The sequence below is a fragment of the Phodopus roborovskii genome, unplaced genomic scaffold (assembly GCF_943737965.1).
Source record: "Phodopus roborovskii unplaced genomic scaffold, PHOROB, whole genome shotgun sequence".
Taxonomy (NCBI): domain Eukaryota; kingdom Metazoa; phylum Chordata; class Mammalia; order Rodentia; family Cricetidae; genus Phodopus; species Phodopus roborovskii.
The window spans coordinates 6,000,841-6,072,929 of NW_026125397.1; the positions used below are offsets into that span (position 1 = coordinate 6,000,841).

Here is a 72,089-nt window from a genome sequence, read left to right on the forward strand (position 1 = left end):
TCTCAGCACCAAGGAGGCAGAGGCAGAGGCAGAGGCAGAGGCAGAGGCAGAGGCAGGTGGATCTCTGTGAGTTTGAGGTCACCTGTCTACAGAATGAGTTCCAGGACAGTCAAGGGTACACAGAGAGACTCTGTCTCAAAAAAAAAAAAAAAAAAAAAAAAAAAGAAAAGAAAAAGAAAAAAAGAGAGAGAGAGGAAAGAAAGGAAGAAAGGAAGGAGAGAGGGGGAGAAGGAAGGGAGGGAGGGAGGGAGGGAGGGAGAGAGGGGCAAGGGTAGGTACTGAAATATTGCCTCCTCAGTCTATGACAGATGCTTTAAAGGTAACATTAACTGTGGCACAGAACAAGCTGTTGTTGCAGATTGTATTTATTCTGTGATAGAAAAGTTAGGGTGCATTGTTGTATAAAAATGTGGAGGAATTAAAATTAGGATACAGACTGCTAATAATCCTTTATATAATGTAGAAGATTCAAGCTAAGCACAGTTCATTCAATAGTTCAGTTAGCTGGCTCCTGGTGGAGCAGTCAGTAATCTAAATGATTTAGGAGACCGAAGGAAGATGGACAGAAGCTGAAGGCCTGCCTAGGCTACAAAGTGAGTCCAAGGCCAGTCTAAACTGACAGTTTTGTGAGATCCAGTCTCAAAATAAAATTGTGAAAACTTAATCCCAGCACTCTGGAGGAAGAGGTGGGTAGATCTCTGTGAGTTTGAGGTCAGCCTGGTCTGCATAGCTGGTTCCAGGACAGTCAGAATTACATAGAGAGACCCTATCTCATAAAAACCAGCATATATGCACTTGTGTACACATGTAGGCAGTGGAGTTAATTCTCTATCTTTTATCAGTTTACAAGAGATGGACATCTTAGGAGCTGAGGAGGAGCCCTTTTGCCTGTCTTAGTGATGGCCCTATATGGAAGAGTGTTTGAGAAGGACACACCACGCTTAGGGCAAGGAGCTGGGAAGCGACAATGAACCTGTTAGGATTAGCCTGGCAAAGAGAGCCCTGTAAATCAAAGAGAAAGCAAGCCGTGTAGTATTCACTTAGAAGATACAATGTAAGCTGTTGAAAAAACAAACCAAATGAAGAAACAAAACAATAAAATAAGCTGGGCTGTGGTGGTGAATATCTTTGATCCCAGAACTCTCTCTGTGACTTTGAGGCCAGCCTGGTTACACAGAGTTACACAGAGAAACCCCATCTCAAAAAACCAAACCAAACCACACAACCAACCAACCAACCAACCAAACAAACAAACAAACAAAAACCAATAAAATAAAAAGCAATTGGTATGTTATGGCCTGGATATGGTTTGTTCCCTCCAAAATTCACTATCAAATTTAATTTCTATCATAAAGTATTAACAGAATAGGAAACTTAATTCAGTCATGGTCTTCAGAAATGAGATTTTAGGAAATGATGAGGACTATCTAAATAACCAGGGTAAAGATCCATCCTTGAATACTGTGGCTTTTCAGATGTGTATGTGGTGGGTACTTAGCACAGAGCAACATTGTTTCCTAGCATTTGATGTCTTATACCACATTGGGATTCTGTTAATAAGAAGAGTATTACCAGATGAGGGCCCTTGCCTTTGAACTGGAACCTTGAGCCAATGTCAATCTATTTTCTTTATAAGGTACCCAATATAGCGCTGTCAGCAAATGAAAACAGGCTACAGTCGATAGGGTATGCCCATACTTTGGATAGCATAAATGTGTTAATTGGAGCTACAGCAGGCTTTCATATATGTGTCCAGATATGTGTAATGTAGGATTCCTATTTTAGTAAGAGCAAGGCTTCTTTTCCAGGAACTGCTCTGTTGTATCCAAACGATTCCATCAGGTGAAGGTTAACTCCCGGTATTAACTCAATTAGACATGGATGCTCAGTTGGCTGTTTAAACATTTCTGAGTATGTGATGGGGGCATTTCTGACAGATTCAAATTTGTGGGCTGACCCTGGGGGAGGAGAAGCCCAAACAAAAGTTCTGTGAATCTGACTGAGGATTCAAAATGCCCACGAAGAAAGCCCCACCTCTGGCGTCTGGGAAAAGATCTCATCAGCTGAGAATAAACCCGGAGTTTGATGGTCTGAGCCTGAGGCTGGCAGATAGATCAAATTCTGGAACGGTCACTTGCCACTTTCGAGCCCAGTGATGCTGAAGTTGTAAGTGCGTGCATTATACCCACGACTCTGTCCTTCTACCTGGTTGGTTAGCGCCCAGAAGGCCTTGAAGTACGAAGGGAGATTTCTGCCAGAACCGTTGGTAGTGCTACAATTGCATCCCACTGTTCCAGCACCCCTAAATAAAACAATCATTCTGGGGCTGGGGCTCTGATCTGGAGGGTAAGATGCAAAACCAAGTGTGGCCAGCAGAGGCCCCTGATACGCAAAGAAGTAATGCAGCTGCCATGTAAGAATTGCAGCAGAAGTTAGACATTTGCTCAGTGCTCGCCCTGCAATTGCTTAAACCAAAGGGAAAACAGAGTCCACAGGCTGCCAATGCGCCTGTGGCTGGCATCTCCACCTTCAAAGGAGCCAGAAAGCATCTGCGTCAGCGCCTCATCTTTTCTTCTTCTCGGTGTGTTTCGTTTCTACTCTCTACATGGTTACCAGGATTTCTACTGTATTGCCGTTTTAAAGATGTTTTATGCTTTTGTTATTTTCCTTAACACAGTCATATAATTTTGTCTAATGTATTTTTCCACTATTGGGCAGTGTGTTTTCTTTGCCTTAGCTTCAGCTATTTTTTTTTTTGGGGGGGGGTGGTTGTTTCCTTCTGTCTTCTATCCCTAATTTAATAGTATCTTGGTTATTTTATTGGTTTCTTAAAAGAGACTCTCGTAGCTGGGCATAGTGGTTGTCTTAGTTAGAATTTCTATTGCTGTGAAGAGACACCATGACCACTGCTGTGACTCTTACACAGGACAACATTGAAATGGGGCTGGCTTGTAGTTCGTTGTCATCATGGTGGGAAGCATGGCGGTACGCAGACAGACATGGTACTGGAGAGGAGCTGAGGCAGCAGGGAGAAGAGACAGTGAGCCACTAGGCCTGGCTTGAGCTTCTGAGACTTCAGAGCCCACCCTCGTGACACACTTCCTCCAAAACATCACACCTCCTAATAGTGCCACTCTCTATGAGTCTATGGGGGCCATCCATTTTATTCAAATTACAGCAGTGGTGTATGTCTTTAACCCCAGCACTCGCAGGGTAGAGGCAGGTAGAACTCTGAGTCTGAGGTTAGCCTGGTCTGTATAGAAAGTCCAGAGAAAAGGATACTCAGTGAGACAATGCACATGAAGTCAGGAGAGAAAGTGGTAGGGAGGGTAGAGGAGGAAAAGGAGTTGGAGGTGGATTTAGTCAAAACACATTGAATAAACTCTCTAACAGTAAATTCTCTAACAAAAAAATTAAGAGAATAAATTTAAGAAAAAAAAAGATTATAGTCAATCTTCTATTGTCTCCATGTAGAAGACACCTATGGACTAAGAATCAAAGGACAGAAAGCAATTTTCAAGTGAACAGAAATTGAAAACAAGATGCCATGGCTCTTACAGTGTCTGACAAAGTTGACATAAAACCAAAACTACTCAGAAGAGAGTAAGAAACCACACGTGTAAATAAAGGGTTGTTAACAGTTGTAAATTGCATAAACCAGTAATGAACATAAAATGTCAGATGAGTCTGCATACAATAATAGTGGGTGACTTTAATCTCTCATTCTCAACTCTCGATGCATGTGCAAAGTAAAAATCAATAAAGACTCCTTGGAGCTAAAGTATACTGCACATCATGGGGGCTTAACAGATAGTTACAGAATATTACAGATTATTCACAGACTATTTGTTATAGACTATTTCATTCAACAGATAAAAACCCATGGAGTTTCCTCTAAAAAAAGGAGCACATTCGAAGGGGCAATACAAGTCTTACCAGATATAAAGGAATAGAAACCATCTCTTGTATCTTACCAGGTTACAGTGAAATAGAACTAGAAATTACTAGTAAAACAACAGAAACTACACTAATATATAGAGATGAACAATAGGCCTTTTAAAAAAGATTTTTTTTTAAGTTTTAACGAGCTTGAATGTCTTTCCTGCATGTATATGTGTGCCCTATCTATGCCTGGTGACTTTGAAGGCCAGAAGAAGGCATCAGACACTTGGGACTAGCGTTAAGGATAGTTGTAAGACACCATGTGGATGCTGGGAACTGAACCTGGGTCATCTGCAAGAACAGCCAGGCCTCCTAAATGCAAAAGCATCACTATATCATGAACAATAAACTCTTGAATGACCAGTGAGTCACCAAACACACCAGGGAGGAAATTTAAAAGTTCTGAGACTCAAGTAAAAAATGAAAGCACAACCTACCAGAACTCTTGAAGTACAGTTAAGCAGTGCCATAGGAGGGCTTATAGCTATGAACGCTTACATCAAAACAGTCACATCAGGCGATGGTTGCACACACCTTTTATCCCAGTACTCAAGATGCAGAGGCAGGTGGATCTCTGTGAATTTGAGGCTAGCCTAGTTTACATAGCAAGTTCTAGGACAGCTGGAGATACACAGAGAAACCCTGTCTTGAAAAACAACAAAAGTCACAAAAATTTCATATAAATACCATTGCACTCCATGGGTTAGAAAAACAAGAACAATCTAAACTTTAAGGTGGAAGATGGCAAGAAATAATAGATTGATGCAAAAATTAATCAAATAAAGACAAGGAATAATATTGTCTTAGTTAAGATTTCTAGTCCTGTGAAAAGGCACCATGACCATGGCAACTCTTTTAAAGGAAAACATTTAATTGGAGCTGGCTTATAGTTCAGAGGTTCAGTCATTATCATCATGGCAGGAAGCATGGTGGCCTGCAGGCCCACATGGTGCTGGAGAAGGAGCTGGGAATTCTACATCTGGATCTGTAGGCAGCAGGAAGTTTGCCACAGTAGATGTGGCTTGAGCATCTGAGACCTCAAAGCCAATGACATACTTTCTCCAAAAAAGCCACACCTATTCCAAGAAGACCACAGCTGCCCCAGCAAAGCCACACCTCCTAACAGTGCCACTCCGTATGGGCCAAGCATTCAAACACATGAGTCTGTGGGGGCCGTGCCTATTCAAACCACCACAGATGGATAAAATGGGTCAAGTCAGTGTTCCTCGCAAGAACAAAATTAATCAAGGCCTGGCCAAACTAACCAAAGGAAACAGAGAGAAGATAAAAATTAATACAATTAGAGATGAAAAGGTAGATACTACTATAGAATCTAGTGAAATATAGAGATTCATTAGGAAATACTTAAAAATCTTAAGTGTGAATAAAACTTAAGGGTGAATAAAACTACGTAAAAAAAAGAATGAGATAAAGATCTTTGCATTTTCCAGGGAATAAAAGTCAAGGGTATATAAAGAATTACAAAAATTAAACACTACCCCTCAATTATCTAATTAATAAATGGGCTAATGAACCAAACAGGCAGTTCTCAAAAGGAAAAAAGCACAGATAGCCAAAATATACTTGAAAATGTGTTGAACATCTTTAGCCATCAGGCAAGTACAAATTAAAACTGTTCTGAAGGGTAGGAATGGTGGTACATGCTTTTTATTTTGCTGGTGAGGCCAAGGTAGCAGGGTTACTGGGGCTTGCTGGGTAGCCAGTCTAGTTAAGTCAAGATGTGACTATATTATTCTTGGGAATATGCCTAAGGACTCATACCACAGAGGCTCATCTTTATAACTGTTCTGTTCATGATGTCCAGACAATGGAACCAGCCTAGATGTTATCAACAAATAAGTAGATAAAGGAAATGTGCTACATAAATACAATAGAGTTTTATGCAATCATAAAGAAAAATGAAATTATGGCATTTGCAGGAAAATACATGGATATAGAAGTCACATCTTAAGCAAAACTAGGCAGTCTCAGAAAGACAAGCACCACACTTTTTATCATATGCATAAGTTAAAAAGTGGTGGCGAACACCTTTAATCCCAGCTCTCTAGAGGCAGAGGGAGGTGGATCTATGAGTTTGGGGCCAGCCTGGTTTATAGAGTGAGTTCCAGGACAGCCAGAGCTGTGACACAGAGAAACCCTGTCTTGAAAAACAAAACAACACAAAAAAGTGTCTCTGTATTTGTGTATAGTCACAAAACCATAAAGGAGATCATGAAAGAAGGAAGGTGGGAATTATGAGAACTGATGACATATAAAAGGAAGGCAGGCCAGTCGGTGGTGGCTCACGCTTTTAATTACAGCACTTGGGATGTAGAGGCAGGTGGATCTCTGTGAGTTCGAGGCCAGCCTGGTCTACCAATCGAGTTCCAGGGCAGGCTCCAAAGCTATAGAGAAACCCTTTTCAGAAACAAACAAACAAAAAACAAAAAAAAACAATCAAAAAAGGAAGGCAGAAGGGTGGGGACCAATTGGGCAGAGGAAGGGAATCATCTTGAAGTAGGTAAGGGGCAAAGGGGAGCGGAATGACTGAGGACAAAGTATAACGCATGCCCGTGAAGATGCCATTGTGAAACCCAGTAGTTTGTACGCTAATCTGAAAAATAAAACAAAAGAGGAAAAAGCAGCAGAATCAATGGGCCGGCATTTGGAACAATACCAAATTCTAGCATTAGGAAGCAGAGGCAAGAAGATAAAGAGTTCCAGGATATCCATAGAGCAAGTTTGAGGCTGGCTTGGGCTACACAAGACTTTGTCTCAAATACAACAAAAGAGTTGGTAGGCTGAGTTAAGCAAATGGCCCTCCCCCCTGTAGGTAGATGCTGCGGTTTGGGTGTAAAATATACTGCACCTCAACTTATGCGTTCTAACTGAGTTCTCGGCAGGAGGTAAAGTTTTGGGTGGTTGTGGCACCATTAGGAGACAGGACATGGTTAAATGGTTCACAGGGAAAGGGGATTAGGAATGGGTTACAGCCCCACCCCACGTCTAGCCTGAGCAATGTGTGCTTTCCTGTCTGAGGAAATGTAAGCAAGTGGCCTCGTGGTTGTACATGATATAGGCTGGTTCCATCACCTTGTCTTCCCAGCTGTGATAGCCTCTAAACAATGAATGCAAATAAACCCGGTCACAGTTAACAGTTAAATCACCTTATCAGTAGCTGTCAGCCAGCATCTGGAATTTGTGAATAGAACAAAAAGGCAGATGTATTACAAACAGGATTTTCTGCTTCTGTGAGCTGGGACACAAGATCTACTGTCTGGTGCTCAGGCCTTAAATCAACACCATGAGCATTCCAGTTGTTAGGCCTTCAAACTATGCCTCTGGCCTCATAGTCTCCATCTTTTAGGTAGCTTCTCAGGAGCCATAACTGTGTGAGCCACTGTTTTATAATTAACCCCTCCCTTTTTTTTCCTTCCTTCCTTCCTTCCTTCCTTCCTCCCTCCCTCCCTCCCTCCCTTCCTTCCATCCTTCCTTCCTTCCTTCCTTCCTTTCTTCCTCACTTCCTTTTTGATTACTCATCTATTTACCAGTCCATCCTTCCTTCTTTCATTGTTGTGAGTCCTAACATACATCATTTGTAAGTGTGCAGAGTGAGTCTTGTATAGACAAGTCACTAACCCTTAAGGCACAGGGGCATGTGTGAAGTAATTATGGATGCTTTGTGGCTATGCAAATGGCTCCATTGTCTTGTTGTAGTTTATAAGTTAGATAATTTGAAATGAAATAATAAACAATTATCCTCCTCAGAACCTCATTTCCTGAATCTAAATTTATGCAATCCTTATGAAATCACCTTGTAGTACTAGGGCATTTATTGTGGCCTGTGCTTGCCCAGAACTTCCTGAGTGCCACCTCACCTTTCCCCTAAAAACCTTTAGACCATTTTTCCTGTCCTGGGAGCCCTTATCCAGATTGGTCATTGATTAACTGTGGGAAGAGTTACGGGTCTTTGCTCAGCTGAGAGCTGGTAAACTATCTGTGTTATGCGATGGCAGTTGAGGTTCATTGAGTTCAGAGATATATTTTGTCTCTACAAAAATGACACTGCATTTCTAGACTTTCTTGGGTGTCTATTTCCACCCACTATACCTTACTTCAGTACCCAAAAGTCAGCAACAATTGGCACTAGAAAATACTTTTGGACTCCTTACTCCTGTCTTTCTTAGGTTCTTTCTGCAAGAGCCATATGACCCTCAGCTCTAAAGATGGCAAGAAACCAAGGCTTGGGTTCCTTTGTCTATGTGAATCATGGTCATTTTCCTTTCTTTGGACTCATGTGAGGTCCTTCTAGACTACTTCTTTGACTCCTAGACGGCTGTCTAGAGGCTGTGATGGTGACCTTGGCTTTCTTAATATCCCACAACCTGTTACATACACAGTCATGTAGGCAGATTTCTGCCAGCTCTTTATTAAAGAAGGTTTCACACTCAGAGCTCACTATCACTTCTCAGCTCTTGTGTTTGGTTGTTCTTTTAGAAACAGAGTCTCACTATATAGTCGTAGCTATATAGAACTCACTACAAAGACGAGCCCGGCCTTGAACTCACAGAAAGCAGCCTGCCTCTGCCTCGTAAGCACTAGGGTTAAGGGTGTGCACTGCCATGCCTTGCCTCATTTCTCATGCTCATCATGACAAAACAACTGACATTTTGAAATCACTTTGTCCCCTTTCTTAACTACCCATGCTTTTATTTTCTTTTTCCTCTACACTCCACCATCCCAACACACAAACTACAGTCATGTCTTTCACCTGATTTACCATGACTTACAAGTGGTGGGCTTTGCTGGGGCTGGTGCAGTCTCCATGTCTCTTTGCTCTGACTGTTCCCTTCCTCATCTTTAGAATAAAAACCCCTCATTTAACCATACTGAGTCCTCAGTTTGTACACAAATGATGCACCTTGCAGGATTCTGCCTCTCTCATCCAGATTCTGTGGAGAACAAAACCATTCATGGCTTCATCTACTATTCCTGATATTGCAGAGTATAACTTACTAGTTAGGAGATTTTTTTTTCCTGCAAGAACTAATTCAAGCCATTAAATACAAACAAACAAACAAAAAAACCCCCCCCCAAAAAAAAAAACTCAGGTCCTGCTCTGGGCTCCAATAAAATTATACTAAAAATCTGAGTAAAATCTACACCATCCAAGCCAAAACTATATTGATTATTTTATCCTCTGAGACATCAGGCCAGCTGATAACTAGTCCTCTGTTTTAATCCTTACTCCAAGAAGTCATCTGGAACAATCTGATGCTAGCTGAATGTAGGGCCCTGCACAGACCCCTGAGGCACCTTGAGCAAGCCGGAAGCTGTTGGCCAGAACTCCTTGCCCCAAAGCTGTTATTGGTACTCTTCCTGTTTTGATAACACACACCTCGTGGTGAGGGGCTAAGCCTAAAAATCCTGTTGTTTTCCACTGTGCTGTGAGTCAGTATTTAAGCCCGTTCCATCCCCTCAATAAACGGCATTCGGCATTCTGACATTGCCATTGAACGAATGACCTGCTGTCTTGTCTCTTTATTTCAATCTCTAGGCCTTTGCCCGATTCCTGGAACAGATCGTAGTGTGGGCGATACGCGGAGCCCTTTCTCCTCCATACTTCTGTCTTCCTGCCCACACCTGGTGAGGAAAGTGACTTGGAAAGATTAGCCAGCTGTCAGCCTCTGTAAGATATCCCACCTATGCTTGTGGATATGGTATACTTCTTCTGAGTGCCCTTCTCTGTTAACTCTCATGCTTAAATCTATGTTAAAATTTCTTTACTAAAGCCAGGCCTAGTGGCTCACACCTTTATTCCCAGTAGATCTCTGAGTCAGAGGCCAGGCTGGTCTGTAGAGAAAGTTCCAGGACAGCCAGGGTGATACAGAGAAATCCTGTCTTGAAAAAGTGGAAAAAAACAAAGCAGAACAAAAACCAAATCCCCCCCACCATCTTTATTAGTTTCCTAGGCCCAACCCCCAAAAGTGTTTTTGCTCAGTCCATAAGAAATGAATTTTCATGGGAGGAAGCATTAGCTGGTTCCAGAATAGAAAATAAAATTACCAGAGATCTTTAAACTAATTGTCATTTTTGTCCTTTGAAAAGAACATGTAACTCTTAGTAGCAACAATGAAAGTTACAGAGGTAGCCAGATGTAGCTCAATGGTAGAATACTTACACAGCATGCATGAGGCTCTGGGTTTGGTCCCCAGCGCCACTGCAAAAGTCAAAAACATATTCTCACATTACAAAGAACTCTATGGACCACATTGAAGTTAATCAGAAGTTAGGACTAGCATCTATGTATTCTTGGCAGGGACACAGAGGCCTGTGTCTAATCTCTCATCACAAACATGCACACTTGTACACGTTGCTCTGCAAGTTCAGAGTGCAGGTGGCAGTGTTAACCCCACTCAGTTCTTGATCTCAAGTTTATGGCTCCATTTGCTTACAGGGTTAGGAATAGGTTCCGAGATACATTTGGGACCTGTTGTCAGGGTTAATGTCATCACTGTTTTCTCAGCAAAGACCAGAGGACATAAGCCTGCCCTCTCTCTCTCTCTCTCTCTCTCTCTCTCTCTCTCTCTCTCTCTCTCTCTCAATGGAGTTTTACCACATAGTTTAGGTTGTTCTCAAACTTGTGAACCTCCTGTCTATGCCTGCCACGAACCCGGATAATTGTGTGCTGCTACTTCCAGGCTAGTGTGATCTTGTCCCCATTCACCCAGTGCCCTCATACACATATACATGATGGCAAAATACAAATGCACATTTCAAAAAAAAAAAGAAGAGGAGGAAGAGGAAAAGGGAGAAGAAGAAGAAGAAGAAGAAGAAGAGGAGGAGGAGGAGGAGGAGGAGGAGGAGGAGGAGGAGGAGGAGGAGGAAATACATAGTAGCTCAGCAGTCTGGTGAAGTCTGGAGGTTTCTACCAAGGCTTTTCTCTGCATTTAGCCATTTTGTTAGAGATGGTCTCTGTCAGCAGAGAGACTGTATGTAGTAGTTTATCAGGTAATGGAAGAACTGATCATAGGGGATGTCACAGACACGGGGGATCTGAAGAGTCAGTAGAGGAGTTGAATAGAGGCTGCTGGCATGTCACAAGTCCAGGTCCCGTTCATGACACCCGAAAGCTTCAGTGTCACCTTTGAAGTCTTTCTCTTGTCTAGTTATGCTATAGGGCAGAAATGTGAGACTGATATGTGGGGCATGCAGGGCTGTGGAAAGCAAGGTTTCTCTGGTCCCGTGGTACAGCCTCAGCCCTTCACAAAGCCTCTCCTCAGTCTGCTTTGCCCAGCAAGAGCCCCTATCCGTTTCCCTCCTGACGGCTGAGGCAGGAGCTGGGGAGAGAAGGGTAGAGGTTGGAGCATTCTCCAGGTAGATTAGCCTCTAGTGAAACACTTTTCTTTGAAAGTTTTTGTTTTGTTTTGTTTTGGAGACAGGGTCTCTCTATGTAGCCCGGGCTGTTGTGGAATTCACTGTGTAGAGCAGGCTGGCCTGAAACTCAGATCCACCCGCCTCTGTCGTCTCCCAAGTACTGGGATCAAGGGTGTGCGACACCACACTAGGCCTTCAACTTTTTGTTAGGAGAATAAAAATGGAAGGTTCTGAGCCCTTTGAAAGATGAGCTCATTATACCCTCTCCTTTGCAGTTCCTTATGGCAGGAATCCCTCTCTAGGGGAGTTTTGATCCGTTTGTCATTGAAAACCTGTTGTACTCCTGGAGACAGAACTTCCCCTGACAAAAGGGTGAGGTCCCTTCATTCCTTGCAGAGTGCTCACTCTCAAGAGGGTGTGCAGTACACTTTCATCTGTCTATTCACCCACCACAGGCAGTGCTGTTCCTGAAGGGCTGGCTCTGGCATCAGGCTCTGCTCTGCAAGGCTTTTGTCTCCTTTGCCTTTCTCTCCAATTCATAGGGCTACAGACTGGTCTGTGACCTAATTCTCAAGGCACTTAAGGAGTTCCTGACAGTCAGGGTTTTTTTTTTTTTTTTTTTTTTTTTTTTCCTTGTGGTGAGATTCTTGCTAACCATTGCACATTTTAAACAGATACCTCAGCGGGAGATTCTTTTCTAAACATTTTGAGTCAGGTGTGGCGGTATACACTTGGGAGGCAAAGGCAGGTGGATCTCTATGAATTCCACGTCAGGTAAGCTACATAGTGACACCTGCTCAAAAAATTGTTTTTGAGCTTTAGTGGGTCTAGGGACGACTCTTTGGTAACTCATTCTGGCTGCAACTTTTACCCCAGAAACTGTTATGTAACATGCTGTTTTCCACCTGCCACTGGCTCTCCGGAGCTCTCAGAAGGAGCAATCATAGCTACAGCAGTTGCTTGCCATTTTCCTTCTCTCTTTGCAAAGTATGTAGTTTCCTACCCACCTGGTCAGGGAAACCCCACTGGAAGTCAACGCTAGTCTGACTGAGCTGGGACTTCACTGTGTTGCTGAAATTCAAGTGCAGATGGTTTAATAACTTCAAAATTGTCAAGCTCTTTATGCTATTTAGACATGTTGAAACTGTGCAATGGAGGAGTTCCGAAAAGTCCTGTGTGGAAATGCAGTTCCTCGGGATGTGACCCATGTTGCTCTACTTACTGCTCTTATGAAAAGAACACCTTTGGACACACATGCTTACCACCTGGGAACTACGGAAGAAGACAGTCATGTCCACGCCAAGGACAGACAGTGCATGCCCCTTCTCACAGCCTTGAGTGGAGGTCAACCTTGCTACCAGCAGGAGGTACAACTGTCTGATTCACATTGCTCAGTTTGTGATCTGTTGCCAGGTGACAGTCCTGTGTACCTTACACATCATCCCTTACTTGTTGCTTACATGTTGTCTGAGGGAGAAGGTGTAAGACCCTCAGAATGAGGAGTCTTCCAGTTTTGGTCAGTACCCCAAGAACTCAATGTCCAGTCCAGTTGCTGCAACACGCAAGAGGCTTTAATGAACAGGAAATGTTTACACAATGGGCTCCCTCAGCACGCAGGCTAGAGAGAAGCCCCCTCCCCTGGCACAGGTGTTTTTAAAGGCAACCCCACAAGCTTAGGGAGGGGGTGGGACCCTCTGTCCATTGAGTATGTGACCCTTGGTCTGCTATTAGGGTCAACAGACCTTAGGGCCTCAGGGTGTGCTAATTAATCTTGTCTGGGCAAACCAGAGTTGCAGCTATCTCTTTGTTTCCTAAGGACCCTATTTACCACCTGCTGACTCACAAGAAAGGAGGGGCAGTGTGAATTCTTGGTGTCTTGTTATCTCAGGGCATTGTGAGGAGAAGTTAGCAAATTCCAAGGAACAGATATTGGTTTCCAGGTTAGTCCTTCATTAACTTTACTTTTTTTTGTCTTTCAAAGGTCTTTTGTTCTTTCAGAATAATGTGAAGGTGCAATGTTTTCTTTCTTTTCTTATAACCCCCCCTTCTTTTTTTTTTTTTTTTTTTTTTTTTTTAGCTTTTGGAGACAGGGTCTCAGCACATAGCTCTAGCTGTACTGGAACTCACTCTGTAGACTAGGCTGGTCATGAACTCACAGAGATCTGCCTGCCTTCTGTCTACTGAGGGCTGGAATTAAAGGTGAAGACCCCAGGGCAAGCAAAGTGTAAATCTCAGAAGCTGCCCAGAGGAAGAGCCAAAACCAAGCTATTTGAGTTAGCCTTGGAGTAGAGAGAGAGAGAGAGAGAGAGAGAGAGAGAGAGAGAGAGAGAGAGAGAGAGAGAGGCCACACCTTTCTGAAACAGACAGCAGGTTAGGAGAACAGAACTTCGGGGTGGCTTTGGAGCAACTGTCCTGGAACAGGCACTCAGAACATTATTTCTCGAAGGGACAGTTGTTACTCTTTCTGTCTCTTTAGCTTGGTTTAAAGGGAATCTGCTTCCCTGAGGGGTGGTCCTTTGGCCAGGTGATTGCCACATCCAGCTGGAATAATTCTTTGGTCTTGGGTGGCTTGGGATGTTAGGTATCCACCCAGTCAAATAAATAGCCTTCCACAGAGCCCTGATCAAAGCTGCTGTACCATCCTCTCTGAAGAAGGGACAATCCTAAAGTCATTTTGGACATGGACTGAAACTGGGGTCTGGTTATTACCCACGTTTACCCTGAAAATCTAGAGAAGCAGTTCCAAAGCTTTTCACCATAGGGACTGGACCTGCAGTCCCCACCCACCCTCACTTGTGACCTCCAGGCAATGGGTGGGGCCTCACTCAGGAAAAGATAAGTAACCAGGGTTCCCTTCTGGCATTCCTGACTAGAAAACCAAGGACATTTCTGGAACTGTTGCTTCCAGGGACGAAGTTTTGTTAAGATTAATCTTTCAAATTTATTTTGAAGATCCCGAAGTCTGGGGAACACGTGATCCGTGGTTTGTTTACACAAATAGCAAGCCAGCTTTGGTTTTCAGCCGTCTTTGGATTTCAACAGCATGAGTGTGTCTCGGTGGCTGGCTTGTGCGGTGCTTTCTGTCTTTTATGTTCTGCAAGTCAGCTCCCTGGACACTTTTGTTGCAGCCGTTTACGAACATGCGGTGATCATGCCTAGTGACACCCCGTCCCCACTGTCTCACAGTGAGGCACTGGCAATAATGAATCGGAATCTAGATCTAATGGAAGGAGCGATCGTATCCGCAGCAAAGCAGGTACCCTCTCCCATCTCTGCAGAGCATCAAGTCGAGAGGGACAGGCGTGGGAGTGCCTGGGAGTGCCTGGGAGGTGTGGGAGTGATTCACAGGGCACCGGGTTACTGTCTGGGTCAGTTCCACTTATAATATTAGCATAGTCGAGGTGCTTTGTTTTGTTAGAATCCTTTCACCTCAAAATTATTAAAGGCGCTATTACTTATCCCTAACAAAGGGAGGCAACGAAGTTTGAAAATAACATTTGCTCATTATTGAAGCAAGGAACTGGCTATATACTGAACGTTTTTGTTTTCACTTTTGCTAAGCATGGAGGGTAAAGTATAACCAGGACAGTTGCCCCCCCTCCGCCTTCTCCTTCTCTTCCTTTTTTGGAAAACAGATTTCTTTATTTCATGTGTATGAGTGTTTTGCTCGTGTGTATCTGTGTTTGGTCCCCACAGAGGGCAGAAGGCGGCATTGGATCTTCTGGAACTAGAGTTCCAGGCAGTTCTGAGCATCCATGAGGGTTCTGGGATCTTTCCATCCACACCCCCTGCAGTTGCTTTTAGATTAAATAGCTTCATTGAATGTGCTCTGGTTTGTAGGGGTCAGATAAGTTTGCAATCTGACAAGGTCTGGAGTGTTTAGAGTCTGTGGCCACAGACTGGTTTCAATTGCTTCACTAAGTATATCATACTCATCAATTCATTCTAATTTCACTGTCAAAGTATGTCTGTCAATGTCCTTGAGTTGGACCAATGTGACGTTTAAAGCAAACTTTACAGTGTAAGTGTGGTTTAGCTAGACAGTTTAAGTAAGATATTCATAGGTCACTTACAGATCAGGGACATGTAAATTATGATAGTATTTAAATAGAAACAGGTTAGTGTGGTGGGTGTAGTGGCACATGCTTTTAATCCCAGTGCTCCTAAAGCAAAGGCAGGTAGACCCCTGTGAGTCCCAGAGCAACCAGGGCTACATACACAGTGAGACCCGGTCTCCAATTACAATATATATATATATATATATATATATATATATATATATATATATTAAAACTTAAAAGATTATTACATGTTGATATTGTATTTCACCTTAGTCCATGGCAACCTTCAAGGTGGCTGTCCAGTTCCAAAGTGCCCAGGTTAGCCAAGAGATTACTCTAGGCAAGGCATAGCTTAGCAGACCTGTTTACAAAGTCCTTCCTCATAAGGATCAGGAATCATGTTTAGGAGAATCCAGAGGCAGAAACAGGGATTGAGTTATAAATCCATCCAGATTCAGCCAGGCACAATGGTCCAAAGTTCAAAGAGGGGGTGATTTAGGGGTTGGAGGGGGGAATAGGAGTGTAATTAATGGGAACAGGATCCTACAGAGCTGTAAGTGTCCATTAGAAAAAGTCACTGCTGTGATAATGGGGGAATTAGATAATTAAAGTGCTTGGGAAAGCCAGATGTGTGCACTTGTAATCTGAGGGATTGGGAGGTGGCGGCAGGAGGGCCAGGGATTCAAGGTTATTCTAAACTATTCAGTGTGTTGGAGGCCAGCTGAGGTACATGAGACCCTGTCTCAAAACAAAACAAAATGAACGAACAAACAAGCTTGGAAAAAGAAAAATGGAGAAAGCAGAAGAGTAAGATAAAAGTGCTCAATAGTTACCCCCTCCCCTATTTTTGAGATGAGATCTCTCCATGGGGTTCTGACTGTGCTGGAGCTTGCTATGTAGCAGAGGCTAGCCTCCACTCATTGAGCTCCTCTACCTCACCCAGCTTGACACTTAATATCCAATTCTTCTTGTAACCCACCCCTAATTGTCAGCCTGTTTGAGGACTGTTTTACTGTCTTTCTAACAGGGTGCACACATCATTGTGACTCCAGAAGATGGAATATATGGTGTGCATTTCACCAGGGATACTATCTACCCATACTTGGAGGATATCCCAGACCCTCAAGTGAACTGGATTCCCTGTGATAATGCAAACAGGTGAAGGAACAGTACATGGATGGGATCGGGTTAGGGAAGATCTAGCGGGGAGTTGTCAGGAGGGGGAGACTAGGTATAATTAGATTTTACTGTATGCATATAGGAAATTCTCAAATATACAAAAAAAAAAAAAAAAAACCCGATGAAAAATTCAATTATGAGCCTCTACTTGTCTTACCTGGGGAAAGGGTTGTAGGGAATATTGGGTTGGTCATGTGCTGGTCAGACTTCTGTTGCTATCACAAAACAATTGAGACAACCGACTTCAAAGAAGACTCGATTTCAGAGGTTTTTAATCTATGCTTATCTAACTAGTTTTTTTAGGCCTATGGCAACATCTTAATCATGGTGGCAAAGCATGGCAGAACAGTCTTAATTCACTTCAGAGTAGTCAGAAAATAAAAGAAGGGGAAGGGACCAGGGTTTTAATAGCTATTCAATTCCACATTCTCCAACGACACACCTTCCTTTCCTTAGTTTTAACTATTTTTGTCTTCTCTGAGTCAGGGTTTCTCTGTGGCTTTGGAAGCTGTTCTGGAACGAGCTCTTGCAAACCAGGCTGGCCTCGAACTCACAGACATCTGTCTGCCTCTGTAGCATGCGCTACTACTGCCTGGCAGTTTTAACCTATTAAACCTTCACTATCTTTAAATGGTATCTTGGGCTGGGATACATGGAATCATACTCAGCTTAGTTTGGTTTAATTTATCAGGGAAATGAACATAAATTCTGAGATCACCAATCAAATTTCTATTTCTTAGTACTAAAGGGAATCCCACCCAGTGTGAATACTTTTAGCTTGGAAGGATGATAGCATATAACTTGCTCATGGACTTAGAGGCAGCTAGCAGGAGGAACATGACCCAGGGTATTAAGCGTGCCTGTGTCTGCCTTTCCACCTGATTTCTTTGCTTGCAATGCCTTTCTTTCTCCTTCAGTAAAAGCGATTTTTCTCATTGCTCCAGCAAAATATCTATCTAGTCAGCAATTTCAGGAAGGCAGGAAGGGAAGGAAGAAAGGAAGGAAGAAAGGAAGGGAAGGAAGGAACGAATAGTTCATTCTGGATTGCAGTCAGAGTGGGTACAGTCTATCATGGCAGGAAAGACCCTGCCTGGCAAGGAGGGAGAGACCGTGGCCACATGGCTCCCGTAGCCAGGAAGCAGAGAGTGATGAATATCTCTATTCAGGTAGCTTTCTTCTTCCTATTTTTTTTTTAAGGCAGTGTCTCACTATGTAATTTTGGCTGGTCCAGAGTTTGATATACAGACAAGGCTGGCCTGAACTCAGAGACCCGCCTGCCACTGCCACCCAAGCCTTGGGATTCAAGGTGAGAACCACTACAGCCATCTGAGGTCTCCTAATTGCTGGTTTATGTCTCCCAGAGAATTTAGGTCATTGAGACTCAGAGATATTATTCAAAGACACAAATTCATTACTGTCATATTTTTCTTGTTAAAATGTTTGGTGCTTTTCGCTTTTCCTAATCCTCCTTTGTTTATATATTGTTCTAGTGTGGTTTATTCACTGTAAATTCATAGGCAAGCTTATCTCTCTTTGGTGTGTAAAATACCTTCAAGACTGTTCTGTAGGGCTGCCTTAATGGCCATAACTTCCTTTCAGTTTGGCTTCATGACATATTTCTTTCTCAGTTATGAAATATAGCTTTGCCTTGTGACCCAGAGATACTGCATTTCTGCTTGATTTCCTTATTATTTACTTATTGTTGTCTTGGTATCTTACTTCATCCTCCTGTCTTCAAGCCTTGTCTTCCACCTGATTCTGTCTGCTGCTAGGGCTTTCATACTCTCTTTTATATCTTGTAGTGCCTTCCTTATGCCATTTAGCTATTCATACTCTCTATCAGCAGTCTATGCCCTCTTGAATTCTGTTCTCTGTTGTCACTTACGAGTTTGTGCCTTTAATTCTGTTTAACACCTTTATAACCATGTCCTTGTATTTCCTGTCTGTCTTTTCTCTTTGGAGTCCATTTCTGTGGGATTGGTGATTTTCCTGTATTTTCATATTGGTTTTTTTTTTTTTCTTCTTCATGTATCGTGTATTTTCCATTTGGCATCTGTGCAACTAGAATTAAGTTATTCAATTAAAAAAAACCCTCCCTTATTGTTTTAGTTAAAGTGTTTGCAGAATCCTAGAGGGACTGGTTGTAATAGGATTGAAAAGCCATCCCTCCCTTCTGGCCTGGGGCTAGGGTATGTGGTTTATTTATTTATTTGTTACTTTATTAATATTATGGTTGTTTTGGTTTTTGTGAGACAAGGTTTTTCTGTGTCACTCTGGATGTCCTGGAACTTACTCTGTAGACCAGGCTGGCCTGAAACTCAGAGATCCTCTTGCCTCTGCCTCCTGAGTACGAGGATTAAGTATGTGTGCCATCACTGTCCAGGGTGCATATGGTTTGATACCTAAACCTTCCGTCTATATGCTCAGGGCAAAAGTCACATTTCCCAACACTACTCCAAGAACAGGTTATCAACTCATCTGAGGGCAAGGCCTGCTTAGCAAGTGGAATTTTTTCTCTTATGGGAGCTCAGGGTACCTGCAATCCCCATCATAACCTAGGTGTGCTTGCTCCATTGAATTTCAGTTTAAGGATTCTCTTCCCTGAAACCATCTCTCTGAGGGCGGGGAAACTGGGCTTTGGGGTTTGGGTATGTGTACTTTCTGCTTTTCTGATCGAGTGGCTGATTGTAGAATTTCTCTCAGGTCTGCTGTCTTTTCACCCCGGCATAATTTGCAGCGTCTCAGATGGTGGGAATCCCTTAGTGTCTGCTTTCACAGTGTGTTGGTGTGGCACTCAACATTTTGTTCTTTCTGTTTTTTTTTTTTTTTTTTTTTTTTTGTTTCTGATCATCTTATTTCCCTCCTTTTATGAGAGTAGGGTACACAGAGGGTTTTCCCTTCCCTACTTTTGGCTAGTGTTTTAGGGTACAGTCTTACTTCCTTGCTATATCTAACGTTCTTTGGGATCTCACTGTGCACCTCTGGCTGGCCTGGAACTTGCTGGAACTTTGTAGCGGGCTGTCCTCACAGAGCTCTGCCTGTCTGAGCCTCTGAGTGCTGACACATCCACATTTTTGTTTTTAATTTTTATCTTATCTCAGTTTTTTTGCTGATCACCGCCCATTATCTTCCTGTATTTCTCAACTTTGCTTGTTTTTCAGATTGAGTAGCCCTGGCTCTTCCGGATCTCATTATATAGACCAGACTGGCTTTGAACTCAGAGATCTGACTATCTTTGCCTCCCCAGTGCTGGAATTAAAGTCAAGCCACCACACCCTGTTGAACTTATTTATTTATCTTTTAAAATATACATTTGTATTTAAATTAAAAACAACTGTATATTACATATCAATCCCAGTTCCCTCTCCCTCCCATCCTGCCATCCCCCCTCCATCCCTCCCCTATTATTTATCTTTTCGGTACAGGGCTCCTCTACATACCCTGAATCTCACTCTGTAGAACGGAGATCCTCCTGCCTCTGCCTCCAAGTGCTGGGATTATAGATGTGCACCACCACCAATAGGCTGAACTTTTTCTTTTTTTAAAGACAGAATTTCATGAATTCCACAGTGGCACTAAGTTTATTATGTGGCTGAGAATGATCTTTACTGTCCTGGTGCAGGGATCTCAGGGATTACAGCACATGTCACCATACCCGGTGTATTTGGTACTGGGAGAGAATCCTGTATGCCAAGTATGCTAGGCTGTTAGTTCGGCAGACACTCTACCAACTGAGATACATCCCCCAACCCTCATGTCTATCTCTTTTCTCTCAAGGCACAAATTTAAACTTTTAAGGTTTGTGGGGAGAAGAGAGTGCAGCTTGCCCCTGCTTGCCCATTTTGAGCAACAGAATTCTACTTCAAAACTGGCTCTCAAGTTTGAATTAACTACTATGACTGCCACGATTCTGGGATTAAAGATATGCCACCACACCTAACTCCATTTACTTACCCTTGCTGTTTATTTGTATGTCTTATGATTCTTTGTTTGTGGTTGAATCTTTCAATCTGAAGATTTTTATTTTCCCCAAGGTTTGCTGTGTCTCCTCTTTATTTGAGGGAGGGAGGTAGTCTCTTATGCCCTGGTAGTCCATTCTACTAGCAAGAGCAGATTTTAAATAATAAAGGATGTGTACAGTGTACAAAAGTTACATTCTCTTTGTCTGTATCTCTATGTTCAGAAGCAAGCATTTAGATAAGGACCTTGACATTTAAAGCCCAATGTCCTTGTTGCCCAAGAAGTCTGCAAGTTGCACAGAGAAAGGGCAGTTTCCTGCTGCAAGGCTAGGCTTGGGAGATTAGCCACTGCTAATTACAACAGAATTGATGAGATCAACTACCATTTACCATCTGGGCTTTTGAGCAGACTATAGAATTCCAAAATAGTTAGGGCAGTTTCTGCAGTGCAAGTGTTGTCCAGGTAGGGCATCAGATTCCTAAGTGTTCTCTGTTCTGCTATCTTTCCAGACTTCACAAATAGTGCTTCTTCTATTATGTCTGGTTTCATGAACTGAATGTGGAAAATTTTTCTTTATAATATACAGAGTATGGTGTAGACATTTAAAAATGAACATATAACTGCATGTATAATTACAGATTTGATACGTGTTATGATTCAAAAGTATGCATGCTGGTCTCTTAACCTCAGAAAATTTTCCACTAATGGTGTCCTATGAAGTCTCTTATTTTAATTCTTTTTTCCTATCTCTTAGTTGGAATGGTCGTACATACCAAACCATAGATTTTTGTTAAAAGCTAGTGCAGATTTTTTTTTTTAATTCTCTCCCAATGGACATATTCCAGATTTGGCTACACCCCAGTACAGGAAAGACTCAGCTGCTTGGCCAAGAACAATTCAATTTATGTTGTGGCAAACATGGGAGACAAGAAGCCATGCAACACTAGTGACCCTCAGTGTCCTCCTGATGGGCGTTTCCAGTACAACACTAATGTGGTGTTTGATTCCCTGGGCAAACTGGTTGCACGATACCATAAGGTAATATTGATTAACTAATTAGTTAATTAAATGACTATGGAATAAAAGTGAGGAGAAAATTATTATTTACAACAGTAAGTGACCTTTAGAGGGAGAGTAGTGTCAGCACAGAAAGTAGGATTTAGATGGAACCAGTCCCTATAAGGAGACCCAGTGCATTCCCAGGGCATTCAGCAACCTGGGACTGTGCATGGGGACAGGCGGGAGCCACCTGGAGCCGCCTTCATTGACTCCTTACTCTGTTATCTTTTGAGTTTTGACTTTTAAAACTTTCCTGAGGTAGTGGGTCAAAGGTGAATTAGGAAGACTTTATGATAGGAACAGATTTAGTCCTGAGGAAGGCATGAAGGTCTTTGCACATAGTGAGGTGTTTTGTCAGTAGTTGTCTGTCTCACCTACTTTGTAAGATTCAAGACCATCTAGACAGGTGCACCCATACACATGGTCTATCCTGTAAGGGGAGCTGCTGGCTGCGTCTCACTGGAGTGGCTCTGAGTTACTAAGGTGCTACTCTTCTATAAAGATGGTGGTCACACATGAAACATGCACTGTTGACTGAACACATTTTGCATGTAGAATAACAATGTCCTGGGAAGCTTCCTAGAATTTTATTGCTCTGCTTTGCTTGTTTACCACAGCAAAACCTTTTCATGGGTGAAGAACAATTCAATGCACCCACAGAGCCTGAGTTGGTGACTTTCAACACCCCGTTTGGAAGGTTTGGCATCTTCACATGCTTCGATATACTCTTCCATGATCCTGCTGTTACCCTGGTGACCAAGTTCCAGGTGGACACCATACTGTTCCCAACTGCTTGGATGGATGTTCTGCCTCATTTGGCAGCCATTGAATTCCACTCAGCTTGGGCTATGGGCATGGGGGTCAATTTCCTTGCAGCCAATATACATAGTCCCTTGAGGAGAATGACAGGTAGGTAATATGTGGTCTTTAAACTTTATTTAGAAAGAACATTTAAAAAATAGTTCGTACATCGTTTTCAACTCCTATTTTTTAAATTTTATTCTTTACTTTTTATGTGCCTTTTACATCATGTATCTTGATCCCATTCATTTCTCCATCCCTTCACATCTGCCCTCCACCCCTGCACTCCCCCCCCCATAAAACAAATTTAAGGGGAAAAGAGGGGGGAATTAAATCTCATCAGTGGAAGCTGTAGTGTGACACAGTGACACCCCTTTTGTCCATATACCTTTATACTTGCAAGGGTTCATTTCAAAGAGTCATTGGTCTGGTTTGTGGCCTCTGCTTTCTACTACAGAATTAATGCTGGACCCTCATTAGGACTCTTCTTGGATATGCTTTGTTGCCCTGTGTGATGGAGATCCTTCAGCTTTGGGTCTGCAGAACTGGTCCCTTCACATACTCCAGCAGATCACAGATGGGGTGGATGATGGAGCCGGCCAACTCATAACCCTGGTTCTAGGCCTGGGTGGCCACAGGGTTGGTCCACCCACCAGTTCTCCCCGTCCTCACCACCAGGGTGACCTCTCCAGCATTGTCCTGGCTAATTCACCTCATGAGTGAGGGGTGGGGACAGTTATCCTGCTTTCATGTCCACAGGGTTGGTTTCCTGACCCTTATACCATCAGGGCCAGCTTTATTATGTTGCCCAGGCAAGGTACAGGGCCACTCTCCAGCATGGTACAGTTGGCAAGGGGTGGGGACAGCCCCCCTCCTCTTATGACCCCAGTGCCAGCTTCTCTCCTGTCTCAGGTATTGATGGTCGGGGTCGGGGGAAGGTGCCCACGCCACCAAATCAGATGTCAATTTTTTGTTTGTTTGTTTGTTTGGGTTTTTCCAGACAGGGTTTCTCTGTGGCTTTGGAGCCTGTCGTTCTGTAGACCAGGCTGGCCTTGTACTCTGCCTCCCAAGTGCTAGGATTAAAGGCACGTGCCACCACCACCCAGTTTTCAACTTCTAGTTTTTAAAGCTAATATATAATCTTGTCTTATTTTTATAGAAAGTAGTGATTATAGACGTGTATATTTTATATTTAGGTATTTAGTATGAATGTGTGCAATATCCTCGGAGGACATCAGATTCCCTGAAACTTGAGTTACAAAAAGTTGTAAGCTACCATATGGGTGCTGGGAATTGAACCTTGGTCCTGTGGAAGGGCAGCCAGTGTTCTTACCACTGGGCCATCTTTCCAGTCCAACTCCTAATTTTGAATATTTAGTTGATGATATGCTGTCCATTCAATCTTTATTGAAACAGTTTTGTAGCTGGGTGTGGTTGTGCACAGCTGTAATCTCAGCACTGGGGAGACTTAGGATGGAAAGTCCTGAGTTCCTAGCCAGTCTGAGCTACATAGTGAATCGGAGGCCAGCCTGAACTACATAGAGACATGCTGTCTTAAAACAAACACAAACAAAAATCCCAAAGGAAATGAAATAATAAACACCCAAATAAAACCTGCCTGCATTTGGCAGATTTTCTTAATATTATTCAGTGTGCACCCTTTCTTTTTAAATGTCTTTATTGTCATGTTTTATGTATGGATTTCCTCTTGTCTTTGTCCCCTGTCAGCACACATTACAGAAATTAGTGAAATATATTGCTTAGAGAGGGGAAGACGATGAATCTTAGATAGAGTGACGAACACAAAGTCTCTTTATTTTTCCGTTTCCAACTGTGTTTCCAGGAAGTGGCATCTATGCTCCAGACTCTCCAAGGGCCTTTCACTATGACAGGAAAACCAACGAGGGGAAACTCCTTCTGGCGCAGCTGGACTCCCACCCGAGTAGCTCCTCAGTTAACTGGACTTCTTACGCCAGCAGTGTGGAAACACCCTCAACAGGGGACCAGGAATTTCAGAGCGTTGTTTTCTTTGATGAGTTTACCTTTGTGGAGCTCAAAGGAATCACAGGAAATTACACTGTTTGCCAGAACGATCTCTGCTGTCATCTAAGCTACCAGATGTCCGAGAAGAGAGCTGATGAAGTTTATGCCCTTGGGGCATTTGATGGGTTGCACACCGTGGAAGGGCAGTATCATCTGCAGGTAATGTCACAATCAGAAGAGTTTCTAGATCAAATGCACACAGCTGGGAAAAACTGAATGTCAGATAATCAAGGGAAGATTGTTTTCCATATGGTATACATACAGGACATATTTCGGTTAGGCTTTCTATTACTGGGATGAAACTCCATCATCAAAAACATGTTGAGGAGTGCCTTGGTCACTGCTCTATCTCTGTGAAGAGATTCCATGACCAAAGCGACTCTTACAAAGGAAGCAGTTAATTGGGTCTTGCATACAGTTTCAGAGGTTTTGTCTATTATCCTCATTCAGGGAGAGTGTTGGCATGAAGGCAGCCATAGCGCTGGAGAAGTAGCTAAGAGAGTTCTACATCCAGATCTGCAGGCAGCAAAAAGAGAGAGACAGTGGGCCTGGTTTGGGCTTTTCAAACCTCGAAGTCCATCCCCAGTGACACATTTCATCCAAAAAGGCCCCACCTCCTATTCCTTTCAAATAGTGTTGCTCCCTGGTAACCAAGCATTTAAATCCATGGGGTCATGCTTATTAAAACCACCAAAAGGAGGGAAATGTTAATTTTGCTTACACTTCTATGACAGTGTTCATCACCTAAAGAAGTTCAGGTTGGGACCTGGTGAGAGGAGCTACTGCAGAGGCAGTGGAGAAGTGGCATCACCAATATTAATGTTACTCAAATTACAAATAAAGGATAATGCAGTACCTAGGATATATGTCCTACGTGGACAAGCTTAGGTGCTTTCTGTGTGCTCATCAATGTCTATCTTGATTTATAAAGAACTTAACACCAAGTATGCACTCAGTGCTTACTATAGATGAAGTTGTTCCCTGAGATAGTTTCTAGAGTGGTTTATGGCTGGGATGCAAGCATCTCTCAGTCCTTAGGAAGTCTGAAGGCATCTTTCAGCCCTTAGGAAGGATGCAGACATCTCCCAGTCTTTAGGAAGGATGCAGGCATCTCCCAGTCCTTAGGAAGGATGCAGGCACCTCCCAGTCCTTAGCAGGAAGAAAGACCTATTACAAAATGCTCACATACTGTTTGCAATTGATTCCTTGATCTGGCTGTCAGCCTATCACTCAAAATATTGTGCTCTCCTAATAGGATACTTTATTGGTGGTTTCTGCTCTATCTAGTCTATTCCTTATACTACTACAAAATAAATTACAGTGCCTTTTCTCATAGTATGACCCTCTTGCTGAAAATTCCTCACTAAACTATTAAGTGACAAATCAAATGCTTGAATATAGAAGACCCAGGAAGTCTTGATATGTGGTCCCTGTATCCTCTACTTACGCAGCTCTGGGATTCTGGATATTGAGATGTTTCTAACACTTAGCCCAAATTTACAGCATCTATAGAATCTCTGCATGTTTATAAAATTTCATTCCTTTATGGATGGTGGCTCCCACCTGCCCACCTTTCATAGCACTTAGTTGTTATCTTTGCCATAGAGGATGCTTGGCACCTCTTCAGGACCTCTGCCACTCCTCAGCTAGGTTAGCAACCTCATTTATATGTTCCCAGAACATCCCCTGTTTGGCTTAATCAAAGTCACTACATGCCACGTTATTCACATACTTGAGGCTGACAGTCCTGGAATGCTAGGACTGTGCCAACTGGGTGACATTTTGGTTGCTGTGTAAACACACCAGCAAAGCTCATTTCCATAAGCAACATTTGAGTACTAAGTATGTACTAGATGCAGAACAGCATTAATGATGTACAGGTGAGTGTAAGCCATCCACTTAGGAAATACAGTGCCTCGTGGAGTAGAAAGCCATGTGAGTGTATGGTTTCTCAGGCTGACATGTGATACAGTGGTGTGTGTACATTTGGCTTGAAGAGTATCAGATTGCTGAACTTAATCTAATCTGGAGAGCCAGGGAAATTTCTAGAGCTGCTGCTTGTGAGAAGAATGGGAGTATGGGAGTATGAATGCATCCTCCATAGAGCTAAGTATCTATTCTATGGTGGATCCCTTTGGCAGTATATTACAGGAAGCACTGAGGACCAACATACTTTATAATTAAACACATTAGTTGTTCAGGAAAAAACTTCAAGATGCCTCTAATCATCAAGAACATTATGCCAGCTAAAGATTCAGAGTCGGTTTTCTAGAGCAGGGCATTTCAACTGACCTTCCTCCCTCCCTCCCTCCCTCCCTTCCATCCTTTTATTATTGTTATAAAAATGGGTTCCTATTATGTGGCCCTGACTATACAGTTCAGATTAGTCTTGAATACTTGGTTCTTCTGCCTCCATCTTCAGAGAGCTAAGATGACAGGCATATGTCACCCTGTCTGATGACATTATTGACTTAAAGAGTAGATAGCACCACATTAATGAGCGAGTGCAAACATCTTCACACAGCTTTAAGGTACAATTGGGAAGTGAACATATGGCATGAAGCATGGCGCTTTGATACATGGTTACATTGTAGAGCGATTAGATGAAGCTAAGTCCACAGTCATCTCTACTCTGACATCTCCGTTTGCTTTTCTCATCTAGATTTGTACTCTACTGAAATGTAAAACCACCAATTTACGCACCTGCGGTAGTTCAGTGGACACAGCTGCCACCAGGTTTGAAATGTTCTCCCTCAGTGGCACGTTTGGAACCCAGTATGTCTTCCCTGAGGTATTGCTGAGTCAAGTCAAACTTGCACCTGGGGAATTTCAGGTAACAATCTTTGCTTGACGTAGCCAATGAATGTAGAAGAGGAGGCACCTTGACATGCAAACTTAACTCAGATTGTCCCAAATATAAATATCCCTGTTTGAAAAGGGTGACGTTGTCTTGAGGATTGTGAAAGACTCTGAGCAGACTGGATTTCTTACCTGAAAATTAATATAATCTCCGTATTCTTTTTGCCTCTATAAACAAATAGATGATTGTTGGGGGCATTATATGGAGGAGTCTGGGCTGTTCAAGGTCTGTTGAATAGGGAGAAGATTCATCTGTACTTGAATAGTTCAGGGTCCGTCTCAACAGTGAAGCCCCTTAGGGCCATCAGTTAGTGATGGCCTAGGACTCTGTGCCCAGTGAGATTACTGGAAAAAAGGGAAGGGAAAGCTGAAGGAGAGACAATTCAACAGTGGTTGTTTACAAGAAGCAGAACCTAAGCCCAGAATCAATGGCTTGCTTCATAACCCAGGATGTCCTTCAAACCACATCCTTCCCTGACGGTGCAGGCTTCACTTGTTCATTTTCCTTACAGGGGTGATTGCAGGGCTGAGGGTGCACTGTGGGAGGTGAAGGGGCTGTGGGGAGCCAGTGACAGTAATAGATGCAGTCCAAACCCCACCTTTGCCCACTGCTTCTGACGATTTGCCATGTCTTCATAAGTCTGGAAGGGCTGGACTAGAAACCACTACCCCCAATTTGTCATGCTAACTACATGGCATGCTTCCTCAGACAAGTACATTGTCAGGTATCAATTAAATGCATTAATAATAAATGAACTAGTATTGGTTTTATCACTTCAAATTTTCTTACCCCCTGCAACATTTGAAGAACAAAATCAAGCCATCAATTTAAGCTAATTCTTCTTTTACTATTAAAAGTATGGTAGGATTTTTGTAGCTTCAATTGACCTTATCTACTTCTCTATGTTTTAACCAGGTGTCAAGCGATGGGCGTTTGTTTAGCCTGAAGCCAACATCTGGACCTGTGCTAACAGTCACTCTTTTTGGGAGGTTGTATGAGAAGGACTGGGTATCTAGTACTTCCTCAGATCTCTTAACACACTCACTGATGATAATAATAATGATAATTATCACACCTATTATACATTACTTATGTTAATAGAATTTTTACATTCTCTATTTTATTTGGAATAATTTCAAGTAAGTTAGTGGATGAAGAAAAGATCTGTTTGCCAATAGTGGCCTCTGGTGTAAGTAAATAAAGTGCCTTTTTCTTTTCTTTCTTTCTTTTTTTTTTTTTTTTTGGCTCTTCAAGACAGGGTTTCTCTGTATAACAGCCTTTTTCTTTAGAGAGGCATATGCACCTCAGCTGTTTCAGGAAAATTAACAGAACTTTGAGGATTGGTCTGTCTTAGAACTAAGCTTTTGGACCAAATGAGAGTCATATATATTTTATTCAGAAGAAATAAAATTACAGTTAAGGCATGTCAAGAAATCATCATAACATATTTACAAGAGCTTTGAATCTATTATCACCTCATTATGATACACATCTTAATCAGTTAGGCTTAAGATTTCCAATGAATTTGTACATTTGTTAAGTATTTATCTAAACAGTACATTTCCATTCTGTATGGGCCAAATCCCCCCCCTCTCTGTTTTCTTATTTATTTGTTTTTTAAAATTTTTTTCCTTATTTTACGTATTAATCCCAGTTCCCCCTCCCTCCCTCCCTTCCTCCTTCTCTCCCTCCCTCTCATCTCATCCCCACCCCTACAGGGAGGGTGATGCCTTCTAGGAGGAATCAACAAAATATGTGGAGTCATTTGGAGTGGGGACTTAGATTTTTTTTTTTTCCCAAGACAGGGTTTCTTTGTGTAGCCTTGACTCCTGGAACCTACTTTGTAGACCAGGCTGGCCTCAAACTCGGAGACCCACCTGCCCCTGCCTCCCAAGTGCTGGGATTAAAGGTGTGTGCTTCTACTGCCCTGCTGTCCCTTCAATTCTTAATTGAAGTCTCAGCTCCCATGGCCTCAAAATGTGACTGTTTGAGGAAACGGGGTATTGAAAAGAGGTCATGAAGTCAGTAGCATGAACTCTGTTCCAACATGCCTGGTGACCTCAGAAGAGATTTAGGAATAAGACAGGCACCGGGTGAAGCCCGAGTGAACACAGAAAGAGATGGCCTTCTACAACAAAGAGAGGAGCCTCAGGAGGAAGTGAACCTCTGTCATGTTGAACTTCAGGTCCTCAGAATCATGAGACAATAAATTTCTCTTTAAGTTCTCCAGTCTTTGGCTCTCTGTTATAGCAGTTTAAACAAACAACAACAAAACCAACACACTTTTCTTCTTGACCCCATTTTTCAAACTTAAAGATTTGGACAAACTGATTTACATAGTGAAAGACAAAAAAGTAAAGTTAAAGAAACCTCCCACTTGAAATGAAGGACAGACTAACCTGGAAAGCTAACCCAGACTAATATCTGTTCCTTGGAATTTGCTAACTTCCCCTCACAAGGCCCTGAGATAACAAGATACCAAGAATTCACACTGTCCCTCCTTTCTTGTGAGTCAGCAGGTGGTGAATAGGGTCCTTAAGAAACAGATAACTGTACCTCCGGGTTGCCCAGACAAGATTAATTAGCTCATCCTGAGCCCTAAGGTCTGTTGACCCTAATAGTGAGACCATCCGGCCTCCAAGGGTCACATACTCAATGGACAGAGGGTCCCACCCCCTCCCTAAGCTTGTAGTTTTGCCTTTAAAAACACCTGTGCAGGGGGGGGGGTGGATGGGGCTTCTCTCTAGCCTGAGTGCTGGAGGAGTCCGTTTGCACAAACATTTCCTGTTCATTAAAGCCTCTTGCGTGTTGCAGCAACTGGACTGGACATTGAGTTCTTGGGGGTACCAACTGAAACTGGGAGACTCCTCATTCTGAGTATCATGTTAGGCCCTATCCCCTAGACTCCAACAGACTCTCAGAAAAGAGGGCTCATGCATTGATGGTGCAATCACCAGATCACTGAAAAGCTACCCAGAAAGCCTCATTTTTGAAAACTTGTTTAGTCTAATACTAAGTGTTCTCTTCTAATAACAGCAAAATATTTAGATATTGTATCATTTAGCAAAGCAAAGGGCAAATTTTAAGTAAAAGAAGAAATCTCTCTGGAGGATAACCCAGACAGCACTATTATAACTGTGTCTTCTAAAACCATGTGCCTTTCTGAAAAGGAGAGCAGGAACTCAGCAGTGATCAATCCAGTATGGTGTTGGTATGTGCTGTGTGTGTATGCAAGAGAATATATCTGTGTGTCTATTGTTTTTGAGTATGGGTGTATGTGTGGAGAGGTCATATGACAACCTTGGGTTGTCATTCTTACCTTCCACCTTGTTTGAGATAAGAGTGACTCTGTAATTCATTGTTGGAATGCATGGCTTGCTAGCCACCAAGTTTCTAGAGAATCTCCTGTCTCCACCCCTGTCTAGCCAGAGGAGAACTGGTATTACAGCATACATGATATAGTTTCTGGCTTTTCTGTTGGACCTGGAATTCTGAATTTAGGTCATGAGGGTTGCACAGCAGATGCTTTGTCCTCTGAGCCATCTCCCTCTCTAAAGGATACTGGTTTCTTGCTCAATGGTGATTGATGCTATGTCACAGTTGCATCTTTACCTTTGTAAGGGAGATAAGCTAGATCCCTCATCAGTTTTGTAGTTACATAGTGTAGAAGAGGCCAGACTAAGGGTTAAGGAGAAAGTACATGATTAATATTAACATGTACATATGTTCTGGAATAAAGATCAACATGAGTTGATCATGTCTGTTGATATGTCTGTCACAGAGAATAAAATCTTGAGATACTGAGAAAAGTCTTAACATGAAGAACGGAACTGTCCCAGGTATGAAAGGAAAGTTTACAGTGATAAACAATCCAGTGAACAGAGTGAACCTGTGTGTGTGTGTGTGTTCAGTGCATATGTGTGTACTTAACTGCAGCCAGAGATCCATGTGTCATCCTCAATCATTCTCCACCTTGTAATTTGAGACAGGCTATCCTTTAACAAGGAGCTTGCTGAATCTGTGAGCCTGGCCAGATAACAAGCCCTGGAGTTTTGCCTGTCTGCCTTCTACTGTGGGGCTATAGGTATGCACCACCATGCCTGGCTTTTCATGTGAGTATAGGGTATCTGAACTCAGGTCTTCACGATTAAGCAGCAAGCTCTTTATTGACAGAGCCATCTCCCCAACTATAAAAGTACATTCTTTTAATTTTGTTTTGAAATTGCTCTTTCTGGTGAAAAGGCCACAGAAATAGCAAACACTCTTATCATCTAGAGTGGCTATTTAGATATCAATATGTTCTACAAACTTTGACACCATGCCAAAGCTAAGAGGGTCCACCTGTTACTATGGTGGTGAATAATCTGATAAATAGTTAATGCTTTGGCAAGTGCATTGTAGACATGTTAATTGAATAACCTTTAAATTGAGTTATGAGAATATTGGTATCACCAATTATGATGTAAATTTAATATAATATGAAATTTGTGGTAAAGTAGCTGACTATGGTAAAATTCTTCTTTTTCTTCTTCTTCTCCTCCTCCTCCTTCTTCTTATCATTATTATTTGGTTTTTCAAGACAGGGTTTCTCTGTGGCTTTGGAAGCTGTCTTGGAACAAGCTCTTGTAGACCAGGCTGGTCTCAAACTCAGAGATATGCCTGCTTCTGCCTCCCCAGTGCTGGGACTAAAGGTGCCGCCAAACTTGTTTTACATATCAATCCTAGTTCCTGCACCTTCCCATCCTCCTCTTTTCCCACCACCAACCCTCATCCCATCCCCTTTCTGCTTCCCAGGAAGGGTGAGGTCTTCCATGGGGTGTCTTCAAAGTCTGTCATATCATTTGGAACAGGGCCCAGACTCTTCCCCATGTGTCTAGGCTGAGGAAGTATTCCTCTACGTGGAATGGACTCCCAAAGTTCATTCCTACACTAGGGATAAATACTGATCCACACTACCAGAGGCCCCATAGACATCTCAGTCCTTCTAATTGACACCAACATTCAGGGGGTCTGGGTCAGTCCTATGTTGATTTCCCAGGTATCACTCTGGGGTCCATGAGCTTCCCGTTTGTTCAGGTCAGCTTTTCCTGTGAGTTTCTCGAGCCTGGTATTGAGACCTTTGCTCATCACTCCTTCCTCTCTGCAACTGGATTCCAGGAGTTGGGCTCAGTGTTTAGCTGTGGGTGTCTGCTTCTGCTTCCATTAGCTACTGGATAAAGGCTCCAGGATGGCATATAAGGTAGTCATCAATCTCATTATGGGGGAAGGGAATTAAAGGTAGCCTCCCCACTATTGCTTAGATTGTTAGTTGGGGGTCACCCTTGTAGATCTCTGGACATTTCCCTAGTGCCAGATTTCTCTTTAGACCTATAATGGCTTCCTCTATTACGTTATTTCTTTTCTTGCTCTCTATTCTTTCTCTGACTCAGTCTTCCTGCTCCCTCATGCCCACCTTTCCCCTTCTTTTCCCCCTAACTCCCTCTCCCCTCCCCACAAGCTTCTAATTTGCTTGGGAGATCTTGTCCCTTTCCCCTTCTGTGGGGGACCATGTATGTCTCTCTTAGGGTCCTCCTTGTTTCCTAGCTTTTCTGATGGTGTGGATTGTAGGCTGGTAATCCTTTTTTCTATGTCTAAAAAAATTCTATCTTGTTTTACCAAAACAGTTAATTGAGGGTTCATTTGCTGTTACTATGTGAGTGAAAAGGAACTAAAAAGCCTGTTGTTATGTGTACGTTGTACTAGGAAAGTAGATATTGTAATAATTAATTATAAAAACAATGTAGTGAGAAAAATCTGATAGCCTGGAATTACCTTCCCAAGCATACATGTAACTTAACAGAAAAATACGAAAATTGCCTTCAGAGATTGACACTAATATATATTACCATACATAACTGGACAATGGGAAGGGAGCGAGAGACCTTAAAACATTCAGTCCTAAAGGGAACATCTTTAAATCCCTCCTCTCAGGGCACAAGGAACTTTGCAGAAGAGGTGTTAATAAGATTGTAAGAGCCTGCCAGGTGTTGGTAGCACACACCTTTAGTTCCCAGCACTAGGGAGGCAGAGGCAGGTGGATCTCTGAGTTCGAGGCCAGCCTGGTCTACAGATCGAGTTCCAAGACAGTCTCCAAAGCAATGCAGATAAACCCTGTCTCGAAAACAAAACAAAACAAAACAAAAGAAAACAAAACAAAAGATCCCAAGAGCAAGAGCCAGAGGGGATGGCAAACATCAAAACAAAACCAAAAACAAGGCCTTCACTGAAGCAATACGCACAGGGCCTGCATAGGTCTATACCAGATGGGACCACAATGCTGAGAGGGGAAGTGAACACGTGACCCCATCCTAACCCAGAAGCTATCTCCAACTGACAATCTCATGCAAAGGAAAATCTAGTTTTCTCCAAGTCTAAACCACACTTAAGGGTAGGCCTCATGTCGAGGAGTGGATGGTCAACACAATTCAAGCTCAATGGAATTTGGAGGGGTTTTGCTTCAATGCTTTGTCTGGGCACTTTTTAGCCTTACTTTTTTTTTTTTTTTTTTTTTTTTTTGCTTATATATTATGGTTTCTGATTTTGTGTTTTTGTGGGATTTCTGTTTGTGCTTGTGTGGGAGAATGGAGGGTTTCCCCTACTTATCTGCACATAGATGGGTGTGGGATCAAGTTCTTTAGAATGCAGTAATATTTGTTTTCCTAGTCAGGTGTTTGGAGGATCTGTGAGAGAAAACTAAAGAAAAAGTTGAATCTTTTATTTTATATTTTTATTCCAAATTCTAGGTGGTGGCTAGGAGCTGGAGATTGGAAATCAGACAAATCCAGAACAAAATTCCTTTACTGACCCATTGTAAAAGTTTATCAGATTTTGGTTCCTTGCTTTGTAAATAAATGGTAAAATTATTTAAAGTCTTGGGAATATGCCTGACACTTCATGCAGTGTTCTTGGCTCAGGAACGTGTAGAGGGTCATTAAACGTTCTTCACGGTTCTCTCCTCTGTGTCTTCAGTTTCCTACAACTCCTCTCTCCTTTATCCTTTCCCTGACAGTGCCTTCCCAATTCCCACTTCTTCCCTGCATCATTACTGCCAGCAGCTGCCCAGGCTGTGCTGCCACAGGCAGTCTGTCCTGTTCAGTCTCCAGGAGTATGCAACCAAGAGATGAAGATGAAACACTGGGAAACCCACCCTTCTTGATTGGCACCTAAGTTTCTTCTAACCTTTTCCATCCCTCAGAGAAAAAAAATGCAAAATGGCTAGCTCTACTCTTACTGACTCATTTCACTTGGGCTTTTGGAATCAAGAAACCCAATGTAAAAACCCAGACTTCTGAAATCTGTGGAAGGCTGCCCTCTGCAGGTCTGTATGGAACAAGTAGCCGTATTAAAGAGTGTGGTAGGATAAGAAATCCTCATTTTACCTGAACGTGGATGTTCATGCCTGCAATCCTGGAACTGAGAAAATGGAGGCAGAAAGGATGACTTCAGGGTCATCCTTGGCTACATAATAAATTCAAGGCCAGCCTTGGCTATATGAGACCCCTATCTCAAAGCAAGCAAACAGACAAATAAGAAATGGCAACAAAAACAAATTAATGGCCAAAGTACAGTTTCTTTTTTGCTATGTTGAGACAGAGTCTTAATATGCAGCCCAGCTCCTGCCTCAGCCTCTCAAGTGCTGAGGTAACAGTTGTGTACAACCACACATAGCTTCAAGGTGTCATTTCTTTAGGATGGTTCAGAAAGAGGTAACACTGCCTAAATTAAACATGCACACAGAGCACCCCGTTAAGACACCACATCCTTCTCCTCTTGTTTTTGTTTGTTTTGTTTTGTTTTGTTTTTTTTTTTTGAGACAGGGTTTCTCTGTGTAACTCTGGCTGTCCTGGAACTAGCTCTGTAGACCAGGCTGGCCTCAAACTCAGAGATCCGCCTGCCTCTGCCTCCTGAGTGTTTGGATTAAAGGCGTTGCCACTACTTTTTTTTAAAAGTTATTTATTTTTTATTATGTATGTGTTTTTCCTGCATGCACATATGCATACTGCTTGCATTCCTGGTGTCTGCAGAGGCCAGATGTCCCTGGAAATGAAGTTACATATGATTGTCAGTTGCCATGTAGATGCTGGGAACTGAATGCTGGTCTTCTGCAAAAGCAAGAAGTGTTCTTAATTGCTGGACCATCTCTCTGACATGCTATTCTTCTTGTGTTGGCTGAAGAATTGACAGAAAACCCTCTAAACTCCACCCTGGAATGTTCATGGAAAGTCTCTGATTCAGTAGCATCATGATGACTTTAGTCAGCCAATCTATTTCCTAAAAACAGTTTCAGGAGATTTATCAGATGTACCACATTTGGTACGTCTCTGGGGCTCTGAGTCAAACACACACACACACACACACACACACACACACGCACACGCACACGCACATGCACATACACACACGCGTGCACACACACGCAGAGTCACACACACTCACATGTATGCACACATTATCTTCACTTTGCATTTTAGTTTCCATATTGTTGTAAATGTCCCAGAGCTATTACTAAGACTTTAACAAATTTCAGGAGCTGTGTTAGGCCCTGCACATATGAAGCTATCATGCATACTAAGATATTTAGGCTCTAGACATACAATTGGATGTAATTGCCTATAATGTAATATTTTTGTTATAATTAAGGAAGTCACATAAAATATCTAAAAAGTGAAAAGACTCAAGGGTTGTTAGATTCCAACCTCTGGATGGGTCCACATGCTTTTCAAGGTTAGGCCAAAATGCAAAGGCATGGTTGTCAGGTTCTGGTAATCAAAATGGTTATTAGTTTTGAACTGCATTGTAGCTCAATTGTTAAGGAAATATATAGTTTATTACAATTGGTCAAAAAGCAGCTAGACTGTAACATTGCCTTAAGCAGGAGGCCTGTTTCTTTTAGCCTATAATCCAAGTTGAAAAGCCCATTTCTTTCTGTTCCATCCGCTGCTGGGGACTGAGCTACTTTTGCTGAACTCAGCACGAATGCCTGATGCCTGGACAGCTCTAGTCACTTCCACAGTAGGACAACACAAAGAGGTTTGCCTCTGGTCCCCGAACTTCTACTTTATCATGAAATCAACTTTTAAGTTGTGTTGAGAGCCAGTCTCATAAAATGCAAATAATGCTTCCAGAATCTCAGGTTTGGCATAAAGGTTAAATGTGACTATACAACTGATAAGTTGTGGCACATACTAGGCAAACTCATAAACAATTTTATTGCTATGTTGACTGAATAATATTTTGTAACAGCAATAGCTTCATGATATAGAGCTACTTTAAAACCTAATAAAACATATCTACAACTTGTTAAGCCAATTTAAAAATGAAAGTAAAGAGAGTTTTGTCTTTTTATGGGATTTTTTTGGAAGGTCACAATGGCCCTCTTGAAAGTATGTTTAGAAATAACTACACGTGCATATCCTGTTTGAGGAAGTGTTCAGTTGTGGACAGTCAGGCTCCACTCTACAATACCACAGAATTGAATCACATCCTTTAACCAATACCTTTCTCCTACCCAGACTGTACTTGCTGGGACATTTCTTCATATATTGAACACCTTGTGGTTTCCTTATGTTCTTTAATGGCAAATACTTTTCAGTGTAGTCATCTCCATTGATGGATGAAAATGGAGAACCTTTGACAACCATTCTCCTTGTGGGAAATAAGAGCTCTTAAATGGAGAGGAGTGTTTTTTCTGATCCATAGAGAAACACAGGTGGAGAAATCCAGATTAAATCTTTCCCGTCAGTATTGGGCAAAGCTGGGTGATGAGCAACAAAGAGGAGAGTCCCTGACACAGGGGATTCTGCAGAAGCCTGAGACATGTCGATACAGTTTCCAAGAAATAATTAACCACCTCCATGGCAAGTTTGCAAAGGTGTTTGGATGCAGTTTCTGTTGAGATGAAACTATTAGCTTTTTATGCCAACACAACAGCTAAGCCCACTTGTAAATGTCAAGTGCAATAGTGGAGATTGGTATCTACTTCTTTATTTTTGCTTCAATCATTTGGTGTTTTGTTTCATTGCAGGTGATATTTTCTCTCTACTTATGATATTTTTAGCAGAATGGAGGGAAGGGTATTAGAGCAACAATAGCTTTGAGTTCTGTTCTTCCTCCTTTGGTTGGTGATGGACCATCACACAGTATTTATTCTGTTCTCCACTTCAGCAGGGAAACATTATCTTCTATAATTAAAGTGTTGTTGATTCTCTGCTATACCCTTTCATTTCCTATTGACTATGGCTTTTCTCATGTCACAATGGCAAAGTTAAGTAGTTGCCACAGTCCTATGGGCCAAAAGTCTTAAGATTTTGACTCAATAGAAACAACGTGCCAACTCATGACGTTTATGGTAAGAAGAACTCTGTGAACATAAACACACATGCACACACAGCAGTGTTCGTGTTATCCAAGTTGCCATTATCATAAGGATTTGATTTGCTTGCAGTGATGACTGGTGATGGTACTTCCTTCCCTCACACTGGAAAAGAGTCACTATATATGTCAGGCTCACTGTGGTCTGTACATTTGCTTTCACCACCTTTTAAAATAGTTTATAGCATTTCTATACTCTTGTGTGGAGTTAGCATTTTCATATGTAGTGCATCAGGCACTAATATCTAATCTCAGGTTCTTGTTGTTTTTGCAGTATCAGATATGGGTTCCATACTACAGAGAGAGAGCCTTAAGTCCAATTAAGAAGTGGTTGGTTACTCCCATAACCTTTGTGCCACTACTGTGCCTGTGTAGCCTGCAGGCAGGTTGCTGTCGTAGATCTTAGGGTTTGTAGCTGGGTTATATTATTGCCTTTCTTCTCTGACACTGACTACCTTCTAGCACCATGAACACTAGTTAGCAGAGTTGAAGCTTCTCCTTGAGCATCATCTCAGTGTGTCCCTGTTTGATGACATAAGTACATGTTGTAATTTGTTTTGTTACTCTTGACTATGGTAGAATAAAATCTCAAGTTTTAATTTGTGCTTCACTGAAGAGCCTCTCAATCTTGACTTGCTTTTGCTCGTTTTATACCGTGCATTCCTCATCCTATCGAAGTATTACTTTATTTCTCACTTTCCTTTCCCTGCCATGTGTCCAAAATTTTTTATTTATCCTGACTATATTTTTCCCTTCTCCAATCCCATTGGACACAGGTTATGAGATGCTGTAACCTTCAACCCTTTGGTTGAATAACTATTGTTATTAATTTGTAGTTGATATATGAGAATTGTGCTTTTGTGGTAAAGTATTTTCTAACTATAAAATATTTTAGGTTTTAGTACATTCAAACTTAAGAAAAAGCCAGGCACTAGTGGCACATGCCTTTAATTCCAGCACTCAGGAGGCAGAGGCAGGCTGCAGAGGCAGGCAGATCTCTGTGAGTTTGAGACCAGCCTGAACTACAAGAGCTAGTTCCAGGACAGCCTCTAAAACCACAGAGAAACCCTGTCTCGAAAAACCAAAACCAACCAACCAACCAACCAACCAACCAACCAACCAACCAACCAAACAAACAAACAAACAAACAAAACAAAAAATTTTAAGAAAAATCCAGCTGGTGGGTGTCTAGCATCTGCTTCTGTAGTGAATAAGTTCTTAAGTGCTAGCTGCTTCCTTTGTACGCATGTCTAACAGAGCAGTCCTTTGCTTTCAGATCAATCAACAGTTACAGCAGGTAAAATGGATATGTGTTTTCATTTATATTCTGTTAATGCTGATGGCTGTGATTACAGGTGGCCCATCCCGGGGTTTATTTTTAAAGTCATGGCAATATTTACCCTGGCTATTTGGCTTGCTCACAGCGAGCTTCCGGGTGGAGGCTTAGAATTCAAGCACCTTCCTGCTGTATTGATGGCTCACAGGTAGTTTATTTCAGAAAGATTTATTATCAGCTTATCTGTTTCATATTTTAATATTAGTGCCATTCTGTGTGTGCTAGCTATCCATCATCATAAACCAGCAGTGGGCTCTCTCCAGTAGCAGATGGACAAAAGGCAGGTGAAGGCAGCTTGGCCCCAACGGCAGGATTTCCGCTGTTGGCTCCAGTATGGGCTCTGTCCATTTTTTCTGAAGAAGATAGATCTGTGCATGCTCAACATCTGGAGCAGACCCTAGAGACCCACACTCTTGGGGTGCGGAGCAGTCTTTTATTTGGAGAGAAAGCCAAAGGTAATGAGATCGTCAATTGCTTGGTGCTTACTCATAAACTAAAATTTAGAATGATCTAGTGCAATGCTAAACAGGGTTTCTGTAATTTAGCTGTATAACAGCTGCTTTAGTAAGAAAAATATGCTTTAAAATTATTTTTCAGCAATGTGCTTCACACACGACTTTTTATCTGCAGAAAGCTAGGAAACCTGTTACAGGCTTTGCTGGTTTGCATTGGTTAAGCTAACACCATGCATTATTTTAGGCGTTTTGAAATTAAAGCATATTTTATCATCACCCTACACAAAACTATGGAGCTAAATTATTAAATAATTAATTGAAGTATTTATAATATTAATATTACTTTGTGGGAAAATGTTGGCATATTTCCAAATCACTTCAAGTGTGTGTGTGTGTGTGTGTGTGTGTGTGTGTGTGTGTGTGCGCGCGTGTGCGTGCATACACGTTCTTTATTAGGTCAACTAACTTGAGAATCTTTTCCCCACCAAAGTGTCAGCCAAACCTCATTATGTGGCTTATGTGTTCTAGAGTAGCAAACACCTATTCATCACAACCGATGGGGAATTGGTTTTTATTTTTTTGTTAGTCTGTGTTGATGTGTCAAAAAAACTAGTGGGCTTTTGCCATCATCCTGCTCTAGATTAGGGGAATGGTGTGCTTCTGGTCATGTTTCTTTTTAATCTGGATGATTTCAGGACTCTGAAAGGCCACACCCCTGCCCCTTGCTGTTTTCCTCCTTCTAAAACAAGCATGTGTCAAAAATCTTTTCAGCATTTGCTTACAATTGTCCAGCACAGGTCTTTAAGGAGGAAAGTAAGAGAGACACAGAGAAGGGGTTCAGGAAAGCCCAGCTGCTGTGCCCCCCTGCAGTGTGCTGGGTTCACACTGTAGCTGGCAACACTCTCCAGCAAGTTGGGACCCTGCAGACATTTCCAATTTCCACGGTTAAGGAGCAGGTATCTGTGAACAAACATTTTGTATATTTTGGGAATGTTTAATTTTCATCAGGTGTGTGTGACCTTCTAGTTTGTCCTTTCTGTCTGCTTTTAATGACACAGATTTGTGGTTTGCAATAAGCTTACCAGACTCAATTGACTGTCAGTCGTCCTTTGTTCAGATGGGCACTGATTGTTCAATAGCCATCTCAAACTTTAAAAATCTGATGGAAGTTTGAGAGCAATACTTTTTGTAGGCCCACAAAACTTTCGTATTTCATCTAACATTAACAAATAATCATAGAACAATAATATTTGTGTTAAAACAAAGTTGAGTTGTAATTTTAGGTCAATGTCACTTTAAAATAAGCTTCCCTACCTCTAAATATTTGAGTATTGTTTGTGTTTGTGAGTGGAACGATAAAGTATCCAGAGAAGGTTGCAGTGTAACCCAAATGTGGTGGCAAATGCCTATAATAGCAAAAGTTGTGAAGTAGAGCCAGGAGGGTCAATGGTTCAAAGTCATCCTTATCCAGATAATGAGCTCTTGGCCACCCTGGGCTACATGGAACCCTGTCTCAGGGGCAAAAATGTCAAGAATAAAAAATAAAATAAATCAAATTGTCCTATGAGTTATGATGCCCCATGTCTCTGTCTGCACTTTAGCATTATGTGGTAACTGCAAAATTTCCTCAAAGATGAAAATGAATGCAATTTAACATAAATACACCACACACACACACACACACACACACACACACACACACACACACACCTCCTAACATGCTAACTGGGTGTTGAGATTCCAACTTCTATCTGACTCAAAACCAATAGTATGTTCTTCGTTTCCCTTAGGTTTCACAATCTAGGAACTTCATTCCTCCATATTTTCTGCTTCTAGACAGTTCCTGCACATTGATTGGGCTTGCACATTAGATAAGGACAGCAGAGCCTGTAACTGATGACAGATTCTTTGTTAGTGTGACTCCAGCCCACTGTACAGTAGTATCCTAAGATTGATGACAGAAATCATCCTCAATTGCTCTCCCATCTTGTTCCGTGAGGCAGGATCTCTCAGTCAAGCACAGAGTTCATTGGTATGCTTAGTTTTGCTAGGCAGCTTGTTTTGGGGGTACCCATGTTTACCTTTCTCACCGGTATTTATGTGAGTTCTGGGTCTCTGAACTCCAGGTTGTACTTAACCACTGAACAATCTCCTAGGTGTAGTTTATAATGAATTTTTTCCACCTGATTACAAAGAGAGCAAAGTTCTCTTTGGCTTGCTATTACCTACTAAACATACATATGTCTTCTATGGAATTCCGTCTTAATCTTTAGCTTTTCTGAATAGTAATCAACACTTCCCTCTTCCTTAGCTTAGGAGCTAATGCTCATATCAGGACTCTAGAATAAACCAAAAGCAAGTTCAATTGGAAAAATGTACAGCTTTGGAGAAAGCTTTCCTTTTAGTCTCTGATGTCTGAAAGACAAGTAGGCTGCCTTTCCCAAAATGATCACACCTGGATTTTGAAAGCTTTATTTACATTCTGGTTAGTGAATAATTCCACAAATCTTCTTCCTTAGTTCTCACCTATAATGCCATAAAACGTCACTAAATTTCACAGAACCTATGCTGTGACCAGAGATGAAAAAAGGTCATCTAGTTTGCATAAATCACAAAAGTCCATGTCTGTAACCCTCTCTGTCACCCTTTCTCTGAGGACAGGACAGCAGTGATAGGCCAGTCACATGAGTGAGAACTCAGAAGAATGACAGGCTTGCTGACTCTATAACAGGGTTGCCAATCAGTAGGATGCAGTACACAGATGCACACGAATGAGACCAATTCCTGTGGTACATTTCATCAGAACCATGGTGTTAATGCATGACAGGGGCAGGCATGGGACAGTGTTCGTCAATCTCTAATTGGCTCTGAGACCACATTTTGTGTTATTGCTCTTATATTACCTTAATATTTTTGGAAAATATACATTAAAAATATGTGTTCTTCCGTAATAGTGTTTTTTTTTTTTTTGTTGGGAATCACCCTAGTAAGGACACCAGAAAAATAGCATGAAAAACACTTGGGAAATTGCTATTAGCATAGTCTGGCAGATGATGGCTTAGACCAGAATGGCCTCTAGTGGAAATAAAAAGTTGTCTAGGTCTATATGGATTTTCCATGGATAGCCAAGATAAAATTCTTATCAGGTAAGTATGTTTAGCCCAAGAAAAAAAATAATTACATCAAGTTATTGGATTGAGAAATATCATTATCATCTCATCATTGTGTATGTCTGTGTATGATGGCAAGTATGTACAGTTAAGAAGATATCTTTGGGAGTCTTTCTCTTCTTTTAATATGAAGCTCCTGGAATCAAACTCCAAGCATCAGGTTGGCATGGCAAACATCTTTACCCATTTGTCTGGGATCAAGTACCCTCAAGGTGGACCTCATATTTCCAAGATGTACAGGGCATAGAATGAATAAGATTTAGGCAAATAATGTAAGAGAAAGAGTTTGGACTAGACATGCTAAGAGATGGTATCTTCTAGCAAGCAGGAAATACTAAGAATTGGGAGGGGAGATCAGGATAGATACATGCGTGAGACTTCTAGGCTTGTAGATTATTTTAAAACCACAAGACCATGAGACACTAGAGAGGAGCTGTAGAAGGAAACGGGGGTATGTGGGAGGAGAGGGACAAGTAACAATGACAGAAAGGAGCAAAACTTGTAAGGGATGGTGAGTCAGGAGCCACAGAAAGGAAGAGGTGACTAGACTACCAGGCACAATGTGGTCCAAAGACAACCCTGCGTTCGGTAATCTAGCTGTAAATTGGCTAAGAATGACTTTGATAGAGTATAGATGGAAAATGTCTCATGGGGGATACTCAAAGGCTGTTTTAAATCCATCCTTTGCTAACTTAAATCTGACCTATAGAGTGTAAGTTTTCCAACTCTGTCTTTCTTCAGGTAAGGACTGTTTCCATTGATTGACCCAAAACAAACACCATTTGGTTTTCTCTAGCTTTTAGACGTGGAGGTTTTATGTGCCATTTTTTTTTTCATTCCAAGTTTTATATTTTAACACAATGCCCAGCTCCAACTGGGTATTACACATGTTTTGAAGTATTAAACCTTGGGAAAAAATTCAAAGCAGATATTCTTCAGCAAGAACATGGAAATATGGTATAAAAGGATTGAGTTAGCTGCTGATCACTTAGTCATTTCTCTTATTCTTTTTGCTCCTCCCAGGTTTCTAGGACATGTATATGGCCATAAAAAATGGAAGGAGATGGAACTCTAACCTGACTATGGATTCTGGAGAAAGATTGCTCAACAGCTTAAGGGAAAAACCAGCGTCTGTATAGTTCTCTGCAGTGATGCGTCGTTGCCAGGATATTAACATTTCCCACATGAACAGCAACTGGTCAAGGGACATTAGTGCTCCCCTGTATAGCTTAATGTCACTCATAATTATAGCCACACTGGTTGGCAATTTAATAGTAGTAATTTCTATATCCCATTTCAAGCAACTTCATACACCCACAAATTGGCTCCTTCATTCTATGGCCACTGTGGACTTTCTGCTGGGCTTCCTGGTGATGCCTTACAGCATGGTGAGGACAGTTGAGCATTGTTGGTATTTTGGAGAAATTTTCTGTAAAGTTCACACTAGCACCGATATTATGCTGAGCTCGGCATCCATTTTCCACTTATCCTTCATTTCCATCGACCGCTACTACGCTGTGTTCGACCCATTGAGATACAAAGCCAAGATGAATATCTTGACTATTTTTGTGATGATCCTCATTAGCTGGAGTGTTCCTGCTATTTTTGCATTTGGAATGATCTTCCTGGAGCTGAACATCAAAGGAGTTGAAGAGCTGTATCACAAACAGGCTGGCTGCCTGGGTGGCTGTTCTGCCTTCTTTAGCAAAGTCTCTGGGGTACTAGTCTTCATGACCTTTTTCTATATACCTGCATCTGTCATGTTATTTGTTTACTACAGAATATATTTCTTAGCTAAAGGACAAGCAAGGTCAATTCATGACACAAATCTTCAAATTGGACTGGGAGAGAAACACAGAATTCCACAAAGCAAAGAAACAAAAGCTGCAAAGACTTTAGGGATCGTGATGGGTGTTTTCCTCATATGCTGGTGCCCTTTCTTTTTTTGCATGGTCCTGGATCCTTTCCTGGGCTATGCTATCCCTCCCACTTTGATTGATGCACTGAGTTGGTTTGGGTACCTGAATTCTGCCTTCAACCCAGTAGTTTATGCCTTTTTCTATCCCTGGTTCAGAAGAGCACTGAAGATGATTCTCTTTGGCAAGATTTTCCAAAAAGATTCATCTAGGTCTAAGTTATTTTTCTAATGCAATCCACAAAACCATTATATATTTTACTGTTTTGGAAAAGAGTTGGTGATTATATTTATGAAAATAGTGAACTAACCATAGGCACTAGGTACATGGGTTTATAAAATCAGTTAAGATATGCATGATGAGTTTAACTTTAATGTTTGTATATAACCTGGTATTTGGCACAGAATAGATGTAGACTTTGACATTATTGTTATGCAGGTTTAACTATGGTAAGTGCAGTATTAAAGACTTACATGTGAAAGAATTATTCCTGCCTTTAGATGACTTTCTGTGAGTTGACAGCAGAAATTTATTCATCCTGCAATTTAATCACAAGGCTGAATTTAGGGTACAAATTAGAAGGAATTTGATATATATATATATGGAAACGGGAAGGAATAGTGGTTTCTAATAAGATACATTAATAGGAAGTCAGGAAATATTAAAAATGATATACATTTATTTGCAATTAAGGTATTTCTCAAAGAGATTTTACAGAATTAGTTTCAAGTTAAGTGTCACTGAAGATTTGGATTTATTTAATAATAGGGATATCTTCATGACCAAATTAAAGAAAGGTAGCCAATTAAAAAAAATAACTAGCTGGGCAGTGGTGGCTCAAGCCTTTAATCCCAGCACTTCAGAGGCAGAGGAAGGTGTATCTTTGTGAGTTCAAGGCCAGACTGAGCGAGTTCCATTATAAAGCCTCTATAAACCCTGTCTCGAAAAACCAAATAAATTAGATTCCACTGTCTGTTTATACATCTGAAGATCTCGTAAGGAAGTATTAAAGCCATCTCCAGACACAGTGGTGCACATCTGTAATCTCAGTACTGGACAGGTAAAGGCAGAAGGATTGCCACTTATCAAAGACCAGCCTGGCAAACATAACCAATTCCAGGCCAGGCAGGATTACGGACTAAGACCCTGTCTCAAAACAAACAAACCAGTCACAACTACAGAATCCTTCCATCTGTTATAGTTCATTTCAAGGTTATCTTATCTTACTGATTTGGCTAGATTTTGCTCTAACACACTTTTAAAAACAGTATACCTGGCCTTTGAAGATAATATGCTTGTGTGTGTGTGTGTGTGTGTGTGTGTGTGTGTGTGTGTGTGTGTATGTGTGTGTGTGTGCGCGCGCGTAATACAAGGGTTTTATTTATTTATTTTTAAAACGTTTATATTTTTTCTTATTTTACGTATCCATCCCAGTTCCCTCTCCCTCCCATCCTCCCATGCTCCCCCCACCCTCCCATTCCACATCTACTCCACAGGGAGGGTGAGGCCTCCAGGAATGATCACCAAAATCTGTCATTTGGGGTGGGGCCTAGGTCCTCCCTCATGTCTTTAGGCTAAGGGAGTATCCCTCCATGGGGAATGTGCTCCTGAAATCCTTTCATGCACCAGGGATACATCCTGGTTCCACTGTCAGAGGTCCCTTAGACTGCCCAGTCCTCCTAACTAACACCCACATTCAGGGGGTCTGGGTGGGTCCTATGCTGGTTTTCCAGTTATCAGACTGGGGTCCATGAGCTCTCCTTTGTTCAGGTCAGCTGTTCCTGTGAGTTTCTGTTGCCTGGTCTTGATCCCTTTGCTCATCACTCCTCCCTCTCTGCAACTGGATTCCAGGAGTTGGGCTCAGTGTTTAGCTGTGGATCTCTGCTTTTGCTCCCATCAGCTACAGGGTGAAGGCTCTAGGATGGCATATAAGGTAGTCATCAATCTCATTATTTAAGGTAGCCTCTCCACTATTGATTAGATTGTTAGTTGAGGTCATTCTTGTAGATCTCTGGACATTTCCCTAGTGCCAGATTTCTCTTCTAATCTATAATAGCTCCCTCTATTATGTTATTATCTCTTTTCTTGTTCTCTTTTATTTCTCCCCTGACTCAATCTTCCTGCTCCCTTGTGTTCTCCTCTTTCCTCTTCTTCTCCCCTTCTCTTTTTCCTAACTTCCTCTCCACTCACTGCCCCCCCAATATGCTCAGGAGATCTTGTTCCTTTCCCCTTCTGTGGGGGGGGCATGTATGTCTCTCTTAGGGTCCTCCTTACTTCCTAGCTTTTCTGGTGGTGTGGACTGTATCCTTTGCTCTATGTCTAAAATCCATATATGAGTGAGTACATACCATGTTCATCTTTTTGTGATTGGGTTACCTTACTCAGGATGGTTTCTTCTAGTCTCATCCATTTGCTTGCGAATTTCAAGATTCCATTGCCCCCCCCCCACTAAGTAATTAATACTCCATTGTGTAAATGTACCACTTTTTTTTTTTTTTTAAATCAGTTCTTCAGTTGAGAGGTATCTAGGTTGTTTCCAGGTTCTAGCTATTACAAATAATGTGAAGACAGTATGTTATAATACAGTTGCCCTATTCAGTGTAAAACATTATTTTGAATTCCAACCCCCATGAGACTAGTTTACTAAATTTGAAAAAGGAAACAAAATATTTTTGAGGAATTTTCTATACTTTACAGTGAGTTTCTGTTATTTTCATTATTTATTCCAAGTTGTCCCTCAAAGGTTATTTCTAGATATTGGATGAATATTTTAAAAACTATTGATTTACATGAGGTGAAAGGCTCAAGGATCCATAAATAACTGTCTGAATTTATGTGCAGTCATGTAGATATGTGATTAAAAAACAGTAAGATATAATCTAACAACAATAAACTGGGTGGAATTGAAAAAATACATTTTATTGTAACCATTTTTGTTGGTATACAATAAAGTTGATACATATTTTCATTTGATTTGCTGTGTTTTCATAATAGGAAAGCATAATATCTTTAATATTGTTTTAATTTATTTTAAATAGTTACTATTCTCTTTTGTTGCTGTTGAGACAGGGTCTCACTATGTAGTTTGACTAGCCTAGAACTTGCTATGTAGATCAGGCTGGCCTCAAACTCACAGATGTACATGCCTCTGCCTCATACGTGTTAGGATTTAAAGCATATGCCACTACATCCATCCATTAAGGTTTTAATATACATTACATCTGGCCATTAAAGGTTTTAATTACATAGCTCTTCTTGTGTTCTATTAGAAAGAATTTCTAGAACAACTTTGATCTTAATGAATCATTACTACTCACATTTTTTATTAAACCTATATCTTTACTTTTCTTCAAACACGTTCATAACTCACATATTTCTACATTTTTACTTAGTACCCAAATCCCTTAACATGTGTCTTTCATTGTAGGCTCTGGTTTAACAGACATAAGAGATGGTCAAACAGGAGAAAACACTTGCTTTGGCTTCTCCACATTCCCAGCTTTATATAGCTCATGTCTTTTGATGCAGAAGGCATTTTTGTGTGTTGGCTGTCCAGTCCCCGACTGGAAACCAGGAGAAATTCCATTGCAACTGGACAGACACCTGTCTGCGCTTTGGGGCTCCTGGCCTCTCCTTTTAGCTAAACAGATGAGTGAATAATTCACGTTACAATTTTCAGAAGCGTTTTCTCCAGAATTTGAATCTCTATAAATGGGAGCAGGCAGTAATCCTTCACATTATCATTAGCAGTAAAGGGATGTGGGGTTCCAGTTTGTGCAAGATTCTCCCAATCTTCCCATCCATCTCCTAAGTGAGTCATGCATCCTTTCATGGACTCACGAGTCCCAGATAAGCTTCCGTGAGAAGTTTTTAGTTATATTGATGGAAATAGGAGAATATAATTGTTCCAAGGAAACAATTACAGCAGCATGAATATGTCTTTTTAAAGTCAATTTTTTTATGGTAAAAAAATCTCATTTTCCATGGTCCACTTAAACTGACACATACATTTTCATTCCAGATCATGTAGTAATGTGTTAGCAAGGACATTTTCTGGAAATGGATGATTAATAATGGTTTTGTCTTAAGAGGTGAGTGAACTAGGAGAGTCCACCATGATTTTAAACCATATCTGGTAATCAACAATCTAGTTCTTGCAAAGTCATTCATATTTGCCACACAGAAGAACAAAGTGGGAAAACTACTCCACTGAGGATTTCGACAAGTCACACTTCATGTTTAACTGTGCCAGTGTCATCAACCAAGTGCTTGAAAAAAGTGTAAAAGATGCACGAAGAATGATATGCTTTTTTCTAACACTGACATAGACAGCAGGCCACAAGTCAAATCTAGTTAAGCATCAGTATGCATGAACACGGACACCACACACCATGACACACCTCATGCACGAACACAGACACCGTGAACCATTACACACACACACACAAATGTTTTCAAAAATATTTTAATAGATCCAACTGTTTGTTTGTGCTGGAGAGAGAGCTCAGTGTTTAAGAAAATGTGCTAGGACCCAGATTCAATTCCTAGCAATCATGTTGGGCAACTCAAATTTGCCTGTAATTCTAGCTGCAGGGATCTTCTGGTTCCTGGGCTTATGTGCACAAGAACACACACACACACACACACACACACACACACACACACACACACACACACACACACACACAGAGTTACACATTTTAAAATAACTAAACAATGTCTGTGAGGACAGGTGCCTGCAGAAGGCAAAGGGTCAAATCTTCCTGGAACTAAGGATACAGAGGATGGTGAGCTTCTTGATGTGGGTCCAGGGTTCAAATTCAGACCCTCCAGAAGAGCAGTATGAGTTCTTAACCAAGGAACATCTCTCCAGCCCCAGAAGAAAGGTTTTTTTTCTTTTTTTAAATGATCTTACTTGATAAACCTGTTTATTTTTCAATTAAAAACTTTCTTAACTCTTTCAGTCTATTACTTTAGCCTGTTAATCACCTAATAGAATGAATAGCACCTGGGAGCAATGTAGTTTGCAGATAAAAGAATGGTAAAAACTCTTAGTGACTTCTCTGGGAAGAATGTCACCAAGACAATAGCTAAACACAATCAAAACAACTCCTAAAACTTGCCTTCATTATACCAGCGCTCTTTTGGATGGAAAAGTTTACTTCATTTAGTGCATGCAATTTAGTTTTACATTTTTAAATGAAAAGTATTTATGAGCAAACAAAGTGAATATTTAGTTGAGGGTTTTATTATGGCAGCTGACTAGGACCGAGGTGTGCATGATGTCAGCTGCGTGGTTTTCTGGAGATTTCTAAAATTTCCTATGCATCAGAAAAGGCAGGTGAGGGACAGTCACTGCTTTGCAGCCTTTGCATCAGCTAAAGTTTTCTTTCTCACTTTTACACTCGGACTTCCCTTCATACTTTGAGAATTCCCATAAGCATTTAGTTCCTCAGATGAAGTTTTGTGGTAAATGTTTTTCCATCTTCATTAAGGACAACTACTTCTGCAGGGACTTAGAAGATGAAAATGTTTTCTGTCAAGATGACACCAAACACAACTGTTAATGACACCCTCAGGTCTCTATTTACTCAGAAGTTAGTCAAATGAGAAGGAAGTGCCACTTAGACCTGTCTCTTTGGGCTAAATTGCAGCTTTAGAGTGTGAGCCTGTAAATGAAATCCAGTGGGCATTGGTAAATAGCCAATCAACACATTTAATTACTCTTATTAGTAATTCTCTATATGACTTTAAACAAGCAGGGGGTTTGCAGATAATGACATCCTATGCTTCATTTTTAAATGATAAAACTTTTTATTTCACTTGTCTGTTCATTCTCCTGAGTACAGAAAATCATGGGAAGTTTGGTGAAAGGGAAAACATGCAGATTGTAAATTGGGTTTCCTTCCATGGTTCATATGACTAGGAATAGTAAAATAAAAACAACAAGGCAAAACTAGAAAAAAAAACTCACCCTTTTTTTACTTGTGTGTGTGTGTGTGTGTGTGTGTGTGTGTGTGTGCAGGTACTTGTGTGTGTATATGTGTGGAAGCCAGGTGTTAACATCAGGTACATTTTTCTATTGCTCCCCACCTTATTTTTGAGACAGTCTTTCACTGAACCCAGAACCGACTGTTTTGTTTGTTTGTTTGACTAAAGAGGTGCTAGTACCAACCCTGGGGTCATAGGCATACATGCAAATACATTTTACTATTGCCGATCTGATGAGATTTTAAAATGTATCCCTAGTCACAATTTGAAAAGCTCAGATCACAGCATTCACATTGCCCTTTCTCTTTGAATGGCTGATCTTAGAGGTCATTGTGATCCAATTCTTTATTGTCTTTTAAAACTTCTCCTTTTTTGTGTGTCTAATATATATTCATAAATATAAGATAGATATAAAATAAGCAATTTTTTTGCCTATTGGGTTTAACCTATTGATAGTTAAGTTTTGGGTTTGCCCAACAATGAAATCACCTGGTTACCCAGCCTAGGTGCTCTGTTCACTTCTAGCACAATCCTGTAATTGCTCCACTTAGAAACCTGGAGTTGATACTTCTCATACCACACATGGGACGTGTGTTGTAGTTCAAGTGTTCCCTCCTGCAGGCTCTGAATAAATCCCACAACTGGCTTGTGTTCTGAAGCTCTTGGTCACTCTGATCCATTCTCTATCAAGAACTAACAGATTTATTTGAAACACAACCTGGCTGTCTGCCTTTGATGCTCCTCTGGCTGTATTTCTCTCTGTATTACACCATAATGTCGACATTTCCTGGCTAACACTCAAGTCCATTGATTACCCTGCCCACCTTCTACCTGAACCCCTTGCCCTTCCTCATATCATGTTTCAGACATACCAGGTTACCTAAGTTGTCTGAAAACCCAGCTCTTCTTCAGAACTCCTGGGCTGTGAACAAGCTACACCTAATGTTTAGAAAGCTTTTCATCAAATTCATTTCCTTATCCTAGAAGCTTTGTTTCAAATGTAACTCCCTCCTGCACTTTTCTGAACCTGCCCTGCACATTGAATGCCACCTTCATTCATCTCCCAGGTTAATTCTGGTCCAGACCCATGATTGACTATTATGGGTGACATTATAGTAATTTGTCTTTATAGAAGAAGATTTTCCTATTTACATCTTTTGCTTTTGCTTTGATTAGAACATTTGCTTCCTTATTATTTTATTTCTTACGTATTTTGAACATGACTCACTTATTGGATGGATAGATTTTTCTCCCTTCTATAGATTGTCTTCTACTCTATTGACTGCCTCTCTTGACATATGCATTTTAGTTTAGTATAATCTCATCTGTATGTTTCTGCTTTTGCATTTGGTTTTGAGGTCATGCTAAAAAATTGCCCGGGCTAAAGTCATAAGCCTTCCTCATTGTGTTTTCTTATTTGTTTTTATAAATGCTCTTAATCTTGTTACATAAATCGCCTCTTCTTTTAGTTTGCTAAGGGGTTTTATTTAACAATATAAATCAATTTTAATTTTACCATGTTCCCATTAAAATAATCAAGTGATTGTTTTTCCTTAATCTGATAAAATGATGTTTAAATTATATCCTAATATCAAACTACTAAATCATGTTTCCGTCCTTTGGATAAGCCAACAAAGACAATTTTTTAAAAATTTCTCTACAAATAATTTATGAATTTTGACACATTTACATTTGTGTTTCTGAATAAAATTGAACTTTAATTTCTTGTTAGGCTTTCTATCTAGAAGTCTATGTTAGCTTCATAAAGTTAATTGGAAAAGGAATAATTTTCTGTATCTTGAATAGTTTGTCTTTATAGATTCAGTAGAACTTGCTATTTATATCATCTATAAATGACCTGGAGTTTTCATTACATGAACAATTTTTTGTAAGCTAATAAAACTAAAAAGGAAAATAAAAAGATACAATGTTTATAAGAAATATAGGGACAAAGCTGTGAAAAGTTGTATGAGAAAACGATGGCTCAATCACTAAATCATCTACAGAACAAGCATGAGTTTGGATCTTTGGCACCTACATATGATCATGGTCATGCATGCCTGTGGCCCCAGTGTTAGAGACAGAGGCAGGTTGGGCTCCAGTTTGATGGCCAGTCAGTCCAGACAATTCCTGAGTCCTGGGTTAGTGGGAGACCCTGTCTCAAAAGATAAGGTAGAGAGCAAAAGTAGAAGATAACCAACTTCAAATTCTGGCCTCCACGAGTGTACATGTGCATATGCATCTACATGCACACACACACTGCATGTACACATACAAACATTCCCAAAAATGCACAAGTGATGAAGATGTGCTCCCAGAACTGAATAAACAAACTTGAAAATATGGACGAGATGCTTTCCCTTTTCTGGCACTCAGAATGGTTCAGCGTCCATCATAGTGTCATAGGCTTTCCTACAGTGCATCCTCTAACAAAAATAGGCTTTCTTGAACCCATGACCACAGGATTGTTTACCTTTACACCAAGAAGGTTGTGAAAGCACCCACACCATCATGCCATATGTACCCAGGCAGACTTTAAGTGGTTTGTGATGGAGACCTAAAGTCCTTATGAGATGGTCTAAGACAAAGATGCACATCAATAGACTCTACAGTAGCTTCATGCATGCCAAGTATGTCTGTGACAGGATCAAATGGTCTTTCCTTACTGAGGAGCAGAAAATTGTTATGAAAGTGTTGAAGGCACAAATCAGAAAAAGAAATAATATATGTAGCCATTTAAGTAATAAAAGCCAAGGCTTGGTTTTTGAAAAAATATGTATAAGACATATTTGTACAATATCTATCTATATATATATACATACACATATACATATATGTGTATATATACATATATATGTATATATATATATATGTATTAATATAAAAGTTTATGGGAAGGGAATTAAAGAAGATCAAGTAAATGGAACTCATCCATGTTAATGAGGAGGGAGATTTGACATTATACAGATATTATTGCTACTCACTTGAATCCAACATAGCTTTTGCAGAACTTGGAAAACTGGTGAATGTTTAAAAGATCAGAAATAGCCAGGTCACTTTAGGAGAAGAAGAAGGAAGAAGAGGTCTTGCTCTGCTAAGTATGAAGACAGTGTAAAGCTGTGATAGCCAAGGCAACGTAACACTTTTCTGTTATTAAATGGGACGGTAAATGAAATTACAGAGCTCATAAATAAAGATGAGCTTTGATTTATTGCATATCTGCATGTTAGATCTGTGGAGAAAAGTCAGATCTATTCAGTGGTGGAACTGGATAAAGATGGTTTATCAGAAAAGGATTGACTTGTAGCCTTACTTTACAGATATACATAATTTCATATGTACAAAAGCACAGTTCTACATACTAAGTGTTAGAGTATAAATCAATATAGCTATTTGGAAGACAGCCCTCATATAGCTTCAGCTGTCAAATTGAATCATTTGAAGTAGTCTTAGTGAGGTTGGGGGTGGGATTGCCCAGATCAGTTTAACCAGTGAACATGCCTGTAAAGAACTGTCTTGACTGTTAATTGGTGATAGATGGCCCAGCCCACTCTGGGCGGTGCTTTTTCTAGGCTGGGCTCAATATGGAAGGTAGATGAATGTTAGCCTGGGAATTCCTCTGGGGTCACTGCTTTGGTTTCTGGTCCCTGCTCTGAGTTCCTGTCCTCACTTACCTCAGTGATGGACTGTAGTCTGGAAGTGAAAGCTAAAACAATCCTTTCTTCCCCAAGTTGTTTTTGGCCACAGTGTTTATCAGGGACACAGAAAGCAAGAGAGAACAAATATTCTGGATTTTATATTGTACAGAGTGAGTATCTCCATCCTTCCCGAGTCTGCTTTTTCATGCATATTTATTAGAAAAGCATCATGAGTATATAGCACAGCAGATTTGCCCTAGAGTGTTCCAGAGAGCACTGTTCATATTAGCAATAGAATGGGAAAAATTCAAATAACCATTAATAAGAGAACAGAAAACAGATTTATTATATGGTAGTAGAGTGAACGAATTATAGATACATAAAGCTCCATGGAGAAACTAAAACAACCTAAATTTCAACAGACAATAAAAAAATTGTTATTCATTCTATAAAAAGTCCTAAAAGCCAATCAGACTATATACTGATTTAGCTATACCAGTATGCTTTGTATTTTATTCACTTACTAAAGAATACAAATGATTAAAACGAAGTCTAAGGTAGTATTTGCCTGAGGTGATGGGTATATAGATGTATAGAAGTTAGTGTTAGTATGGAAGTTAGTCATAGCAAAAGATCAACAATAGCATAATAAAACAATAAATATAAAAATATGAATTATCTTTCAAAAATAGTTTACATTTTACACACTACATTACAAGCACACTTTGTGATGATATGAGATGATGCATGAGGAGATGAAGGGAAACAGACAACATGAGCATTGTAGTTCAGCACTGGGCTGCTTTATAACTATTATGCTGGGTACCTGAATAAAAGCCCCAGGATATTTCAGAGTAGAATTGATAACTGAAATAATTACCAAAGGACTAACAGTTTAGTAATAATATAGTGTAGATATACAGAGGTTTTATTCAGGGCCTCTGAAGGATGGGATGTATAGTGTGGGATTTTTAACATGCTACTTAGAACAGTGGACAATCTAAACTTTATGAGTGACATTCTTCTGAAGTTTTCCATTCGATATTTTTATTTTGTTTTGTTTTCAAGACAGGGTTTCTCTGTATCTTTGGAGCCTGTCCTGGAATTCACTCAGTAAACCAGGCTGGCTTTGAATTCAGAAAGATCCATCCACCTCTGCCTCCTGAGTGCTGGGATTAAAGGCATGCACCAGCTCTGACCATCTTCATTTGATATTTTTAAAGCATTGGTAATAGAGGCAATGAACACTAAAACAATGGATGGGGGGAGCATATTTCATTTTTTTAGATATATTTTAACATTAGTGAACTTAGAGAGAATAAGAAGACATTCATTCTCAGACTCGGTGTAGATTCCTTAGCTCCTTAAAAACAGATTTGATCTCTATCTTTTCTCTGCTACTTCTCTTTATCTGTGTAATGAGCAGAGATGATGATGATAATAATGATGATGACAATGAAAATAATACTAATGATTTGTGGTGTTGGAGATGGAGTATGGGCCCCCCTGCACCTAGGCAGGCTGTCTATCACTGATCCTGACCTCTAAGGAGACTTGCATAATTCTCTACAGAGTCAGGAAAGATATTGGTAACTCTTGAGTTTCTTCTAAACTATTAAAATTAATTCTTAACCTCTTTGTAATCATTTGGATTGATATTTGTAAATGTAAACTTTCTCATTATGTTATAATTGAATTTTTCTAAATTAAAAAGTGAGTGGTTTTTCTGCTCTCTTCCTCATGAAAAGATATCAAGAAAGGTCAAGTCAAAACCATTTATGTATTCTGTAGGGATCAAACAAAACAAAATGTGCAGTATTTCTTGCTAAAATGTCACTAAGAACTTCCAGAAGGAGACAGAAGATCAGTGAGTCCTTTAAAACCCCTCAAAGCTCATTTTCCCCACATAGATGTCCACATTTCCTACATCCAAAGCTGCTGCTAAAATGAATAAGGTCACTGTCAACCAGCATCATTTAAACTCAAGCAGGAACCTGATGTCATATAATGAGCAGTGTATGTCCATCCCCCCCATCCTGCATTTGAATAATAATTTTTTCCATAAGTTATCCAAGCAGTGGAAAATGAGCTTTCTTATATGAAAGAAAGACTGACAAAAAATATGGGCAATTGTGGCTAGATGTGAGGAGATGTAAACAACCAGTGTCTGAGAAGATATGAGCATAAGTTGTGGAAGTTATTTAAATAAATGATAATGGAGTCAAGCTCCCCTGGTCTTAGGAGCTCTGAGCTGCATGCCCAGACAGAGGAAAACAATGGATGGGAAACCTCAGTGAGTATGAAATGTGATATGAAATATGGACTGTGACCATCCTGGTCATTCTAAAGTGACAGGGAACACCTGTCTACATTTCTCCTTGAACCACCTATTCCATCCTCATCTAATTGGGATTGAGAATTACTGATAATGCAAGGAGTTCTGCTGGACTATTATAGACTTTGTGTAATAGCTATCTTAGAATATTCACAGTGCTGTGGGTGACGAAAACTCAGGTAAGCAGAACCTCCTAAGGGGATGCAGGCATAGGTGAGGGCCACTTAGGCTGTTGAACTTCAAAATGACAAGTCCTCCCCCCACCCCCAGCGCATATTCAATGCTCTTGAGACTGTTGTTAAATTATTAAGAAGCACAGTCAACATAGTTCACTGCTTGTAGTTCAGCATCAGCATTCAGAGTCAGTAGAGAAGACACAAAGTGGCTACAATGACCTCTTTGGAGGAACAACAGGTATGTGGAGATATGTGGAGAAGGGATTTGAACCGGAAGATCTATGTTTTCTCTTCTCTGAGTGTTTGTTAAGAAGTAAAATGTTTACCCTGCAACACAGTAATGTTCATGCATGTTTTCTTGCCTTTTCCATCTGTTTACATGCAGAGAGAATCTAGATTGTTAAAGGTGCAGGGCTAGCCCTGGATTTGGCAATGTATCTTATCGCTTTAGAAGAATATTTAGAACCTTGAAAAAAGAGCAGGAGTTCTTCCTAAGGACCAAATGATTTGCTTAGTACAGATGTTCCCCTAAATGAAGCAGAGGTAACTCAGGAGCCCGGTGTGTGCTTACTGTGAACAAGGCACTGCATTGAATTCCCACTTCAAACAAGAAAGTGGGGCGGGCATAGGGAATCCAAAGGGATTTTTTTTTTCTTTCAAGACAGGGTTTCTCTGTGTAGCCTTGGCTGTCCTGGACTTCACTGTGTAGACTAGGCTGGCTTCAAACTCCCAGAGATCCGCCTGCCTTTGCCTCCTGAGTACTGGGATTAAAGGTGTGTGCCACCACCATCCAGCAAGAAAATTTTATTAGCTTATTTTGAAATCACTCCATTTTGAAAGCAAAGAGTTATCTGTGTGGGGTAGCTGTCTGTCTTTCTGTCTATTGTCAACTGTGTATCTCAACTATATCTCAACCCCTTCTTAAGTTACATTTTTATTTTAATGACTGGACTGAGAAATATACTATAAACACTGATTTTTACATGATAGAAATAAGTACAATTTGAGAACTGATTACAAATACCGTAGAAATGTATGAAAAAAGGATTTTAGTGAAAATATTTCAAGGCTTGCGGATCATCACGGAAGAAGAGGATGCAAAAGATTTTAAGAGTGAAAGGGAGTGAGTGGCTGGGAGTGAGTGAAACAGTGTTTTCCAGACATGACAGGGCCACTCCCTGCATGACTTCAAACTTCTTGCATGCACAAGAAAAAGTCACACACACAGAACTTCAGCATGGATGGAAGAAGGTCAAAAGCTCCATCACCAGCTGAGAAGCTATTGGCTGGGGGAGGTAGATTTTCATCAGAGATGTGGTCCCCGAGAGGCTTCAAGTACTCTAGTTGATGGCTCTACATCCAGGGAACAGTGTGTGGACTCAGGGAGTTAAAAAAAATAAAAATAAAAGATAGATCACATAAAGCTGAGAGGAAAAAGTAATGGTGAGGGAATAGGGGAGGAGTTGGAGGTCAAGGAAAGAGGGATAGATTTGATCAAAGCATATTACATGCATATAAAAATGAACAAACAAAAAACCTCTCTTCTGGGCTGGGCACTGAGGTGCACACTGATAATCCCAACAATCAAGAAGTGAAAGCAGAAGGTTCAAATGTCCAAGGCCAACCTACACCATAGGAGACCTTGTTTCAAAACTTAAAACACCAAACCAAACCAACTAACCACCACTGTCACCTATTGGGAATAGTTTTGTTTTTCTGTAAACACCACTGGCTGCATTAGTTGGCAGAGATCTTTAATACAATTCTCCTATGTGCAGCATTTAAACACCCAGGTGTGAATGGTTCCTTCATTCACTTTAAACCCTTGTGAAAGTGCATGCTGTCACACACTCCATTTCCTCTCTGCAGGTAGACCTGGTGTCCCAGAGTAGGAAGGAAAAGAGGAATAAAACTGACTTGGATCCATTCTTTGGTGTCAGTTTCTCCCTCTCCTACAGCTCCTTTATACTTGCTTCAATTGAAAATAATCATTACGAAGCCTGATGTTTAGAGTTCTATCCCCAGGACCCACACAGCAGAAGGAGAGAACCGACTCTCAAAAGTTGTCCGCTGACCTCCACCCTTTGATTAACTGTTCTGGATGGTGCGATACTTGGAGATTTGCTAAAGAGGATGGATCTCCCAGATAATTAAGGGTACTCCAACAATTCTTCCACTTTAAAACAACTTCAGTAAGAAAGAAAAAATCAAAGCCTAGAGGAAAATAGAACATGTGTATTAAACTATTTTACACAACCTAGATTTATGAGGCAACACACACCAAGCAAATCAAGTCTCGTGATGGATTCCAAGTTCATCTGAGGATGAAATGCATGAATTTTCTAGCAGTTATCTGCTCTTTCTCTATGTACAAGGAAGCACAAGTCAAGCCTCTAATAAATGATTTCCATTGCCTCACCCCCTGCCTCTCTTTTCTGTCCCTCTCCTCTTCATCTTTTCCCCCTCTTCTTCAAATTCTTAATTACAGATTCTGTTAGAACAAAGTAAGAATGGGTGGTAACACTTGAGTCACAAAAAGTGTAAAGTAAATAATTTTAATTTATTCTATTAGAATTCTACAAATCATAATAGTAATGAAAATACATCATATATTTATATATTTCAGTATAATTGTCTTCCTTGAGTCTTCTATTTTTTTTCTTGAGTTGGTCTGTGAAAACAGAGATAAAAGTAGAGTGTTCACTCTTTGATAAATCCCCATGTGTTCTTGTTTTCATGTAGGAAGCCATTGATTGTTCAGAATATGGAAATGGATCTTGCCCAGAAAATGAAAGATCTCCAGGGATCCGAGTTGCCATGTATTCATTTATGGCAGGAGCCATATTCATCACAGTCTTTGGTAACCTGGCCATGATCATTTCTATTTCCTACTTCAAGCAGCTTCACACACCAACTAACTTCCTCATCCTCTCCATGGCAGTCACTGATTTCCTGTTGGGATTCACCATCATGCCGTATAGTATGGTCAGGTCGGTGGAGAACTGCTGGTATTTTGGGCTTACATTTTGCAAGATCCACTATAGCTTTGACTTGATGCTTAGCATAACATCCATCTTCCATCTTTGCTCAGTGGCCATTGATAGATTTTATGCCATCTGTCATCCTTTGCATTACTGCACCAAAATGACCATTCCAGTTGTTAAGCGACTACTGCTTGTGTGCTGGTCAATCCCTGGAACATTTGCCTTTGGGGTAGTCTTCTCTGAGGCCTATGCTGATGGTATTGAAGGCTATGACATCTTGGTCGCATGTTCCAGTTCCTGCCCGGTCATGTTCAACAAGCTATGGGGAACTACTTTGTTTGTGGCAGGTTTTTTCACTCCTAGCTCTATGATGGTAGGGCTTTATGGTAAAATTTTTGCAGTATCCAAAAAACATGCTCGTGCAATTGATAACTTGCCAGAAAATCAAAATAGTCAAATGAGGAAAGACAAAAAGGCTGCCAAAACTTTAGGGATAGTGATGGGTGTTTTCTTATTGTGTTGGTTTCCCTGTTTTTTCACCATTCTGCTAGATCCCTTTCTGAATTTCTCCACACCTGTAATTCTGTTTGATGCTTTAACGTGGTTTGGTTATTTTAATTCCACATGTAATCCCTTAATTTATGGTTTCTTCTATCCCTGGTTTCGAAGAGCATTGAAGTACATTTTGCTGGGTAAAATTTTCAGCTCACATTTCCATAATACTAATCTGTTTACTCAAAAGGAAACAGAATAGACTTGATCTGTACTAGTGCATCACAGACTGGAACTCAGAAGAGTGAAGTTGCTTCAAGACGCTAGTAGGGGGCAGAAGACAAGCAAGGAGGGGTCAAGAACATGGCCAGGGCACTGAGGGAGGGGAATGAATAAGGGCAAAGTAAAAAAATTATATATATATATATATATATATATATATATGATGGGAGATGTCATTCTGTATATGTTTCTCATACTGGTTAATGAATAAAAGCACTGTTGGCCAATAGGAAAGGAAGATAGGAGGGACTAGGAGACAAGGAGGAAATAGGAAGGAGGAAGGAGGGGTCAAGATGGAGAGTCTGGAGGAAGCAGAATGCCGGCCGGCTCCCCAGTAAGAGAAATGCATAGATCAGCAGAAATGGGTAAATACTTAAGACAGAGCTAGCCGATAAGAAACTAGTACTTGGCCAACAGAATTATATTTAATAGAGTCTCTGTGTGTTAATTGGGGTTGGCGCAGCGGCGGGACAAGACCAGGTGGCGGGCGGAAAAACCGTACTCCTTACATATATATATATATATATATATATATATATATATATATATATATATGTATGTTATATGATTGAATAAATATGTATGAAAATGTGTACAAATTCTGAATAACAAAGGCTTAACAAATGAAATATATGCAGGAAAATGAAGACTCTGAATAATGAATTTATGCTAACTTAAAAATGAATAATAAAAAATAATAAAGGGTGTGACAATATAGTTTAAGTATAGTAATTACTTCTAATTCTTAGCACAGCAGGGTGACTAGTGATTAAAACATATATGACAAATTTTAAAATTTGAAAATGATCCATGGTTGAAGTGATGGAGCTGATTATCATTCTTATTTGATTATAGCATACTGTGTACACATCCTCAAGTGACACAGTGTACTCCATAAGATTAACAAATTTCAGAAAAGAAAAATTCAGAAAAAATGAAGTTGCCCAAAGTATGTGTGTATGTGTGAGAGAGAGGGGGAGGAGGGAGGGAGGGGAGGAGGGAAGAGAGAGAGAGAGAGGTGGGAGAGATTTTGGCTATCATAAAGGGTATTTGAGGGAAAAAAAGAGAAACTCTCTTTGTACCCAAATTCTGTCTAACTTTTGCATATCACTAGTTGGGAGAAAAGAAGAAACACTAGAAAAGGAAATAGAAGATGAGGAAACATTCAGGAGCAAAAAGAATATGCAAAAACTTTTTGAAAAAGGATTTGATTTTATGGGAACAGGTGGTTTTTTGTTTACATGGATGTCTGTGTATCATGTGTATTCAGTGCCTGTGGAACTCAGAAGAGGGCATTGGATCCTCTGGAACTGTAGTTACTGATGGTTGTAAGATCCCAAGTGGGTGCTGGGAGTCAAACCCAGTCCTCCAGGAGAGTGCCCTATGCTCTTTACCACTGAGCACCTCTAGTCCTGCCCCCTTTCTTTTCTGATCAGGAGGGTCAGAATGCAGCTGAACCTGAGAATTGCTCCTTCCTGTCACCACCATACATTTTGTGTGACATCTTCATTTAATGTTTCTGTCTCAGTGTCTAAGTGTATCTATCGGATTTTTGGAATATGAACAAGTAAAAACTATTGGTAATTGAATAACATCAAAAACCCACATTCTGGCAGAAAGCATCAATTTAGTAGCTGAAGGTTAGACTTTTACTAGATTTTACTGTGCATTTTTTAAATGAAGAATTGGAGGGCTGCTGAGATGGCTCAGTAGGCGGAGGTGCTTGCAGCAAAGTCTTCAGTTCAATCCTCAAGATCCACACGGGGAAGGAGACAACCAGTTCTTGAATAAAATTGTTCTCTGACTGCCCCCCCCCAATAGAACACACACAGGAAAAAAGGAGAGAAGTGTAACAGTGGCACAGAACCCTTGGAAGTCCTCATTAATGCCTCATCGGGGTCATGGCAACAGCCCATCCTTCACTTACAGCAGAACTCTCTGCAGTGACTTCTATTCTTAGGCTTATGAGTAGCTTGCATTGTATTGGGTATGATGATTAATAAATGTAACACCAAACACGTTGTGTCTTGAGTCCATCATTGTTTGATTACATTTATTGAGTATTGGAGTAGGAGGGAGAACAAAAACAAAACAAAACAAAAAACAAACAAACAAACAAACAAAAAACCCCTCAGTATGTAAAAGAAAGATCGGGTATTAGTGACTTTAAATTTGGCATTTACTGCCTTTTTTTTAAAATTTAATTTATTATTTTACATGTCAATCCCAGTTCCCTCTCCCTCCCTCCCTCCCTCCTTTCTCCCTCCTTCCCTCCCTTTTACCCTCTCTGCCCTCTCACATGCACCCTAACCACCCTCCCCTCCCATCCCCTCACCCCAATTCCATATGTAGGGGAATGCCATCCAGTTGGTGTCATGTAGATCTGACAGGTCATGTAAAGTAGGGACTAGGGCTTCTCTCCTGTCTCTAGGTTAAGGCAGTTATCCCTCCATGGGGGATGTGTCCACAAGGTCCTTTTGTGCACCAGGGATACATCCTGGCTCCACTGTCTGAGGTCCCTTAGACTGCTCAGTCCTAGCTGAGACCCATATTCAGGAGGGCCTGAGTCAGTCCCATGCTGGATTCCCAGCTATTAGTCTGGGGTCCCATTAGCTCCTCCTTGTTCAGGTAAACTGTCTCTATGTGTTTTTGCAGCCTGGTCTTGTCCTCTCCATCTGCATCTGGGTTCTAGTTCGACTAGAACTAGTGTTTATGTATGGGTGTTTGCTCCTGTTTCCAACAGGTATTAGATGAGGGCTCCATGCCTTTTTGTTGACTCTATATTGGGGCTCATTAATGGTGAGCTGTAGTCTGTGTGTTGTGCCAGAAGAATGTGCTGGCAAACGTTTCTACTCCTCAGGAGGAAAAATGAAATGTAAAATGTGTCACTTTCTGTGTCATACAAACAATTGCTCCCTAATAAACTTATATCTTATCTTAAGTTATGGATGTAATGCAAATATTACTGAAAACTTAATGATCTATTCATTGAAGTGGGCACCAGTGATCTTTGTAAGCTGTGAGCAAGTCTCAATGAAAAGCCAATTAGAAGAAAATCAATATTAGAATCCCTAGCTGGATTTAAAGTATTGTCTCACACAATTTTAATATGAGACATGTCTATGTTCATGTGGGTTTTAACATAGGTATGTGAACCCTGTAATAGGAAATATTTTATTTATTTTTACCACAGCAATGAAAAAAATTGACATTAAAAATAATAGCCAACAAGTTTGCTTTGATCTTAGCTCGTTGCAGAGATTAAGATGAAACAATGGTTATTAAGTAGTCAGATTAAATATTAATCTTACTCAAAAGCAGCTCAAAGATGGCCCCGTCACTTTTCTCCAGACCTAAATCTGCCTCTCCATCTGCACTGTCTTGATAAGTTTGCTCCTCACAGCCTGAGGTGAGGAAGTGGCATGATCAAAAAGACTAAAAATAAAATAAAAATAAAAAAAATGAAAACAAAATTCCAAAAGTAAACTTATGTAAGCCAGGTACAGTTATGGGAACTACTCTAGTATATTAGGGCCCATGATGATTTAGTCATTTTGTTTTCATTTTTACTATTCTTTGACAATTTCACCTACAAATATATATTTGGTCATTTCATCCCCTATTACACACTCATTCCTCCCACTACCAACGAAGCCCTCTTCTTCCCAGCAAGGGTTCCTCTATTTTACTGTCATTCAAGTTCTCTCTCTCTCTCTCTCTCTCTCTGTCTGTCTCTCTCTCTCTCTGTCTCTGTCTCTGTCTCTCTCTCTATCTGTCTCTCTGTCTCTGTGTGATATCTACTGGATTTAATGATTTAATTAGGGTCACTTGCAAATGCATGGATGTGGAGTTATTTACTGGAGCGCAAATAACTTAGTAGTTTCTACAACATAGAAGAAAACGGATCTCATCTTCCCCAGTACCCATCAGCTGTGTTTTATCTCCTCAGGGTTGGGTGGAACCTCATCTCTTGATCATTTTTTTTAAATTGAAACGAACTGATATATTCTCCTCCTCTCTCTCCCCTCACCCCCGCCCCCAAGTACTTTAGCCAAAGTGGTACACATCACTGAAGTAAAAGCAAATGCCTCCTTCCCACAGAAGTGTCTTCTCATTGACATTGGAAACAGAACCCTTTCAGCGAGTAAGACAATTATTCTTTGGTTCTATCCTGGGTCTCTGGGCTGCTCAGCCTCTGGGTCTTGCCCCTCCAGGCAGGTCGGGGTGGGCTCCCTTTCCTGGTCTGGGTTTCAGGCTGGACCAGCCATTGCTTGGCCACTCCCATAATTCCTGCGCCACCTTTACCGCAGCACATCTTGTAGGCAGGGAAAATTGCACGTCAAGTTTGTGTGTCTGGGTTGGGGCTCCACTGGGAGTATTGCCTGGTCACAGGAGAGGGCCAATTCAGGCTCTGTATTTCCTGTTGCCAGGAGTCTTAGCAAGGATCACCCTCATGGATCCCTGGGAGTGTCCATTGCACTAGGTTTCTAGCCCATCCCAGATGCCTCTGATTCCAGTTGTCTTTCCCAGCACTCTCTCCCTCCATCTTTCCCCGATCGGATTCCTTCTTTTCTCATCTTCATCCCATCCAGACCACTCCCACTCCACCTGTCTTGTCCCTTCTGTTTCCCCTTCACAGTGAGATTCATGCTACCCCTCCTCCGAGCTTTTCTGGTTACTTAGTTTCTTTGGATCTGTGGATTGTAGCATGGTTATCCTTTACTTTGTGGCTAATATCCACTTATAATTGAGTACATACCATGTTTATCTTTCTGGGTCTGGGTTCCTCACTCAGGACGATCTTTTCTTGTTCTATCCATTTGTTGACAAATTTCATGATGTCATTGTTTTTAACAATTGAGTAATAAATATTCCATTGTACAAATGTACCACATTTTCTTTAGTCATTCTTCAGTTGATGGACATCTAGGTTGTTACCGGTTTCTGGCTGTTATGAGTAAAGGTGCTACAAGCATTGTTGAGCAAGTGTCCTTGTGGTATGGTGGAGCATCCTTTGGGTATATATCTGCCACATTTATTTTCTAAGTGACAAAAATGTTTTTCCTAATGATATTCTGCTATACTCACAGATTGTTACCAGGGAGGATGGACCTTGGGGAATCCTATAGAAGAGGGAGAGGAAGGATTATGATAGTCATAGGGGCCAAGAACACCATAAGAAAACTCACAGAATCAACTAACATGGGCTCCTGGGGACTCACAGAGACTGAACCCCCCAACCAGAGAGCTTGCACGGGACTGACCCAGGCCATCTGCACACACGTTACAGCTGTTTAGCTTGATCTTGTGGGACTCCTAACAATGGGAGCAGGGGCTGTCTCTGACTCTGTTATCTGCTTTTGGTGACCATTTCCTCCTACTTGTTTGCCTCATCCAGACTCAATAAGAGAAGAGGTGCCTAGTCTTATTGCAACCTGATAAGCCATGAATGGCTGATGTACATGGGAGGCTTGCCCTTTTCTGAAGAGAAAGGAGGAGTGGATGGAGGGAGAAAGAGGGGAGGTTGGGAGGAAGTAGGGACCAGGAGGAGAGGAGGGAGGGAGGAGAAACTGTGATTGGGCTGGGACAAACAAATAAATAATAAAAAATATAATTATTCTTGCTTTGGATATTAGCCAATATTTAGTTTATTTTCACTTTTCCATGTATTTTTAGTATATGGCAGTTTGGGTACTTTCTCTGTCTAGAATAAAAGTCAAAATAACCAAGATATCATTTTCCAAATGAACTGTCCTTCATTTGGAAAAAAAGAAACTGAAATTCACTGGGACATGGAAATACATGGACTATTATAATATCCTCAAGGGAAGACAGTTAAATGGCAATTACATCAGGGATTTACAGTGAAGAATTCCCAGTACCCTGGGTCTGCCTTCTTCACTACAGCCCTCTTGAGAACAGAGGCAATCCTATATATGTAGGTATGTTAATTCTCTGCATGGAATTTTCCAGAACTTCCTGCATCACTCCCACCAAGCCACCCGAAGAAACTATGAGTCAAAACTAACATTCCAAGAAACAAAAGGTACTGGATCCTAAAAAGAATAGGAAACATACTGACCATTTTTCATTAGTACAAATATTTGGGGATTAGAATGTGTTACACATAGATTATAATAGAAAAGGTAGAGTTTTGCTTCCTTAACTGGAAGATAATTATCATGATATTCCTGTGGAAGGCTTTAATATTTCTATCACAATTGTTTGGTAGGGTTTAAAAGTTTCTATGTGACATATACAACCATTTTTCATTAGTACAAATATTTGGGGATTAGAATGTGTTACACATAGATTATAATAGAAAAGGTAGAGTTTTGCTTCCTTAACTGGAAGATAATTATTATGATATTCCTGTGGAAGGCTTTAATATTTCTATCACAATTGTTTGGTAGGGTTTAAAAGTTTCTATGTGACATATACAATGTTTTTATTAAGTTAAAAAATTATATAAGGCATGACTCAATTATTGTAAGGTACTTCAGTAATACTAGGATGCATTTTCTTTTTTGGCATTTTATCTTAACAAAAACAGCATATATTATTCAAGTCAGTTCCAGATGCCATGCATTATTTTAATATCTTCCCCTGCAAGCAGAGTTTACTTAAGATTTTCTGTTGTTCCTGGCTTGTCAAAAGTGTTCCTCCTTTCCAAACACGCAGGATGCCCACAATGGCTATGCCAGATCTCTATGATCTAAAAGAGTTCTTCCAATTCTGTGAGTGTACAAATAGCATGAGAACATTCTGAAGTTGTGTCTTTGGGGGAATGGTCTGATTTTTCATTTCAAGCCCATTTCCAGGAAACGAGAACAGGGCTGACCCACAGATTATTTTTATTAGGACAGGCTGAGGTCATAAATACTTTTGCTGCCTAGCCAAACCAGTAATGAATTGCAGACAGAAAAGGATGAGGGAGGTTCACTGGAAAAGGGGCCAGGAGAACTAGATTTTAATACTGGTCCTAGTGTGCAGTTGCAGTGACCACTTCAAGATGTGAGGTATTTCATACACATAGGACATCGGGGACCACACAATGAAACAAGCATGTTTGGTATACTGTGTGTAATGGTTTGTGTCTGTAATTCCAACATCAGGGAGACTGAAGGAACACTTCCACGGGTACCAGGCCAGGTTGCAGAGTGAGACCCTGTCTCAAAAAGCAAAATAGAACAATATAAAAGAAGATTTGGAGCAAGTAGTTTTGAAACTTTTAGATAGCCAAGATTTTGACTGTTATCTGAGTTTTGCTTTATTTGGAGGTGGGGGGGGGGAGCAGGAGGAAAGGGTTTGTTTGCTATTTTCTGAACAGCACTTTCTGTTTAATAATTATCTTAATATTTTCCAAGACAGACTACAAAAAGCCACGGGGAGTGTTCCTAATTAGGTTTTGATGTTGTGTTGGACCTAACTTCTTACTATTTAATTTAGCAAGTGGTTCCTGCCCTAAGGATGGCTTTGCTTTGTGTCATCAGGGCTAGCAAATAAATCGAACATTATGTCACTTGTCACTTCTCTCGAAATCTACATTAAGATAAGGCACAGTGCAAGAAGGAAAGAGTCAGAATAACTATACACCACCTCACCACTCTCTAATTATATTATATTAATAATTTTGTAAGATTAATTCCAAAAGGGGAAGCTTTTTTTTTTTTTTAAATAGCTTCTGACTCCTGCCTTTCATTCCAGCACTTGGGAGGCAGAAGGATCTTTGAGTTTAAGGCAGCCTGATCTACATAGAGAATTTCAGGGGAGTCAGAGCTATACAGAGAAACCCTGACTTGAAAACAAGCAAACAAATAAGAACATAGGCTTCTGGAAGATAGCATCGTTTGTGCTGAGTCCTAAATATCACAACAGATGGTCCTGGGTATTGAACATAAGGAAAGGAGCTCTCAGGCATAGAGTATTTTCTTTTCCTTTTTTTTTTTTTTTTTTTTTGAGGAGGTGAGGGTTTAGATAGGATTTCTCTGTGTAACAGCCTTGTCTGTCCTAGAACTTACTCTGTAGACCAGGCTGTTTGAACTCACAGAGATTTGCCTGTCTCTGCCTCTTGAGTGCTGGGATCAAAGGTGTGTGCCACCACTACCCAGCTACAGTGGACATTTTTGAGACTGTGTGGAGACCATGGTTAGAGGTGCAGTATGGGGGCTTACGGGAAAGAGAGCCTACACTGGAATTTCCATGGAAACAGATGTTAAAATACACATTTGATATACCTGCAGGAACATAGACTGACCTACCTGCCACTCAAGGTGTGTTTCCCAGACTCTCTCCTCCATCCACCAAAAAAGGTAAGTGTGTCCTTACGAAAGATGTGTTTCAAAAGATTCCTTGCGTCTCACTCCATGTCTAGCACATTCTCCCATACTTAGTTCTAGTAGATAATTTCTGTCTTAATATTTTTCAAATAAAGCAATATTTAATGCAAATTATAAGAAAAGCTCACTACAATTCTCAGTTACCTTGTGCCCTGCTGTATGGAATAGAATCATTCTGCACATCCTTTGTAAGCATTATTATCTAAAAATTATTTGCTTGCTCCTACCTGCTTTTCCAAATACTTTCAGAAAATAAAATCCCTGTCCATTGTCAACATACTAGGCATACTTATGACCTAGGAGTTGTCACTGATTCTTATTTTTGATGTTATGAGTATAAACCCCACACATAATTGCAAAGTAAATTTATAGGAAAAATATTGTCCTTTTTCCACCTTAGTTTTCAGTGTGATACATGAATATCTGCCAGCCCTGCAATGATTTCCAAATAGTTTTTTCAATTTCAGCCTTAAATGTTGACAGCAGAGAATGAAACAAGAAATATCTAGATACAAATCTTAATAAATACAATTTATTTTTTCTAGTACATTTTTCCATTTATACTTTATTATAGAGTCTACTTTATGAAATTACTGATGAAATTATGCTGTCACCCTGTTGCTTTTATCTTAGCATGTTTAACAGAAATCAACACAAAGCTCTTGAGACAAAATTGTCTTTTAATTCAGAGCAATTCGGAATCTCTAGAAACAGAATTTAAATCTGAGAATTTGTGCTTAAGGATACTGACTCATTTGTCTGTACATTTGTTTGTTTCTGAATGGTTTCTCTTGGGGACTCACCATGTAGCCCAGCCAGGTTTGAGATCCTGGCTATCTTCCTACCTCAGCCTGTGGAGTGTTGGGGTGAGCCACCACTTTGTACTTGGAGGTAATTTTCTAATGGGTCATATAAAACTTGGCATTATTTTCTAACCTGTGGAACTAGAAATAAACAGAGAATTATAGTTAGTTTTAATTCTAGGTCCTAAAATTGGAGAATTGGTTAAGATATTAGCAGTGTCTGTATTGTATTATTCAATGACATGTACAAACATTTGTTTTCTGTGTTAGAATTTTGTAATACAATTTTTATTTTAAGCATAGCATACAGTACTTTCATTTTTAAGGCTTAGGAAATTTATGCAGCTAAAGTGTAGTGTGATGTCACTATGTCTCTTACTGAAATTATAGTGTCCAGCAAATTTCCAGTAGATTTTAATTGCATAACAACATCTTACATTACATTTCTGACGATAGTCCACAGCTCCAGAGAAGCTAAATAACGAGGAGGACCATACGAGGGATGCATTGATTGCTCTGGCAAAGGGAAATAGATGAGATCTCCTGGATAAACTGGGAGCAAGGGTGGGGGTGATAGAGAGAAGGGGATGGGGAATGAGAACACGAGGGAATGGGGTGGCTGAGTTGTGGGTGGGTGGAGTGGGTGAGCAATGAAAGAGATATCTTGATAGAGGGGAGCATTACGGGGTTAGGGAGAAACCTGGTGCTAGGAAATTTCCCAGGAATCCACAAGGATAACCCCATCTAAAATTCCCAGCAATAGTGGAGAGGGTGCCTGAACTAGCCTTTCCCTGAAATCAGATTGGTGGATACCCTAATTGTCATCATAGAACCTTCATCCAGTAACTAATGGAAGCAGATGCAGAGATCCACAGCCAAGCACCAGGCTGAGCTCAGGTAGTTCAGTCGAAGAGAGAGAAGAGAGATTATATGAGGAAAGAGGGTCAAGATCATTCCAGGGAAACCCACAGAGACAGCTGACACAAGGTCATGGGAACTAATGGACTCTAGATGGACAGCTGGGGAACCTGCATAGGACTGAACTGGGCACTCTGTATGTGAGCAACAGTTGCATAGCTTGGTCTGTTTGAGGGGCCCCTGGCAGTGGGACCATGATCTATCCCTGGTGCATGAGCTGGCTTCTTGGAGCCCATTCCCTATGGTGGGATGCCTTGCTCAGCCTTGATGTGTGTATGGCGGGACTTGGTCCTGCCTCAACTTAATGTACCAGGCTTTGTTGACTTCCCATGGGAAGCCTTACCCTTTCAGGGGAGTGGAAGGGGGGTTGGGGAGGAGGTAGGGAGGGAAGAAGCAGAAGTAGGGGAGGGAGGGGAAACTGGTTGGTTGCTATGTAAAATGAATAAAAAATTAAAATTAAAACAGGGTCTGGGTGCTATTCAAGTAAGAGGACTGATTAACCTTCATTTAATTATGCAGAGACTGTCAAATTTACACCTATTTTCAACCAAGATCAGAATCTGCTCTAAAGCTCAGTAATAAACATTTTATTGTAAGGTGTATGGGTTTTTTCGCCTGCCGCCGCCCTGTCTTGTCCCGCCGCCACGCCGCCAGCCCCAAATAATACACAGAGACTCTATATTTGATACAATGCTGTTGGCCTGGTTACTTGTTTCTTATCGGCTAGCTCTGCCTTAATTATTAACCCATTTTTGCTGATCTATGTATTTTCACATGACCTTCTCTTACCGGGGAGGCGGCTGGCGTCCAGCTCTCTCCATACTCTCCATCTTGAGACTCTGTATTAGATATAATTTTGTTGGCCCTGTTACTTGTTATCGGCAATTTACACCTATTTTCAACCAAGATCAGAATCTGCTCTAAAGCTCAGTAATAAACATTTTATTTTCAAACTAAAAAAAAAAAAAAAAAAAAAAAAAAAATCTGTATATTAAGTATTTTGATGGTGAAAGATATATAAGGTTATTTTAGTTCAAGTTTTGGTAATGTGGTTGCTTATGATAAAAACCAGCCGAAAAAAATAATATTGGAAATCTTCCAGTTCATTACAGGAATAAAACAGTGTGTAAGGAAACACATGACAAGTGAATGGAGGGCGGCAGCGACAGGGAAGGTTTTCATTTTTCTAATGTGGCAACTAACTCAGCAAATAAACACAGGAGGTATAATGTTGGGTTTTTGAATTGCTGATGCTTAGAGTGAATTAATGGCTGATGGCTTTGAACTTTGTTGTACTCTTGGCAGGTGAAATTCATTGTGATCATCTGAAGAAAAGAAGAAAGCCTGACTTCCTCTCGGACAGGCATTCGAAGGACAAAGCACCATGGATCTCGCATACATTCCCGAAGACCTATCCAGCTGTCCAAAATTTGGCAATAAAACCTGCCCTCCCACCAACCGCTCTTTCCGTGTCCGTGTGGTAATGTACTCTTTTATGACCGGAGCCATGGTTATCACCATCTTTGGAAACCTGGTGATAATGATTTCCATATCACATTTCA

The 72,089-nt window shown here is 40.8% G+C and overlaps 4 protein-coding genes across 4 annotated transcripts in view; all 4 read left to right on the forward strand.

Moving 5' to 3' along the window:
* The first annotated feature begins 14,230 nt into the window (after positions 1 to 14,230).
* Positions 14,231 to 28,500, forward strand: Vnn1 (vanin 1). Its single transcript, XM_051175395.1, has 7 exons — positions 14,231 to 14,575; positions 16,408 to 16,538; positions 21,365 to 21,557; positions 22,196 to 22,487; positions 24,223 to 24,581; positions 27,085 to 27,255; positions 28,198 to 28,500. The coding sequence occupies exons 1-7, from the start codon at positions 14,363 to 14,365 to the stop codon at positions 28,378 to 28,380; spliced, it is 1,542 nt and encodes a 513-aa protein (XP_051031352.1). The 5' UTR covers positions 14,231 to 14,362; the 3' UTR covers positions 28,381 to 28,500.
* A 15,213-nt stretch (positions 28,501 to 43,713) lies between these two features.
* Taar1 (trace amine associated receptor 1) lies at positions 43,714 to 44,848 on the forward strand. The gene has a single exon (XM_051175603.1). The coding sequence runs from the start codon at positions 43,805 to 43,807 to the stop codon at positions 44,798 to 44,800; it is 996 nt and encodes a 331-aa protein (XP_051031560.1). The 5' UTR covers positions 43,714 to 43,804; the 3' UTR covers positions 44,801 to 44,848.
* Positions 44,849 to 59,442: 14,594 nt separating this feature from the next.
* LOC127215202 (trace amine-associated receptor 2) lies at positions 59,443 to 60,447 on the forward strand. The gene has a single exon (XM_051175604.1). It carries the CDS (start codon positions 59,527 to 59,529, stop codon positions 60,445 to 60,447), a length of 921 nt encoding a protein of 306 aa, XP_051031561.1. The 5' UTR covers positions 59,443 to 59,526.
* An 11,464-nt stretch (positions 60,448 to 71,911) lies between these two features.
* LOC127215203 (trace amine-associated receptor 3) overlaps positions 71,912 to 72,089 on the forward strand; it is a 1,032-nt gene continuing 854 nt past the window's right edge. The window contains exon 1 of the mRNA XM_051175606.1: positions 71,912 to 72,089. This exon is cut by the window's right edge and continues 854 nt beyond it. Coding sequence (XP_051031563.1) covers positions 71,912 to 72,089 — 178 coding nt within the window.

Excerpts from the sequence above, each read along its gene's own strand:
- Vnn1 (XM_051175395.1), top strand. The coding sequence starts at position 14,363 with ATGAGTGTGTCTCGGTGGCTGGCTTGTGCGGTGCTTTCTGTCTTTTAT. Across the intron at positions 16,539-21,364 it reads CCCTGTGATAATGCAAACAG|ATTTGGCTACACCCCAGTAC; the intron begins GTGAAGGAACAG and ends GACATATTCCAG. Across the intron at positions 24,582-27,084 it reads AAGGGCAGTATCATCTGCAG|ATTTGTACTCTACTGAAATG; the intron begins GTAATGTCACAA and ends TTTCTCATCTAG.
- Taar1 (XM_051175603.1), top strand. The coding sequence starts at position 43,805 with ATGCGTCGTTGCCAGGATATTAACATTTCCCACATGAACAGCAACTGG.
- LOC127215202 (XM_051175604.1), top strand. The coding sequence starts at position 59,527 with ATGTATTCATTTATGGCAGGAGCCATATTCATCACAGTCTTTGGTAAC.